The sequence below is a fragment of the Martes martes genome, assembly GCF_963455335.1.
Source record: "Martes martes genome assembly, chromosome: 10".
Classification (NCBI taxonomy): domain Eukaryota; kingdom Metazoa; phylum Chordata; class Mammalia; order Carnivora; family Mustelidae; genus Martes; species Martes martes.
Genome location: NC_137898.1, coordinates 12,034,399 through 12,087,612, shown reverse-complemented (window position 1 = coordinate 12,087,612; position 53,214 = coordinate 12,034,399). Strand labels below are relative to the sequence as shown.

At 40.6% G+C, this 53,214-nt stretch overlaps 1 protein-coding gene across 1 annotated transcript; it reads right to left on the bottom strand.

Moving 5' to 3' along the window:
• Positions 1-24,693: 24,693 nt before the first annotated feature.
• LOC308351171 (glycine N-acyltransferase-like) lies at positions 24,694-49,779 on the bottom strand. Its single transcript, XM_080816636.1, has 6 exons — positions 49,633-49,779; positions 42,733-42,828; positions 38,490-38,597; positions 27,905-28,031; positions 26,383-26,554; positions 24,694-25,757 (listed from the first exon to the last, which is right to left on the bottom strand). Exons 2-6 carry the CDS (start codon positions 42,808-42,810, stop codon positions 25,355-25,357), a joined length of 888 nt encoding a protein of 295 aa, XP_080672762.1. The 5' UTR covers positions 42,811-42,828; positions 49,633-49,779; the 3' UTR covers positions 24,694-25,354.
• Between the last annotated feature and the right edge of the window lie 3,435 nt (positions 49,780-53,214).

Here is a 53,214-nt window from a genome sequence, read left to right as displayed (position 1 = left end):
ACTAAGGGGAGAAGTGGTGAGTCATCCAGATGGAGGGAGTGGAGCAAGACAAAATAGTGTTTGAAGTTGGCAGCTGAACCAAACAGAGATAAATCATTGCAACTGACTTTAAAGCACTGCCATATACCTCAAGGATAAAAATAAATAGAATGGAAATGACAAATTATAAAACTTTCAGTAATATTATTATTATTAGTTGATAATATTAACATTGTTCTAGAATTGCTATATAGGTATATACACATATACATGATTAGATAATTTAACAGTTATGTTAATAATCTAAATACGTATATTAATGTCATTAGTAACCAGGATTTTCACTGTAGGAGGGAACAATTACAAATAAAGAAAAACAGAGACGTAAAATTAAAGTCATGTAATCTGAAACTCGCATTGGAAATACCAGCATGAACTCATGATGAATTTTTCCCTTAGGAAAAAGGAAGTGCAAATATGTATTTCCCAGATTCCACATGTTTTTCATGTCCAGCTGGAGAAAGCCCCAAAACAATGACCAACCCAGGTTCTGATCTCTTAAGATAATTTCCCAATGAAAGAAACCATTGCCTTTGCAGAAATGGTTGATTCCAGGTCTGAGAAAGGAAACGAACAAGATAAGCCTGCAATATTTTTTGAACCTGAAGGAAAGGAGAAGAACAGTGGAATCATGTTAAAGGATTCAGAAGTTAACATAAAGGGACTTGCGCCGACCAAGTATTCAATGGATAGGAACTTTTCAAATTGGATAAAACCCAAGGGTTCATAATGATGCCAGAAATATAAAGATCTTCACTAACCAACTCATTGTTCTAAAAACTGGTAAATGAAGAGTTAAGAATTGATTCTGACTGTGCTGTCTCAGCAAACAAGTCTTATGGGACAGCTCTTTAGATGAGAATTCTAGCTGGTGAATGCAGAAGGAAGGAGAGAATCAGAGTATCACCAATTTTGGCTTGTGTTCTATGTCTGCTGGATGGCACTTCTTTGGAGCATGGTTTGGAAGGAAACAGCATTGATGGTCCAGCTTGTCTGAAGGCCGGATGGTGCTGTGGAGCCTGCACCTAGACTTTGATTTGGAGCAGTGATTCTCAAAGGTTGGTCCCCCAAACAGCATCACCAGCATTATCTGGAAATTCTTAAGACTCTGCTCAAGAAACTCTAAGAAATAAAGCCTATTGGGGCACCTGAGTGGCTCAGTCGGTTAAGCATCTGACTCTGGTTTGACTCAGGTCATGATCTCGGGGTCATGGAATGGAACCCCACAGTAGGACTCCATGCTCAGCATAGAGTCTGCTGGAGACTCTCTCTCTCTCCCTCTCCCTTTACCGCGCACCACCTCTGTCTAAATAAATACATAAAATCTTTTTTAAAAAGTCTATTAATTAGGGGCGCCTGGGTGGCTCAGTGGGTTAAAGCCTCTGCCTTTGGCTCCAGTCATGATCTCAGGGTCCTGGGATCGAGCCCCGCATCTGGCTCTCAGCTCAGTGGGGAGCCTGCTTCCTCCTCTCTCTCTGCCTGCCTCTCTGCCTACTTGTGATCTCTGTCTGTCAAATAAATAAAATAAATTTTAAAAAAAGTCTATTAATTAAAAAAAATCACCATTTTGTGACTGTAAGTGAATGCACTCAGGTAAATATCATCGGTGACTCCTAAAACTAATGAGTGAATAGCTGATGGGGAACTTTATAATGGTTGGAAAAGCCTAACGAAAAGTTAGGACCCACTGATCAATACTAACCATCAAAGAGAGACAGTCACACTTTATGTGCCCCCCAGTGTGATGGAGGAGGAAGGTCACAGCCCCAGTTATGCAATGCTCTTGCTATAGAATTAAACCTGATCCTGAGTAAGATTCTCAATCTAATTACAAGTTCGCAGAGAGTGCAGAGACTATGGTTTGTTGAAAAACAGGTTAAACAACATACAGGCTTTAGAAGAACAGGTTAAACAAATCCAGAATGTGGGTAAGCCTATTGGACAAACAGTTTTTGTCAATACATAATTTGAATGGAGATTTAAAAAGGAGTGAGACAAAGATTAAACTCAAAATGGATGAAAGACCTCAAGGCGAGACAGTAATCCATCAAAATCCTAGAGGAGAACATAAGCAGTAACCAGAAGCTTCTATTAAGACACATCTCCAAAGGCAAGGGAAACAAAAGCAAAAATGAACTTTTTGGACTTGATCAAGGTAAAAAGTTTCTGCACAACAAAGGAAACAGTCGACAAAACTAAGAGGCAGCCTGCAGAATGGGAGAAGACATTTGCAAATGACAACATAGACAAAGGGTCTATAGCCCAGATCTATAAAGAACTTCTCAAACTCAACACCCCAAAACCAAATAATCCAGTCAGTAAATGGGCAGAAGACATGAACAGACACTTCTCCAAAGAAGACATACAAGTGACTAACAGACACATGAAAAATGTTCATGATCATTATCCATCAGGGAAATAAAATCAAAACCACATTGAGATACCACCTTATACCAGTTAGAATGGCAAAATTAACAAGGCAAGAAATACCAAATGTTAGCAAGGATATGGAGAAAGGGGAACCCTCTTACACTGTTGATGGGAATGCAAGCTGGTCCAGACACTCTGGAGAACAGTATGGAGGTTCCTCAAGAAGTTAAAAATAGAGCTATCCTATGACCCAGCAATTGCGCTACTGGTATTTACCCCAAAGATACAGATGTAGTGAAAAGAAGGGGCACGTGCCCTTGAATGTTCATAGCAGCAATGGCCACAATAGCCAAACTGTAGAAAGAGCTGAGATGTCCTTCAACAGATGAGAGGATGGAGAAGATGTGATCCATATATACAATGGAATATTACTCAGCCATCAGAAAGGATGAATACCCACCATTGGCATCAACATGAATGGAATTGGATTATGGGGATTGTGGAGGGGATTATGCTAAGTGAAATAACTAAATCAGAAAAAGACAATTATCATACGGTTTCACTTATATGTGGAACATAAGGAATAATACAGAGGACCATAGGGGAAGGGAGGAAAAACTGAAGGAGGGGAAATCAGAGAGGGAGACAAACCATGAGAGACTATGGACTCTGGGAAACAAACTGAGGGTTGTGGAAAGGGAAGTGGGTGGGGGGTTGAGGTAACTGGGTGATGGGCATTAAGGAGGCCATGTGTTGTGATGAGCACTGGGTGTTATATGCGACTATGAATCATTGAACCCTACATCAGAAACTAAAGATCTACTATATGTTGGCCAACTGAATGTAATAAAAAATATTTTTAAAAAGGAGTAAAAAATCTTATTTGAATTTTGATTCAAATGAACCATAAAGAGAAGCTTATAGGTAAATTGAATGCTGACAGGATGTTCTGTAACAGTAAGAGATTAACTTTTCTATCCATGTTGATGGCATTGGATATATTTTCAAAAGTCATCTTTTACAGACACATAGTGAAGTATTTGCAGGTGCAGTGATATGATATCTGGAATTTGTTTGAGAATAATCCATTCTGGATGGATGGTATGTGTTGGGGGAGGGTTTACTACCTCTTGCCTTTGTCATTCTATCTCAGATACTCAAATGTAAAAGCCTTTTTTTTTTTCCTTTAGTGTTTGGAGCATGTTCCCATCCTCCATCCTCCAAGGCAAAGCCATTCTCCCAATATTGAAGTAGTTGAAAGTGTTGACTACACGGTCTTCTAGCCTCCTTTAGAGCCAGGACACAGACACAAGACTTGGATTCTACCAGTCATATGCACTGACCTTGACTCTGGGTAAGCAGCCTCGTGGTGGGGGACTTGGGCGTGTTGGCAGATTCTAGTGGTAACACTTATTTTTTTTTTGTACAAATTTACTTTTATTGGAACAAAGCAACTTGTACACTTTTAATGTTTAAAAGTGATCATCTGATGAATCACTGAACACTACATCAAAAACTAATTGATGTACTATATTTTGGCTAATTGAATTTAAATTAAAAAAAGAGATAAAAAATAAAACTGAGCATCATTGTTCCTTTCTAGTGAAACAAAGAGAGAATTTAAAAATAAACAGGAACGAAATTACAACAGAGAATGTCCATTCCAAATAAGATCCTACAGGTTCTACTGATTCTCCCACTGAGTAGTAGGGCTCAAGCTATCATTTGGAGAGAATTTTATTTTAGGGGTGCCCAGGTGGTTCCTTTGAAGGGAATTTTGATTCCTTGGCTGAAGGTGTCCACTTAGGTAGAAGGTGTTTTCTGACTCAAGGACGGGTGGCAGTGGGATGATAATGATAAAGCCATGTGAAATATCCAAAATTCTATTCATTTTAAATATCTTTAGTAGTTCTATGATCCTAAGACTATGAAAGAATGAAACATTTCGTTAGCTACAGAGGTGTATTTTTATTTGCATTTCTTAGAACCCATGCATTTTGGTGCTCGTTCAGAAGTGGGTTCAGGACCTGGTGCCAGCAGGGCGCCTGGCACCTGGAGTTCCCATCACATGCTTTCCTTCTCCTATCTTCTTGGGGGTTGGGGACCATGCTGAGTGTACCGGCAGGGGAGCAGGCCCTGTGTGCATGAGGGCGAAGGCACATGAACCAGGGAGAGGCAGGCAGCACTGAGGCCACCAAGAGCCCGGCAGAGCTGTGGAGGCTGAGCTGGACCCGGTGGAGCACACCCTTTGGGAGCAGCTCCCCCACTGCCCTCCCTGGAGACCCAGTAACATTTATGTCCACATGAAGACTACTGCCAGGAGCTGCTGGACAGAGGGGGTGTGGGTCAGAACTCATGTAGTGAGATCTGCGTTCATGGCTTGGACCTGGCCGTCAGCCCCATCAACCCTGCCATCAACATGGCGCTATAGCTGCAGGTGGATGGCTTTGGGTTCTTGCAGGTGGCTGCCGGTACCCCTGCTGGGGAGCTTGTAGCAGAATTGGAACCAGAGACTGATCCATGAGAACCGCCGACCCAGATCCCCCACAACTCAGCCATCTGTGTCTTCAGGCTCACACCCAAGTAACTGAAACGAGACTGGCCAGCTTATCCACCCCTCCCCACACAGCTAGGCTCTAGGAAGGGAAGGGGAAGGGGTAGGGAGAGAGAGGGGGGAAAGAAAAAAAAAGGAAAAGGAAAGAGAAAGAAAAATTAAATTCAAGGGGCTCTACATTTAAATTGAGAAATATGTTTATATATCTAAATAATTTAAAGCCCAATCAGTTGATTAGCCTGGATGTAGCTGAAGAATTATATGACAGGAGAACTGGATAATGTTTATAACTCCAGTCCTGCGATGCGGCTTTAGTGAGCATTCCCCTCTTGAAGTTATGATATTGCTGATTTAATTGTCATATGTCGGATTAGCTGGATCCCATCATGGTGACGAACACAAACCTTTTCCCTCTCCTGTCTCCTCCTGATTCCTGTTAGAGTCAACAACTCTAATAACCCACCATGGCAATCTTCTCTCCCTACTTCAGTATCACAAGCCCCTCTGCTTTTACTGACTTCTGGGCGCTTCTGGAGGTGGTGGTGGTTTTTAGCTGGTTCTCAAGTGTAAGAAATACAGCTCTTACTTTGGGTTAAGGAATTGGGCTGTGGTGGTCCCAAGCCTCAAACTGGAAACATTCTTTCTTTTCTCCTTCAAGTAGATGCTGCTTCTTCAGCACTTTGGGGGTAGTCTTCCTAGGGAGATTCAGGTGACTTCTCTGGTGGCCTCTCCCCTTTCGAGACTCCCTCAGGACCCTCATTGGCATTGCAGAGGGTTCAAATATCTCGGAGCAGAGTGCTGCTGCCAGGTGAGACCCCAGGCTCCACCCTATACAGTCTCCACAACCCTGTCCCTGATCATAAACACCTACCTCTTTCTCTCCTACGTTCCTTCACCTTCATGGACCCCATAGATTAAGCAGCTGCAACCAAGCAAGTAATCTCTATTATATGGGGCCCGGGGGAGGGCATTTAAGGAAGCTCTCAGCCTTTATCTCTTCCATGGGGTAGGAGTTGCAAAGGAAGATACTAACAGTAGTCAGTCTTGTCTTTTTCTTTTAATTCTCTCTGCTGCAGCATATATGTATAGTGTGTGTGTGTGTGTGTGTGTGTGTGTGTGTGTGTTTAATGTATTTCACATGATTATAATACAAGGCTTGAGAGATGACCTGGAAAACATTCTCTTGCAAAGTCCTATTCAGAAGACAGGCCACTATCCAGCCAATAATCAAAGAAAGAAAAAAAAAGCCATAGAAAGCCAAAGGGGAAAATCATAGAACTCACAAAATATTACAGCTTCCTGGCCAACTGGCAAACGTCCATGAGCTAGGAGTTCTTGGACAGCCTGGCACTAATTATAAGATGGGACAAAGAGCATCTGGCCTGCTTTGTACAGAGGACACTGTGAGGATCCTCTGATGTAGTTGAGCATAGAGACCCAGGCTGTCCTGCTCACTGTCATTGCTTCCCTAGAGCTGGGAGTCCACTCTGTTACCACTGATGACAGTTGATTCTTTTTCTCCATCCAGCCGTCTGTCCCCCAGCAGTTCACCCAGTACTGTCTTGTGTTTAGGGCTACATCAGAGAGGCACCCAGTACCACTGTTTCCGGTCTCAGGGCATGGGGACATTCTGTAGGGTGCGGCTCAGGCTTCGCATGATGTGGCTGGCTCCTTCCAGTCCTAGAGCCTGGAAATGGGCAAGGGGGACATAGGACACAGGGCTCTGGACCCGGTACTCGGGCCCACTACCTGCCATCCGCAGTTTACCTGTCTGGTCCATCAGGCTCCAGGATACAGGGGTCCCCTCCTGCCCCAGCAGAGGATCTCTGTCTCCTCTCATTGCCACCACAATGCCAGGATTTATTCACCAAGGAAGTGTGGATAATATCCAGGGAGGAGAGTTGAAACATCTCTTGGTTTTATTGGGAACAAGGGGAAAGAACAGCCCATGATATCACACATACTGTGAAATGTTATATTTGTTTCCCCCCAGATTGTCCTTAGAGGCAAATACTCAGTGTCTGTGCTCTGCAGCCAGAGTGGCTGGGTTCATAATCCGACTGCTTGTGTGGTTTTGAGCAGATGACTCCCTCTCCTCCTCTGCTTCCTCATCTTATAGACAGTCATACCTCCTTTACAGAATCACTGGGAAGCTGAAAGCCAACGGATGTGGGTGCTTAGGACCAGTAATGGCAGGTTAGTAAGCATCCCACAGAAATTAGCTGCAGTAAGCCTCAAGCTAGATGGGACAGGCATTCTTCCCCTCATTTCACACAGAAGGAAAAACGTTTTATAAACCGTTTGAGAAGTGCCCCAATGCACATACTAGCAAGCCGTCCAACCAGAGCTTTGTCTGTTGGTGTCAGAGGCTCCTTGGCCACTGTGGAGAGCTGAAGTCCAGGGAGAGGCAGTGAGGGGTAGTGCGGGCAGTGCCCCCCTTACGGGACACTGAAGTCTGAAGTCTGCTGCAGGGGTGGAGGAGGGCTTCGGGAAGTTCCTGGAAAGAGCCCACAGTGTGGAAGCAGGAGATGTAGACATGAGCCCCAGTTATGCTCTTAACTACCCGCGTGAGCTGGATAAGCTGTTCCATCAACTGAACCTGTCTTCCATCAGGAAAAAGGTTATAATGTCTCCTGTCTTGTCTGTCTTTCAGTGTAGACAGATGGATCCAGGGAGACTCTAGAGGTGGAGGTGCTTTCTAGGTCGTAGTGGGCTACAGTGTGGGTAAAGCTCTTCCATGTGTACTAACACACTGAGAGCCATGGGAGTGGGCGTCTCCAGATCAAATCTCCACATCAGTTCTTAATTCTGTTCAGTGGTAGACTGGACATCAGTGGGGGAAATATATAATTTGTTTAAATTCTCTTTATTGGCAATCTTTTGTTCTGTGACGTGAATTCATTAAACATGTATTTGGTAACCGCTTGCTGTGTACCTGGCACTATTCCAGCTGTTGAGGATCTATCAGTGAATAAGACAGAGAAGGTGTCTGCTCTTGTGGGGTTTGTAATACTGTTTGGGGTTAGGGGGTGTAGATTTAAACATCAAATAAGTAAGTTAACTACAGTAGCTAATTTCAAATAATTATAAGTCATATGAGGAAAATAAAACTGTCCTGTGCGGAAAATAACTGGGAGGTGACGTTAGGTGGGGGGGGCGGGGGTTTAGCCAGGACTCTCTGGTGAGGTGGGATTTGAGCAGTCCTGAATAACAAAAGAAGTCATGCATGCAAAGATGAGGTGGGGTCAGGGGGAAAATGTACCCCTACCCAGAAGGGAGAGCTGATTCCAAGGGCCCGAGCTTGAGATGATCAGGTAGCAGGAGGACGGCTGGTGGTGTTGGGGGCAGTAAGCATGACAGGAGGTAAGGTCTGAAGAGGCAGGTGGATGCTGGCTCTTCCAGGGCTGTTAAGGAGTTTAGCATGATTATAAGGTGAGGGGTAAGTACTAGAGTCTTTTTTTTTTTTTTTTAAAGATTTTATCTATTTCTTTGACAGACAGAGATCACAAGTAGGCAGAGAGGCAGGCAGGCAGAGAGAGAGGGGGAAGCAGGCTCCTCGCCGAGCATAGAGCCCGATACGGGCTCGATCCCAGGACCCTGAGATCATGACCTGAGCTGAAGGCAGAGGCTTAACAACTGAGCCACCCAGGCGCCCAGTACTCGAGTCTTTTAAGCAGGGGAGGTACATGGCTTAATTGACATTTTTAAAAAGAAGATTACTCTGGCTCCTTTGCAGAAAATGGATTGTAGGGAGGTCAGAGCAAAAGCCAGAAGAGGATTTGGGGAGGTATAAGTGGATTGGAAGGTATGTCCACTCAAAAGGACAGATTATCTCCTAGAGGTTTGAAGGGAACGTGGGGTGGCTGATCCTTTGGCTTCGGCCTTCTGGCCTCCAGAATTGTGAAAGAATAAATCTCTGTTGTTTTAAGCCACTCTAGTTTGCATTGATTTTTTGGTGGCAGTCTTCGAAAACTAATATGCAGACTCTATCCGTAGTGAGAGATAGGATAGTGGAGAGCAGTGCTGTCCAACTCCCATGTGCTTGGGTTTGCCACCACTGGTTCTTTGCATCCGTCAGGGAAGGAACCAGCTTCTTTGCTCTCTCAGAGATCATACAGAGAACACATTGTGTTTGCGGGAGCTTGCCTAGTTTAACAGCTGCAGCGTTTTCTATCACCTCATTCAGGCTCGACTGTGAACGTACACAGGGAAAATGAGAAATCATAGGAGATAAAACTGTGTATTTCAATGTCAGAGAAAAGCTGCCCAGGAGTTGGAAAGCTTGTGGGTTTAACATCAAACCATGTGTTTGGTCATGATGTGGCCTCTGTAGGGCAATGCTAAATCACTCCCATATTTTTAAAATTTAAAATTAGGATAACAGTACAATTCATGAACATATCACAGTACAGCTGTGGCTGTCACAGGGCATGAGGTGTAAACATAATAATCAAACTCTATTGAAGTTTGGACTTCAGAGTCTACAGTGGACTCAGTTTGTTCCTTCCTCACTGTCCTGATTTTCCCTGTTGGACTGAGTCTGGGCTTGACCACAAAACTTGCTTTGGCCAGTGGAACAATAAAAACATTTCTCAGGGAGAAGCTTGAAAAATGGTTGCATGAAGGCTTGCCTTCACTTTCTGCCCTTGAAGCTCTGTGACTTCTATATGCTGCCCAATGCACTTCCTTCAGCCCACTCAGCAGCCAGACCAAATAAAGCCAGCATCACCAGCCAGACGTGGAATTAGGACCAACCTGGTCTTCCCGGCTCAGAGATACCCCAAGCTGGCTGCAGCCACACGGGTGAATCTAGAAGAGACAAGCAGAATTACCCAGTTGGGCCCAGTACAATCTGCTGACCCACAAAATTGAGAACTAAAAATTAATGTTGTTTTAAGGCACTATGTGGGCATGGTTTGAAAACCTAACTGGTAAAAAGGCATAGTGCTAAGCACTTCTCATTCAAGATCTCATTTAATCTTTAAATAGTTCTATATTGGGGGTATTACCATAATCCTCATAAAAAAAAGCCTTATCTAAAGAGTGATTGTTTCTTACCCTAGATCACACAGCTAGTAACAGTCCCAGCAAAGTCACAATCTTAGGTAGTTTGACTTCAAAGAGCATATTCTTAACCACTGAATTCCTCCTTTATAAATGTGACAGAATGAAAAGACAGAAATGAGACAGAGGGAAGCTCTTCTCTCCTACTCATGCTGTCTGTTAGTTCCTGGAGAATAAGTCACAGGTCTTCAGCTATTAAAAAATTATATTGCTCGTGATTTCCTATAAAAACCCAACAATGCAGTCTTCCAAGTTTTGGTTCAGCGGAGGTGGTGGCAGCTGAGGTAAAGAATGGACATAGACTTGGAGTAGAGATAGACAGGATGTAGGGCTGCTGTTGAAAATGAAACGTGACCCCGTAGTTGTAGACACAGAACATATCAGCAGCCAGCACACATCCAGTCCCTGTACTTTGAATCTACAAATGTGCCCAGTTGATGACTTCTGGTGAGCCTAGGAATTCCTGGTATTTCTTGGAGTGTCTTTGGTAAGTACTGGTGCAGTGATCAAGGTTATCTGTCATCTCCTGTTTGGGTTGGGAAAAGTAAAATCAACCAAAATGTTTGTACTTAGTGATTGCTGTACTAGTTTTCAGGATTTCATTATACTGTGATATTTTTAAATACTAAACTACTAGTATTTTGTGTTGGCGTATTGAGTTTATTTAGGAATTATTTACATATAAGGGAGTCAAGGACTCCCTTATTTAATTAATAACGAAAAATGTTTGAACAAAACTATTCCTAACTCAGCTATTGCTTTAAAATTTCAAACAAACAAAAATGACCACATTTCTTTATCTCCCTAAAACTTATTGAGAAGCTTGAGGAGTGACTGTGCACTGCCTTTTCTTTCTACTCTTGAGAACACTGTGACTTCTACATTGTTCAATCTGCTTCCATCAGCAGTTAACAAAAACCAGTCCAAATAGAGCTAGCGTCAGCAGCCAGACTTGAGGTTGTGACCAACCCAATCCAGCCAGCTTATGGAAAATGATAATTGACAAGCATAATCTTTGACCAAAAGAACACATCTTGCTTTAGGGCAAAGATTTTAAAAATATGTAGGCTTAAAAACATGTCTTTATTAAAATTGATACAGATAATAGGATTACAATGTCCATCTCTAAATGATGTAACCTGGAAAAGGTTGATGAACTAAATATGTTTTCTTCTTTAAAAAGAAATCATACCTTTGTTAAACATACTGTAATTTCTTGAAACTAACATGCTCATTCAAATATATCTGGCAAAATTTTCAGAACTGATATGGGATTATTGAAGAAAAGAGGAAGATATTACTTCAAGCTGTACAAAATCAGAAAGCTATTTTCCCCTATGATATCTGGAAAGTATTAAACAAAAATACATTTCCTATTCAGCAAGGATACTACTGATGAAACTTTATTTTTAAACGCGATGTCACCAACGTGGCAGTGTAGGGGACCCCAGCCTCTGTCCCACCACAAAGATCAACAATTAGGTATCTACCCATGAACAAAAATAACTCTGGGAGAGTTATGAAGTTCACTTGAGGACCTTCAGCAGCACAGTGGAATAAAAACCCAAGACCAACTGTACAAAAAGAGAAAGAAGACAGATTCTTTTTGTCTGCATTATCCATCACCCCAGGCTGGCATTGCTCAATGCCAAGAGGAAACTCCCTAGCTTTCTCTACCCCCCCCAACCAGGAAAGAAATAGCAGGGTGAATAACCGGCTTCCCCAGACTTTGGAGGCACCACATGAAAATCCCACTTCTGTCTCATCTCACCTAGACTGGCAAAAACCAAGATGTTTATAGATAGCTAGGAACAAGAAAGAAATGCAGAAACTACTAGTATCAGCCATGGAGTGGGAGTGATCCATGGTTCAACATGATCTGCTCTGCAGACAAACCAGGAGCTTTTTCCACTAAAGAAACCAGTGACCAGCACAGCCACTGCGGACCTTCTGCAGATTTTACCATCTTTTGCTCTGTAAGGATTCATATTCTCTGATGCCAGCCGCCTGAATCTCTCCTCACTCCCTCCTCTACTGGCCACTGCTGGAGCCAGGGAACTTCACCATTAGTCATCCCAGGGCTCTGTGGCTGCATGACTGTAACCCATCAGCCTAGACCACTGCAGCTGACACCCATCACCCAGCACTTGCCCAATTGTCACTGCCTTCTGCTGCCATTTGAATGCTGAGACACAGACTGTGCAGCCTTGAGAGAGTACACCAATAATCAGGTTCCCTACAACTGCTTGTGTGCCTAGATCAGACTGTTTCCTATCACTGGCCTGCACTACTTCCTATCTCTCTGCCTGCCTCTACTGCATCTGCAGCTGGCTCCTCCAGCTGTGTACCTGCATGCCCCCAATCTGACCCTCATCACCAACCTCCACTGCTGTGCACCTGTGGCAAGACTCAGCAGCCATGGTAGTACATGCCAACAGCCAGGGCCCCCACTGCTGCCAGTGACCTGCATTTGTCCCTGGCCCTAACTGCCTGTCTCCCCTACCACTATGTTATGTATTTGTAACTGTCCCCTGCCACAACAGAGACACCTGCAGTTGGGCCCCACAGATATGTGTGCTCCCAGCACTGGCTCCAGCCTCTGTGGGCCTGAACCTGAGCCTGAAGCCACCACTGAGGACCCCATTGGCCTGATTCAAAGAGACAGTCCCCTCCATGGACCTGATACCACCACATGCTGCCCTGCATGGTACCCTGCACCACTAGACCTAGGGTCCCAGCATACTCAGCATGCCCCACTCACAGATTAAAGTCTTTCCTACCAAAATCATGGAAGAGGTGACTGCTTCTTCATATGTGAAAGCACTTACATAAGGCTACAGGGATCATGAAAAATCAGGGAAACATGATGCACAGTAAACTTCTAGTAACTGGCTTCAAAGAAATGGAGATCCAGGGATTTCCTAACAAAGAATTCAAAATAATTTATCAAAAGATGCTCAACGAAACAAAAGAGAACACAGATAAACAATTTAACAGTATCAGGAGAGTAAAAGAACAAAATAAGAAGGTCAACAAAGATAGAAAACATAAAAAAGAACCAAATGGAAATTTTGGAGGTGAAGAGTACAACGACTGCATTGAAGGATTTGATAGGGCACTTCAACAGCAGACTAAATCAGGCAGAAGAAAGAATAAGTGAGCTCAAAGTCAGATCAGTTGAAACTGATCAAAACAACACAAATAAAAAGAATGAAAAAGTGAAGAAAGCCTACATGATCTATGGGTTACTACTAAAAGAACCAATTTGTGAATTTGGGGAGTTCTAGAGTAGAAGAGAGGGAAAAGCACAAAAAGCTATTTAAAGAAATAATGGCAAGAATTCCCCAAATCTGAGGAGAAATTTGGATACCCAAGTTTATGAAGCTCATAAGTCACATAACAAAATGAACTTAAAGAGCACCACTCTAAGAAACATTATAATAAAATTGTCAAAAGGCAAAGAGAGAATCTTATAAAAGAAACAGGAGAAAACCAGTTTGTAATTTATAAGAGAGCCTCCATAAGGATTCCAGCAAATTTCTCAGCAGAAAACTTACAGACCAGAGAGAATGGAATGATATATTCAAAATGCTGAAAGAAACTGCCAACCAAAAATACTTTACCCAGAAAACTTTTTTAGAAATGATGCATGATAAAGACTTTCCCAACAAACAAAAGCTAATGGAGTTCATTACCCCCCTAGACCTGCCTTAAAAAGAAATGCTGAAAGGCAGGGCACCTGGATGGCTCAGTCAGTAGAGCATGGAACTCTTGATCTCAGGGTTGTGAGTTTGAACCCCACATTGGGTGTAGAGATGACTTTAAAATAAAATCTTTTGGGACACCTGGGTGGCACAGTTGGTTAAGCAGCTGCCTTTGGCTCAGGTCATGATCCCAGCGTCCTGGGATTGAGTCCCACATTGGGCTCCTTGCTTGGCAGGGAGCCTGCTTCTCCCTCTCCCTCTGCCTGCCACTCTGCCTGCCTGTGTGCTCTCTCTCTCTCTCTGGCAAATAAATAAATTTAAAAAAATAAAATAAAAATAAAAAAATAAAATCTTTTAAAAAATGCTGAAAGATCTTTAAACTGAGATGAAACGATGCTGATTAGTAACATGAAAACATGAAAAAACACAACACATTGGTAAATGTAATCATATAAGTAGTCAGATTCAGAACACCCTAATACTGTAATATGGTAGTGATTAAACACTTTAAATATAAAGGTTAAAGGACAAAAATATTACAAATAGGTGTAAGTACAAATTTATTAGTGGATATCTGATATAAAAATGTAAGTTGCGACAATAAAAACAGAAAAGAAAAGGAACTAAAAGGGTAGTTTTGATAGGTGATCAAAGTTAAATTGTTATCAGAGTAAAACATATCATTATATCTATGTTTTATGTAAGCCCCATGACAACAAAAAGCAAAAACCTACAGTAGATTTAGAATAGGTAAGAGAAAGGAGTCAAAGCTTACCCCTACAGAAAACCATCAGTTTTACAGAGGAAGGCAAAACAGTTTTACAGTTTTCCTTTTAGAGAGGAAAAAGGGAACAAGGGAATTACGAAGCACAGAACACGATGAGATGGCATTAGTAAGTTCTTACCTGTTGTTAATTCTTCCAAATGTAAATGGATTGATTCTCCAATCAAAAGACATAGAGTGGCTAGATAGATTAAAAAAAAAAAAAACAAGACCAACTATATGTTACCTACAAGAGACTCACTTAAGGAAACACTTCTACTCAAAGTGAAGGAATGAAAAAGATATGCAAATGGAAATCAGAAGAGAGCAGGGGTAGCTGTATTTAGATAAAATAGACTTTAGCCCAAAATGGTTACAAGAGACAAAGAGGATCTTATATAGTGATAAAAGGGTTAATTCATCAAGAAGATAGAACAGTACTCATTAGTTTTGTTTCTTAAATTCCACATATGAGTGAAATCATATGGTATTTGTCTTTCTCTGACTGACTTATTTCAGTTATCATCATACTCTCTAGCTCCATTCACAACATTGCAAATGACAAGGTTTCATTCTTTTTTTAATAACTGAGTAATATTCCATAGTATATGTATACCACTTTTTTATCCATTCATTAGTTGGTGGACACTTGGGTTGTTTCTATGATTTGGCTATTGTAGATATTGCTGTTATAAACATTGGGGTACATGTATCCCTTTGAATTAATATTTTTGTTTTCTTTGGGTAAACACCTTGTAGTGCAATTGCTAAATCATAGGTTAGTTCTATTTCTGACTTTCTGAGGAACCTTCATACTGTTTTCCAGAATAGCTGCACCAGTTTGCTTTCCCACCAACAGTATAAGAGAGTTTCCCTTTCTCCACACCCTCTCCAACACCTATTGTTTCTTGTGTTGTTGATTTGAGCCATTCTGACAGTTGTGAGGTAATAGCTCATCGTACTTTTGATTTATATTCCCCTGATATCACTGATAATCAGTGATATTGAGCATCTTTTGATGTGTCTGTTGGCCATCTGGATGTCTTCTTTGGAAAATATTTATTCATGTAATATTTATTCAAATATTGTTCATGTCTTCCTACCATTTTTCAACAAAATATTAGCAAACCAAATTCAAGAACCCATTAAAAGGAATGTATACCATGATCAAATGAGATTTACTCCTGCAATGCAAGGGTGGTTCAATATATGCAAATAAATAAATGTGATATGCTACGTTAAAAAAGGAAAGGTAAAAATTATATGATTATCTCAATAGATGCAGAAAAAGCATTCGGCAAAGTAAAACATCTTTTCATTACTAAAACTCTCAACAAATTGGGTATGGTAGGAGCATACCTCATTATAATAATGGCCATATATGATAAACCCACAATTAATATAGTCAATGATGAAAGCTTCAAAGCTTTGCCTCTAAGGTCAGGAAGGAGACAAGGATGCCTACTTCACCACTTTAACTCAATCTGGTATTAGAAGTTCTAACTAGAGGAGTCAGACAAGAAGAAGAAATAGGAGATGTAAAATTGTCGTTGTTTGCAGATAAAATGATCTTTATATGGAAAATACTAAAAATGACCAAAACCTGGTAGAACTAATGAATGAGTACAGTAAAGCAGCAGGATACAAAATCAACATACAGAAATCAGTGGTATATCTATACATTAACAATGAATTAACTAAAAAAATATAAAATAAATTCCATTCATAGTAGAATCAAAAATAATTAAATACTTAGGAATAAATTTAACCAAGGTGATGAAAGATCTATACACTGAAAACGACATCTTTCTTTGATGAGAGAAGTTAAAAATGCAACCATATCATTTTTACTCCTTAATTTTCCATAATTTACTGTTTTTTCAGGCCTTATGCTTTGCAGTTGCTGTCTTCTCTGCTTTGAATTTCATGCTACCCTGCCACCACGTAGAAAAAATCTTATTTCATCATCCAGCTTTGGTAAAATTTCCACTCGGAGCATCTCTGAATATCTCCCTGAAACCTCCACCACATACAATTCTTTTCTGCCTCGTTTTATTGACCTTATTAATGACAGTATGTTTCAATAACATGCAGCATCTCAATGGAAAGGCAGTATCACAATGAGAAGTTGTGAGTTAGTGTGAATGAGTTGGTATGGTTTACAAAAATACTAATTTAAAGGGATACATGTACCCTGATGTTTATAACAGTATTATCTACAATAGCCAAATTATGGAAACAGCCCAAATGTCTATCAACTTGAGTGGATAAAGAAGATGTGGTGTGTGTGTATGTATGTAAATATAAATATATATATTTACATATATAAATATATATATTTATATTTACATACATACACACACACCACATCTTCTTTTGATGTGATTCAATTTGACTTCCAAATTGTAATAAAGCAATAATAATTTTTAACTCCTAACCTAAGGGAAAAATCTATTTCCTACCTTTAAAAATGCCAACTTTTATATACACATATATGTATATAAATATATAAATATACTATATATATTTACATATGTAAATATATATAGTATATTTATATATTTATATACATATATGTGTATATAAAAGTTGGCATTTTTAAAGGTAGGAAATAGATTTTTCCCTTAGGTTAGGAGTTAAAAATTATTATTGCTTTATTACAATTTGGAAGTATAGCCTGCTACATTAATTATAGCCTAGTATATTAATTTTCCTCTAATTTATTTAAAAAAAGATCAGCCTCTTACCTAAGCAATCAACATAATCTTAAGTTAGCACAGCCTTCCATTGGTTGCCTCTATTCCCACAAAACAGATGCAAGAAATGACAAAGTGTGTCTGGTCTTTAGAATCAGCAGGGTGGTGTTAGGGGCCTGTTTTGAAATCAAAACAGTGAATGAGTATGGAAGTGTACTGCATATAGTTTTGTTTTTTTTTTAAGATTTTATTTATTTATTTGACAGAGAGATCACAAGTAGGCAAAGAGGCAGGCAGAGAGAGAGGAGGAAGCAGGCTCCCCGTGGAGCAGAGAGCCTGATGCAGGGCTTGATCCCAGGACCCTGGGATCATGACCTGAGCCGAAGGCAGAGGCTTTAACCCACTGAGCCACCCAGGCACCCCTTGCATATAGTTTTAATTAAGTTTCTACCTGTGCTGTTTATCTCATTCATTCTTTGGTTTCTGCCATGTTGTAATTCATTTCATGCCATGTTTAATTACAAGTAATTAGTCTGTGGACTTACCTATGTTCTCTTCTAAGCTGTGGATTTTTTGGGGACAAGGACTTGTTTACTATCACTATGATTCATTTCTGTATCCCTAGAGTCTATCACATTGTTAGGGACATGGTAGGCACATAGAAAATATAAACACAGAAGCATATTCATTTCACATCTGGCACCTGACCTGCTCCTGAGGGTGTTAAAATCAGGTATTTTGTCCAGTAGGGCCTTTAGCTTGAATGTATTTCCCTGGTTGTGTGAAAGATGGTCCCACAAACCTGCAGCATTCCAAGAAAGGGAGAGAGCCAGCTTGTTAGGAAGGGATGCGAAAGAGCTGTGTTCAATAAGGACAAGGATTACTTCCACGAAATAGTGAAGTTTTATGATTAGAAGGTACCTAATGAGCATTTATGCCAAATAGTTTTTAGGTTTTAATTTTTGCCTCAATAAATATATCTTTTAAAGATTTTTTCTTTTTTTAGTTTTAGAGAGAGAGAGAATGCAAGCAGGGGGAGGAACAGGCAGAGGAACAAGCATACTCCACATTGAGTGCAGAGTCTGACATGGGGCTCAGTCTCACAACCCTGAGATTGTGACCTGAGCTGATCAATGTCAGATGCTTAACTGACTGAGCCACCCAGGGACCCCAATAAATATATCTTTTAAAAAATATTCGTATGGTAAAATTTTCAGACCTTATAGTTTGTGAATAGAAATCACGAACTCTCCCATTGTAAAACTTAATAAGATCTATATTTAATAGATTTCCTTCTATTCATGTACAAAAAATACATTTTACAAAAATGAAAATTTTCAGATATATTTGATTTTGATATGTTGCCATCTCATCAAATAAATATATTTTAGCCATATTTCTTTTAAAAAAATAAAAATGATTTTTAATGACTGCATAGCATTCTATAATATGGATGAACCAACATTCATTTTTTTAAACTTTTACTCATTCACATGAAGTAGCAAAGATAATACAAAGAGGTCCTATCCAGTCTCACCCAATATTCCCCAATAGTAAATCTTAAGTCACTGTAGTACAATGTCAGAACTAGTGAAATTGACATTGTCACAATGTGTACATATGGCATTTTATCCAGTAGATTCATATAAACACCACCACAATCAAGATACAGGATTACCACCACCTCTAGTGCTACCCCTTTATAGTCAAACCCACTCTCACCTCCCTCAACATCGATGTCCCATTACCCTCCTTCAATTATAGTAAGATTCTATATATTATATAATATTAAGTATTCCTACTACATACATTGATAACCACATTGGTCAGTGTTACAATTTTTATGTCAAGAGTAAAATATAATATAGAAAAGTCAAGAAGAAAAGTCTTTTGTATTTATCCTCATTTATAATTTCCATTCTATTCTTCTTATGTTCCAAAATGTCTTCTTTTGTTGTTTCCTTTCTGTTTAGAGAATTTCTTTAAACTATTCTTTTTGGATAGGTCTGCTGGAAACAAATTCTCTTAGTTTTCCGTAATCAGAGAGTGTCTTGATTTCTTCCTTATTCTTGATGGATATTTTTGCTGGGTATAGAATTCTGGGTTGACAGGTTTTTTTAGCCCTTGAAATATCTACAACATATTCTTCTAGCCTCCATGTTTTCTGATGGCACATCTGCTGCCATTCAAATTGGTTTTTCCCCCAATAAATAAAGTATCGTTTCCCAGGATTTTTTCTTTTGTCTTTAGTTTTCAGAAGTTTGATTATATGTGTTGGCATGGATTTCTTTGGGCTTATCATGTTGGGATTACACTAAGCTTCTTGAGTCTGTAAGGTCATACATTTTGGTAAATTTGGGGAATTTTCAGCCATTACTTTTTCAAATACTTTTTCAGTTCCACTCTGTGTCCTCTGTTTTTTGGGCTATAATAATACAAGTGCTAGACCTTGTAATATAGTCCAATAGGTCTCTGAAACACTTTTCTCTCTTCTCCCCAGTTTTTTTGTTGCAAGTGCTTTTGTAATTTTCCAGAAACATTTTGTGATGGATGCTTTAAAATCCTTGTCAGATAATTCTAAAATCTGTGTATTTTACTATTAGTATCTGTTGATTTTTTCATTTTTCAGTCAAGTTGCATTTTTTTCCTGGTTTTTAATGATAAGTCATTTTTAAATGGAATCCTGGACATATTGGATAGTATGTTATGAGACTCTGGATATTATTTAAATTTTCCATTTTGGTTGGCTTTCTCTGACACTGTTCTGACAGAGGAAGAAGTAAGAAGGGGAGGGATACTCCTTACTGTAAGCTGGAGATAGAAGCCCAGGTTTCCCATTCAGCCTTCAGTGAGATCAGATAGAGTCTACCTGTTATTATGGTAATGGGAGTTCCAGTTCCCACCAGACCTCCACTGATACCCTGGCTTAGAGGGACTGGGTACAGTTTTACTGCTTGTTTCCTTAAGAATGACCCATTTTCAACTTAAGGACTCAAGAAGTTTCTTCCTCAGGGATTTTTCTAGCATCTGTAGCATCTGTGACCTCCGCAAGTGGAAGATGTTGATAGGTACCTTCGTCTGGAGGGAAGACCAAGAAACAGCCAGGAATGGGAGATTATGAATCAATAGGAACTAGATCCACATACCTTTACCTGAAGCATAGAAGGTAGATGAGATAAATCTTCTCACTTCTAAAATAACTGCCTTTGGAGAGGGAAAGAAAGAAAGTATAATTACTTTGGATTTTTAGACTTACTGTGATAGATGGAGGTTTGGGGGGGGGCACCATGAAAATTCTGAGGGAATGTCCTTATAGAAGATGCCAGGAACACAGGAGAGTAGCAGGTTCTGTGCCAATGTGCAAGCTCAGGAGCTTCTTCCGTGCTCTTTACTGGTGTCCCTCTCATTTAAGTCCTCACTGCCTCCAAGGGAAATTAACTTAGGAGAGGAAGAAACAGTTTGAAGTCAGGTAGGATTTTATTTATCTTAGACTAGATTATTCTAACTCACCTTTGGTGTTAATCCAGTGCATTTTCAATGGCACAGATTTCCACCAGTTGGCCAAAGAAAATCCAAGGCTATTTTATTACACCTAACTCTCTGGGCTAAAGTACATAAACTAGTGTGATGTTGCTATACAGCTTGACATGTGTTATTTGTTATGATAGATAGTTGGAAGCACAGTAATAGATGGCCACGTTGGGCTATCCAGTTCCAGTTCTCATCAGCTAGCAGGTGTACTTGACATTTTCAGACTCTTTGAAAGGACGCATAGTCTGCTGAGGGAGTTGGGAAGAAATACACTTGTGTGGCCTAAGATTCCTACAGTCCTGGGTTAGCATAAAAGAATGTGATTCCCTCAGAGGATAATAAGGTAAGAGACTTTCATTGGGGTATGTTTAAATGTGCTAATGCTGTGGGTTTTGCAAATAGTTTCTGATCCTCAGCAATATTTATATGTCCATCTTTACAGCACAAGGACATTTCCTTCTATATATTGTATGAAAAGAGTATAATTATTGGTAAGATTAATGTAACAGTATGGTACCATCTTTACTTCTTTCTATGTCCAAGGATTTTGAACCTTGCATCACTTTGTTAGGATACCTCAAGGTTTCAAACATTTGAGCCTCTTGGGTGGGCTCCTGGTGACTCAGTCAGTTAAGCATCGCACTCTTAGTTTCAGCTCAGGTTGTGATCTCATGGGTTGTGGGATCAAGTCCCATGTGGGACTCTGTACTCAGTGGGAAGTCTGCTTGCAGATTCTCTCCTTCTGCCATTATCCCCTACTCACTTGCTCTCTCAAATAAATCAATCTTTAAAAAAAAAAAAAAAAAAAGCAAATGTTTGAGGTTTTGGGATCAGATTTGCAGTATTACTACCAAGGAAATACCTCTGAAAGCTCACAAAAAAACTAGTATGAGCAAGTGTTGGACTGATTCATGTGGTAAGATTGAGTGATAGTATTTGATAATTTTTACCAAATTGGTTAATTCCTGTTGACAAAACTTTAGAAAAGTATTTTTCCTGGAAACAGTCCATGAATGTTTATCAACAGTATCATTCTAATCTTCCTAAAGGCTAGTTGTTGACCAGAATATCGTTGTTGACAATTAAATTCAAAATCATTGGTTGAATATATGTCCATTATTTGTGGGTTTTTTTCCCCAGGAGCTGCCATGTGTAGAAATTCTTTAAGTTGACTGCATTAGCAGTAGCTTGAAAGAAATAAATTATAGAGTTAAGATGGAATTGTCCTTAGAACCTAAAGAAGTTGGGGTATCTGGGTGGCTCACTCGGTTAAGTGTCAGACTCTTGATTTCAGTTCAGGTCTTGATCTCGAGCCCTACACTGGGCTCCGCACTGGGCTGGAGCCTACTTAAGATTATGCTGAGTGAAATGAGTCAAACAGAGAAAGTCAATTATCACATGGTTTCACTTATTTGTGGAACATAAGGAATAGAATGGAGGGCATCAAGAGAAGGAAAAATGAAGGGGGGGAAATCAGATTGTGAGATGAACCAGGAGAGACTATGGAATCAGGAAACAAACTGAGGGTTTTGGAAGGAGAGGGGTAGGGGGATGGGTGAGCTTGGTGATGGGTATTAAGGAGGGCATATGTTGTAATGAGCACTGGGTGTTATATGCAAACAATTAATCAAACACTACATCAAAAACTAATGATGTACTGTATGGTGATTAACATAACATGATAAAAAAAATAAAAAAGATTCTCTCTCTCTCTCCCTCTGACCCTCTCCTCCTGTATCCTCTCTCTGTCTCTCAAAACAAAACAAAACAAAAAAACGTAAAGAAGTTAATTAGCAGTTAAGGGGAATATTTTACAGAAAATCAGAATTGTATAACCTTAAACTGGAAAAAAGATAATACAATAAAAAATCAAAACAAGAAAGGACATAAACATGTAAAGGAAAATGGGACTATTAGTAGAATCTTGGTTCTGTGGTCTTTAGGGGAAGCTGAGAAATTTATCTGAATTTCTGGTTTTGTTTTTATTTTGCTAGTTTTCAGGCAGTCATCTTCTAGGTACTATCTGCTTTCAGAGGTTCCCTGGAAAAACTGTGTTTTATAACTTTTACTGGGTTAATTCTTCCAGTTCTTATCATCTAGGGATAAGTCTTTGTGTAAGCTTACAACTATATTGGTTATCAGGAAAACTCACCAGAGTCTTTTCCAGTGAGGACCCAGGGCAGTCTTTTTTAGATTTCTTATTCCAGAATCACCTGCTTTTCTTTTCTTTTCTATTTTTTTAACTGAGCAGCGTTGACACACCATGTTACATTAGTTTCAGATGTACAAGATAGTGATTCAGCATCTGTATACCTTATGCTATGCTTGCCACAAGTGTAGCTACCATCTGTCATCATACAATACCATGACAGTATCATTGACATATTCCCTATGCTGTACCTTTTATTCCCATGACTGACTCATTCCATACCAGAAGCCTGGCTACAGAAGATCCCTCAGGTCAGATTTCCAACAGCCCAGGCAAATGGTCATGCTGAGGAACTCTTAGCACCCAAAGGTCTGTGTTTTTCCATGAAACAACATGTAATAGCAGAAGGTACTCTTTTCCTTTATTAAAAAAAATCTCTCTCTAATGAGCAGGTTTTATGGGGAAGTAGGGAAAGTGTAGTTTGGTGTCTGCTTATTGTACTGTCTAATGACAATGTTTTTAGAAGCTTTAGGAATTTATTTATTTTTATTATGTTACGTTAGTCCCATACAGTACATCATTAATTTTTTTTTAAAGATTTTATTTATTTATTTGACAGACAGAGATCACAAGTAGACAGAGAGGCAGGCAGAGAGAGGAAGGGAAGCAGGCTCCCGGCTGAGCAGAGAGCCCGATGCGGGGCTCGATCCCAGGACTCTGGGATCATGACCAGAGCTGAAGGCAGAGGCTTTAACCCACTGAGCCACCCAGGCGCCCCCATCATTAATTTTTGATGTAATGTTCCATGGTTCATTATTTGCATGTAACACCCAGTGCTCATTGCAACATGTGCCCTCCTTAATAATGAACTAACATTATCAATTAGAATGTAAATCTACATTGTATCAACAAAAGTAAAACACTATACCTAAGTGCGTTATGAATTTTCATCTGTGGCTTTAGGACATAATATGTTCTATTATTTCTCTAAACCTGTGGGTCTCAAAGCCTGGTTCGTGGACCAGCAGCATCAGGATCACATGGAAACTTGTCAGAAATTTAAATCCTGGGACTCTACCCAAAATCTACTGAATCAGAAATCTAGGAGTTAGGCTCAACAGTCTGTGTTTTAACAGGCCTGACAGTTAAATCACAGTCCGTGATTCTGACGCAGGCTCAAGGATGAGAATCCCTTCTCTAGACCAGTGGCTCTCCATCACAGGTGGCTTTGCATGCAGTGCACACTTATCAATATCTGGAGACATTTTTAGTTGTCAGAACTGGGATGGAGGATGCTACTGGCCTCAGTGGGTAGAGGCCAGGGGTCCTGCTAAGCATTCTACAAATGCATAGGACAGTCTCTATGCCATAACAGAGAATTGTCCAGCCTAAAATGTCTACTGTGCCAAGGTCGAGAAACACTTACTGGCCAAGAAATTAACCTCAATTTGTGTGTGTGTGGCTGGGTGGGACATTCCATCCCCAGTTCCATAGCCTAATGCCAGGCTTAGGTGGATCAGAAGGAAACAGGTTCTTAGTCCAGGTGATTTGCTGGGGCAAAAGAACCCTCCCAGTGTGCCTGTCCCCACCGGGAAGAATAACCCCACCACACTCCCAGCCGGGTTCTCCCGGGAACTTCCGAGAATCCAGGTGTCCTAAAATAACATGCTGAGGGCAAGTGGGACAATACGTAATCATACCCTCCCTGTCATCTTCTGTGTCTTCTCAACAAATTTCCATTCCCTGGTTGCTCTCACTTCCCTCTCTCCATAAACTCACCCATGCTTTCCCCACCACAAACCACTGCACTTCAGCTTACACAGTGAAACACAAAATCTCTTTATTGTTTGGGGGTTCAGGTGGGTTTAGGAAAGTGCGGGAGTGGGGAGAGGACAGGCTAACATATGTGTCTTTCTTATTAACTCTCCGTGCTATTTCATGTGTACTGTGTTTAACCTAACATTTCCTATGTATTTGTATATATTTAATGTACTTCCAAAGTAGCAATCAGAGGAAAAGATAATCTCTGCAAACCTAATGAGCAGAACACACTTGCTGATCACTAAGGAAACAGCCACAGGAAGGAAGAGGAATAATTCATACTGCCCAGAAAACATTAACCCTCCCTGGAAAATTTGTCAAGGCTCTACTAATCCATGTTGTAAGAAGTCCAGGAGAAGCGATCTGGGGCACCATGCAGCTCATGAAGCAGTGTCACCGAGATCCTGGAAGTGTGGGGGGCTCACTTATGTGGGGGCCACTGCAGGAATACCGATGCCTGCTTCATATGGACAAATCTATAGAAGCCCATCTGTGTGATGCGTGTGCAGGGATGAGGGTGGCCTTGCTGACCAATCGTGCTGCTTCCCCCGAGTCCAAATAGTGTCATTTCTTTAGCAGTGACAGAAGACGTAAGAGCGTCTTCTCTCCCTCTGTCCCCCCAGGCCCAGGCCCATCTGACACGGTCTTCCATGCAGGGCTGCCTCACAGAGGCACACAGTGCCACTGGTTCCAGTCACAGGGCATGTGGATGTAGTGCAGATTGTAACATATCTGCTGGACAGTTCTGTTATTCTTGTCTGTGTGAGCATACAGGGGGAAGCCGAGTTTGTGTAGAGCCTGGGTGTGGGAATAGACGATGTGAGAGATAAGGCCCTGCTTCCGGTACTCAGGCACGGTCCCCGCCATCCGCATCTCGCCTGTTTGGTCCATCAGGTCCCAGGACACAGGGGTCCCCTCAGGCCCCAGCAGGCAGAAGGTGGGGAAGGTCCGGATGCAGCGCTCGATGAACCTCTGGCTCCTCTCATTGCCGCCAAAATGCCAGAATTTATTCACCAACGGAGCGTGGGTAACGTCCAGGGAGGAGGGCCGAAACATCTCTTGGTTGCTGTGGAGACCCAGGAGAAAAGTCCGTGAGTACGGAGGTCTGTGTTTGTTCTCTACCTCTATTGTCTCGAGAGAGAGAGTGGGCAGGGGCAATAGCAGATGCAAAGATCCCGAGGAGAGGTGAGCTTACAGTCGCAGAAGGACAGAAAAAGGCCACTGTTGTTGGAGCGAGTGTGCGGGAAGGACAGGATAGGTCGAAGGATTGAGCAGAAGTTGGATATACTCTAGATAACAAAGGAAATGGAGTGTTTTAAGCAGAGGAGGAACATGGTCTGAATTACATTTTTTAAAAAAATATTTATTTATTTATTTATTTATTTATTTATTTGACACAGAGAGAGAGACAGCGAGAGAGAGGGAACACAAGCAGGGGAAGCTGGAGAGGGAGAAGAAGGCTTCCCACCAAGTGGGGAACCCCCTGCGAGGCTTGATCCCAGGACTCTCTGGGATCGTGACCTGAGCCACCCGGATGCCCCTGAATTGCACAGTTTTTTAAAAAGATTACTCTGGCTGCATTGACAAATATTGATTGCAGATGGGCCTGAGTGGAAGCAGAGAGAGAAAACAGGAGGCTAGGTCAGTAGTGGGAGTTGTGAGTAGTGCAGGCTGACTCGCATGAAACTCACATGGCCTTGGGTTTGCCACTACTGGAGGATAACTGCTTTACGTCCAGCAGGGAAGGAACCAGTTTCTTCACGTCATTCGCCATCATGTAGAGAAAGCACCGTGCCTGCTTGACTTGGATGGATTTAGTGGTTGCAACATTCTGTATCACCTCATTCAGACTGGGCTGGGTACCTAGATGGGATTAGAAGGAGAGACAGTGATTTGAGCACATCCTGTGGAGAAGCGCTCCAGGAGAGTAGGAAGTGTCTGGGATTTACAGGGAACCTAGGCTCAGTGCTGCAGTGTGACCAGAGTCTCATCATCATGATTTGTGCAATTTCCCCCATTTTACATGAGTAAAAATGGGCCCAGAAATTCATTAAGTCTTTAGTGGCAAAGCAAGACTGGAACCAAGTTTTCTGGACTTCATAATCATGTAGTTCTGAAATGAAAGGAGGGAGGGCTTTAGAAAAATAGTAGCCAATATCCATTGTGCATTTACTATGTTCTCAGTGTGGTAGACTTTTGCAATAATGGCCTACATTCACCCACATCTCCTTGTATCCATTCCCTGGAGTAGTCCTCTCCTGCACTGCATCTGACCTTGGCCATATGATCTGCTTTTGCCAGTGGGGAAAAATAAATTTGATGTGGGGAAAAACTTAAAAGTGCTTGAACACTGAGGCTAGCTCTCTCCTTGTGATCTCAATCACTTTGAAACCAATACCATATGAATAGGCCTAGTGCTAGCCTGCCGAGGTCACGTGCTCCTAACAAGTCGTTGCCATAGCAGCCAACACTGGCAGCCAGAACCATCATTCAGACATTTTGACTGAGGCCAGGCGCATCAGTTGGCCCATAGCCCAACCACCAACTGACTGCAACTGCCTGACTAAACCCAAGTGAGATCAGCAGGACGGCCTTGCGGAGCCTAGCCCAAACAGTTGATTCACAGAATCATGAGGTTTGCCACACAGCAAAAGTTAACAGATCCATCCAGGTTATCGTAGTAAGAAATTCCTATTCAAGATTTCATTTAATCTTCTGAATGCCCCAGTGTTCTAGAAACTATTCCTAGCCTCATTTTTGTATATGAAGGTCATGGTGTCAGAGAGGTTAAGTCATGTGACTAGAATCACATAGCAAGTAACAAGCAGATGCCATTCTAAGGAGTCTGACTCTGGAGGCATGTCCACAACCATGACCATTGTCCTTCATGGTCTGGGAGGTGCTTTATGGCACAAGTTGCCACACGTAATCCAGGAATGGAGGGTCCTAAGGGAAGCTCTACTTTGGTACCCAATCACTTGAGGGATCCTGGATATGTCTGCAAAATATGCCATAAATCCTTGGCTATCAAGAAATTGTGTTATGGTTCCCTATAAACCCCATTCTTTGCACGAGTATTTTTTTATCCCTTTACGAGTGAGTTAAAAATTTGGCAGCAGGCTGAGGGTCTGGAGCTTGGGGGATAGGAGATATGACTCAGGGAAAATTGTTTAGGACAGAGAAGTGAGACTGCACACATCCCATTTCTCTTACTTTGGATCTGCAAATGCTGTTTCCAGTTGATGACTTCTGGTGAGCCAAGAAATTCCTCACAATTCTTGAGGTCCTTGGAGTAGAGTTGGTAAGTATTGGTGTAGTGATCAAAATCATCTATCATCTCCTATTGTCATTGGGAAAAGCGAAATGAAACAAATTCTTTATATTTCATGATTATAATACATTTTTCTAAATTCCACTCTACTGTGAGTTTTTAAAATTGAAGTAAGTTGACACACAATGTTATGTTAGTTTCAGGCATCCAACATAATTATCCAACAAGTCTATACTTTATGCTGTGCTTAGCACGAGTACAGCTACCGTCTCTCACATACAATGCTATTACACCACCACTGACTGTATTCCCTATGCTGTACCTTTTATCCCCATGACTTATTCATACCATAACAGGAAGCCTGTACCTCCCACTCCCCTTCACTCATTTTGCCCATCCCTCCACCCTCTTCCCCTTTGGGAACCATCAGTTTGTTTTCTGTATTTATGGATTTGTTTCTGATTTTTGTTTGTTTGCTTATTTGTTTTTCAGATTCCACATATGAGGGAAATTATATGGTATTTGTCTTTCTCTGTCTGACTTATTTCATGTAGCATTATACCCTCTAGGTCCATCCATGTTGTCACAACGGGCAAGACCTCACTCTTTTTATGGCTGAGTAATACTCCACAAACACTACATCTTTTCTTATCCATTCTTCTATTGATGGACACTTGGGTTGCTTCCATATCTTGGCTATTATAAACAATGCTGCTATAAATATGGTGCATAGATCTTTTCAAATTTGTGTTTTCATTTTCTTTGGGTAAATACCCAGTAGGGTAATTATTGGATCGTATGGTATTTTTATTTTCAGTTTTTTGAGGAATGTCCTTACTGTTTTCCATAGTGGCTGTACCAATTTACATTCCCACCAAAAGTGCATGAGGGTCCTTTTTCCCCACACCCACACCAATGCTTGTTCTTTCTCATCTTTTTGATTGGAGCCATTCTGATGGCTATAAGGTTATATCTTGTTGTGGTTTTGATTTTTGTTTCCCTGACGATGATTGATATAGAGCATTTTTTCATGTGCCTGTAGGTCATGTGTATGTCTTCTTTGGAAAAGTACTAATTCAGGTCCTCTGCCATTTTTAAATTGGGTTATTTGTTTTTTGATGTTGAGTTGTGTAAGTCTTTATGGATTTTGGATATTACGCTGTTATGGTGAAAAAAAGAACTTTTCCTTTAAGGTTAGGAAGAAGACAAGGATGTCCACTCTTGCCACTTTTTTTTCCCCCTAAAGATTTATCTATTTATTTCAGAGATAGAGAGTGCATGAGTGGGAAGGGCAGAAGGAGAGGGAAAGAGAACCTCAAGCAGACTCCACAGTGAGTGCTGAGCCAGAGGCAGGGCTGGATCCCATGGGGTCACAACCTGAGCCGAAACCAAGAGTCTGACACTTAACCGACTGCACCAACCAGGTGCCCCACTCTTGTCACTTTTATTCAACACAGTCCTAGAAGTCCCAACCACAGCAATGCAACAAGAAAAAGAAATAAAATTCATCCAAATTGTTAAAGAAGTTAAACTGTCACTATTTGAAGATGACATGATACTATACATAGAAAACCCTAAGACAAAACTAATACACAGAAATTGGTTGTTTCTATACAATTAAAATGAAGTGATAGAAAAATTAAGAACACAATTCCATTTACAATTGCATCAGCAAAAATAAAATATGTAGGAATAAATTTAACCTACGAACTAAAAGTCTAAAAACTATAAAACACTGAGAAAAGAAATTAAAGATGACACAAACAAAGAGAAAGATATTCCATGCTCATGGGCTGGAAGAATTAATATTGTCAAAATGTCCATACTACCCAAAGTATAGATTCAGTGCAAACCTTATCAAAATACCAATAGCATTTCCACAGGCCTAGAACAAATAACTCTAAAATTTGTATGGAACCACAAAGACCCTGGATGGCAAAAACAATCTTGAGGAAGAAAAAAAAAAGATGGAGATATCACAATTCCAGAATTTAAGATATATTACAAAGCTGTAGTAATCAAAACAGTATGATATTGGCACAAAAATAAATTCACAGATCAATGAAATGGAATAGAGAGCCAGAAATAAACTCCTGTTTATATGGTCCATTAATCTGTGACAGACAGAGCAGGAAAGAATACCCAATGGAAGAAAGACAGTCTCTTCAATAAATGGTGTTAGGAAAACTGGACAGCTACATGGAAAAGAGTGAAACTGGGCCACTTTCTTACACCATACACAGAGTACACTCAAAATGTGCTAAGGACCAAAATGTGAGATATACTGTGATATTTTTAAGTACTAAAATGTTGATATTTCTATTGCTGCATTACAATTATTCCTAAATTATTTAAATAATGAGATAAGAGGAGAGAGTCAAGTATTCAATTTATGATAAAAAATTTATAACAATAGTACTCTCTACCCGCATAGTGCATTAAAATTTCAAATCAAGCAAAGACAATTATTAGAAAGCATTCTCCTGCCACATTACTGAATTGCTGTATGAGTTCTAGTAATTTGGGGGTGGAGTCTTTCGGGTTTTCCATATAAAGAATCATGTCATCTGCGAAGAGAGAGAGTTTGACTTCTTCCTTGCCAATTTGGATACCTTTTATTTCTCTTTGTTGTCTGATTGCTGTTGCTAGGACTTCTAATACTATGTTGAACAAGAGTGGTGAGAGTGGGCATCCTTGTCGTGTTCCTGATCTCAATGGGAAGGCTGCAAGCTTTTTCCCATTGAGGATGATATTTGCTGTGGGTCTTTCATAGATAGATTTGATGAGGTTCAGGAATGTTCCCTCTATCCCTATACTTTGAAGCGTTTTAATCAGGAATGGATGCTGGATTTTGTCAAAAGCTTCAATAGTCAATGTCCAGAAATCAGTGGCTTTCTTATACACTAATAGTGAAAATACAGAAAGGCAAATTAGAGAATCGATTCCATTTAGTATAGCACCAAGAACCATAAGATACTTAGGAATAAACCTAACCAAAGAGGTTAAAGATCTGTACTCGAGGAACTACAGAACACTCCTAAAAGAAATTAAAGAAGACACAAAAAGATGGAAGACCATTCCATGCTCTTGGATCGGAAGAATAAACATTGTTAAAATGTCTATACTGCTCAGAGCAATCTATACTTTTAATGCCATTCCGATCAAAATTCCACCAGTATTTTTCAAAGAGCTGGAGCAAATAATCCTAAAATTTGTATGGAATCAGAAGAGACCCCGAATTGCTAAGGAAATGTTGAAAAACAAAAATAAAACTGGCGGCATCACGTTACCTGATCTCAAGCTTTACTACAAAGCTGTGATCACCAAGACAGCATGGTACTGGCATAAAAACAGACACATGGACCAGTGGAACAGAGTAGAGAGCCCAGATATGGACCCTCAACTCTATGGCCAAATAATCTTCGACAAAACAGGAAAAAATATCCAGTGGAAAAAAGACAGTCTCTTCAATAAATGGTACTGGGAAAACTGGACAGCCATATGTAGAAGAATGAAACTCGACCATTCTCTTACACCGTACACAAAGATAAACTCGAAATGGATAAAAGACCTCAACGTGAGACAGGAATCCATCAGAATCCTCGAGGAGAACATAGAGTAACCTCTTTGATATCAGCCACAGCAACTTCTTTCAAGATATGTTTCCAAAGGCAAAGGAAACAAAAGCGAAAATGAACTTTTGGGACTTCATCAAGATCAAAAGCTTCTGCACAGCAAAAGTAACAGTCAACAAAACAAAGAGGCAACCCATGGAATGGGAGAAGATATTTGCAAATGACAGTATAGACAAAAGGTTGATATCCAGGATCTATAAAGAACTCCTCAAACTCAACACACACAAAACAGACAATCACTAAAAAATGGGCAGAAGATATGAACAGACACTTCTCCAATGAAGACATACAAATGGCTACCAGACACATGAAAAAATGTTCATCATCATTAGCCATCAAGGAGATTCAAATCAAAACCACATTGAGATACCACCCTACACCAGTTAGAATGGCCAAAATTAGCAAGACAGGAAACAACGTGTGTTGGAGAGGATGTGGAGAAAGGGGAACCCTCTTACACTGTTGGTGGGAATGCAAACTGGTGCAGCCACTTTGGAGAACAGTGTGGAGATTCCTCAGGAAATTAAAAATAGTGCAATTGCACTACTGGGTATTTACCCCAAAAATACAGATGTAGTGAAAAGAAGGGCCATCTGTACCCCAATGTTTATAGCAGCCATGGCCACGGTCGCCAAACTGTGGAAAGAACCAAGATGCCCTTCAACAGATGAATGGATAAGGAAGATGTGGTCCATATACACTATGGAGTATTATGCCTCCATCAGAAAGGATGAATACCCAACTTATGTAGCAACATGGACAGGACTGGAAGAGATTATGCTGAGTGAAATAAGTCAAGCAGAGGTCAAGTATCATATGGTTTCACTTATTTGTGGAGCATAACAAATAATATAGAGGACAAGGGTAGATGGAGGGGAGAAGGGAGTTGAGGGAAATTGGAGGGGGAGGTGAACCATGAGAGACTACAGACTCTGAAAAACAACTTGGGGGTTTTGAAGGGGCGGGGGGGTGGGAGGTTGGGGGAACCAGGTGGTGGGTATTAGGGAGGGCACAGATTGCATGGAGCACTGGGTGTGGTGAAAAAACAATGAATACTGTTATGCTGAAAATTAAAAAAATTAAAAAAATAAATAAAAAAAGAAATACCCCCCCCCCAAAAGAAAGCATTCTCCTATATTTCTGTTACTCCCAATGGGAAGAAGAGGAAAACAAGTGATAAGGAAAAGCATCTGTGGCAAGAATAAATTTTACTACAGTTCAAATACTTGCAGAACACACCAATTATGAATGTGACAGTATTAAATTTGGTTATAGCTAATTCTGGATTAAAATCACCATCTATACTTAATGAAGCCAAAGAAGATGAAAAATTAAAAATGCTTTCTTAAAACAATGCTAGAGTTAAATAAAGTGTAGCTCTAAAAAGAAATAAACCACTTATTTAGAAAGATCATCTCAAATTATTGAATAACAGATGAGATTATTAATTTTTTAGATTTGCTTTCTATTATTTTTTAAATTATTATTAAAATTTTTTTTCACTTAAATTTGATTTGGTTAACATGTACTATATTTTTAGCTTCAGGGGTAGAATTTAGTGATTCATCAGATATATATAACACCAAGTGCTCATTACCTCAAGTGCCCTCGTTAATGCCCATCACCCAGTTACTGCACCCCCTCCCCACCAGCTACAATGTTTGTTCTCTGTTGTTAAAGAGTCTCTTATGGTTTGACCCTTCTCTGTTTTTATCTTTTTTTACCCTTTCCCTTCCCCTATGATCATCTGTTTTATTTTTAAATTCCACATATCAGTGAAATCATATGGTATTTGTCTTTCTTTGACTTATTTCACTTAGCATAATATCCTCTAGTTCCATCCACATCATTGCAAGGGGCAAGATTTCATTCTTTTTGATGGCTGAGTAATATTCCATTGTGTATATATACCACATCTTCTTTATCCATTCATCTGTTGTTGGACATCTGGGCTCTTTCCATATTCTGGCTATTGTAGACACTGCTGCTATAAACATGGGGGTGCAGGTGCCCCTTCGAATCACTGTTTGTATCCTTTGGATAAATACTTAATAGTGCAATTACTGAGTCACAGGGTAACTCTATTTTTAACTTTTTGAAAAACCTCCACACTGTTTTCCAGAGTGGCTGCACCAGTTTGCATTCCCACCAACAATGTAAGAGGGTTCCCCTTTGTCTTCATCCTCACCAACATTGGTTGTTTCCTGCATTGTTAATTTTAGCGATTCCGACTGGTGTGAGGTGGTATCTCATTGTGCTTTTGATTTGTATTTCCCTGATACCAAGTAATGTGGAGCATTTTATCATGTGTCTGTTGGCCGTTTGTATGTCTCCTGTGGAAAAATGTCTGTTTATGTCTTCCACCCATCCTTTCTTTTCTTTTTTAAAGATTTTATTTATTTATTTGACAGAGAGCAAGAGAGAGAGGGCACAAGCAGGGGAAGGGACAAAGGGAGAAGCAGGCTCTTTGATGAGTAGGGATCATGTCCATTTCTTTCTTTCTTTTTTTTTAAAGATTTTTAAAATTTATTTATTTGACAGACAGAGATCACAATTAGTCAGAGCGGCAGGCAGAGAGAGAGAGAGGAGGAAGCAGGCTCCCTGCTGAGCAGAGAGCCCGATGTGGGGCTTGATCCCAGGACCCTGGGATCATGACCTGAACTGAAGGCAGAGGCTTTAACCCACTGAGCCACCCAGGCGCCTCTCCATTTCTTGACTGTATTTTTTTTGGGGGGGGGCAGTCTTGATTTCGATAAGTTCTTTATGATTTTGGATACTAGCCCATTATGAAATATGTCATTTGTGAATATCTTTTACCATTCTTTAGGTTGCCTTTTAGTTTTGTTTATTGTTTCCTTTGCTTTGTGAAAGCTTTTTATCCTGATGAAGTCCCAATAGTTCATTTTTGCTTTTGTTTCCCTTGCCTTTGGCGTTATGTCTAGCAAGAAGCTCTTGTGGCAGAGGTCAAAGAGATTGCTGCCTGTGTTCTCTTCTAGGATTCTGATGGATTTCTGTCTCACATTTAGGTCTTTCATCCATTTAAAGTTTATTTTTGTGTAAAGAAATTGGTCCATTCTCATTCTTCTCCATGTGACTGTCCAATTTTCCAATACAATTTTTTGAAGAAACTGGTTTTTTTTTTCCATTAAATATTCTTTCCTGCTTTGCTGAAGATTAGTTGATCATAGAATTGAGGGTCCATTTCTGGGCTCTCTGGTCTGTTCCACTGATCTATGTGTCTGTTTTTGTGCCAGTACCATAGTGTCTTGATGATTACATTGTATTATAGCTTGAAGTCTGGAATTGGGATGCCTCCAGTTTTCATTTTCTTTTTCAACATTCCTTTGGCTATTTGTGGTCTTTTCTGGTTCCATACAAATTTTGTATTGTTTGTTCCAGGGGTCTTGTTTTTTTAATACATTCTGATACCCGATGTCTTTGGATTGGAGCACTTAGTCCATTTACATTCAGAGTAATTATAGAAAGATATGAATTTAGTGCCATTGTATTATCTGTAAGGTCACTGTTTCTGTAGATTGTCTTTGTTCCTTTCTAGTCTTTATTACTTTTGTTCTCTCTTTGTGCTCAAAGTGTTCCCTTAAATATTCCTTGCAGGACTGGCTTAGTGTTCATGAATTCCTTTAGTTTTTGTTTGTCTTGGAAACTCTATCTCTCCTTCTATTCTGAGTGACAGCCTTGCTGGATAAAGTATTCGTGGCTGCATATTTTCCCATTTAGCATGTTGACTATATCATGTCAGTCCTTTCTGGCCTGCCAGGACTCTGTGGACAGGTCTGCTGCCAGCCTTATGTTTCTACCTTGTAGGTTAAGGACCTTTTGTCCCAAGCTGCCTTTAGTATTTTCTCTTTATTTTTGTAATTTGCAAGTTTCACTATAATATGTTGAGGTGTTGACCCATTTTTGTTGATTTTGAGAGGAGCTCTCTGTGCCTCTTGGACTTAGATGCCTGTTTCCTTTCCCAAATTAGGAAAGTTCTCAGCTATAATTTGTTCAAATTAACCTTCTGCCCCCTTTCCTCACTCTTCTTTTTCTGGGACTCCTCTTCTATAGAAATTATTTTGTTCTGTGGAATTGTTGAGTTCCCTAAGTCTTCCTTCATGATCTAATAGTTTCCCTTCCCTCTTCTTTCGGGCTTCCTTATTTTCCCACATTTCATCTTCTGTATCACTGATTCTTTCTTCTGCTTCATTCATACTCATTTTTATGGCCTCCTCTTTGGGCTACATCTCAGCAAAGCAGTTTTAATTTTGGCCTGATTAAATTTTAGTTCTTTTATCTCTACATTAAGGGATTCTCTGGTGTCTTCTATGCTTTTTTCAAGGCCAGGTTGTGTCTTTATAATTGTTGTTTTAAATTCTAGTTCAAACATCTTACTTATAGCCATATTGATTAAATACCTGGCTGTGAGTACTACTTCCTGTTCTTTCTTTTGGGGTGATTTTTTCTGTCTTATCATTTTTGTCCAGAAAAGAAAAGAAGAAAGAAACAACAATAACAACGACAACAATGAAAAGCCCCCTAGATCCTGGGTGTGTTTTGGTCTGCTTGCTAAAAAAAAAAAACTAGATCCCAAGATAAGAAAGAAAGAGAAAGAAAAGAAAGAAAGGAGAGAGGGAGGGAGGAAGGAAGAAAGAATATATATATACAGATATATGTGTATATATAGAAAATACAATACAATGAAATATATAATGTATATATACATATAAACACTAAATATATGTATATATTTAATGCAATACAATGGAAGGAAACAAAAAATAAAACAATAAAGATATAAAGTACATATAAAAATAAAAAAGAATAAAAAAGAATTGAAAAAATAAAAAAACTGAAAAAAAATAATACTAAAAGTCTGAAGAATAAAAATACAAAAATGCTATATACTGTTTTCCCTAACAGCTGAATATTTGCAGCCCTCTATGATCAGTTAACTTGGTGTAAGCGAGTTGTCTGTGCTGGTTTTCTGAAGGAGGTACCAGTTGAACTGATTCTTGGGTGGATTTGTCCTAGTGGAAATGCAACTCCAGTGCACAGAGAAGCAGGGCTCAGTGGGAGCAGCTCCAGACTCCACTAGGTGGCGCAGTTTTGCTCCCTGAAGGCTTTCAGCACTGAAGGAGGGGTGATGAAAATGGCTGTGCCCAGTTCTCTAGCCCTGGAGCTGAAAATTCTCAGCCCCAGCTCTTCAGTGAGCCCTCAGAGAAAAACAATCAATCACTTTCGTCTCCTTGGTTTTTGTCAGAACTCTGTGTTCACCCTTCATGTGTCCAAGCATTTTTATCTCAGGCACACGATTGAGTTTCAAACTCCAAAATTTTAGGGAGTCCTACGGTGGGGACCTGCGCTGTTTCTCCCAGGGAGGGTCTCAGTATGCTTCTGCCTTTTGCTGGACCTGTTCCCAAGACAGCTATCACATAACCACGCAGCCGTTTGCAGGTTTATAGCAACACAGAACAGAAAGCCAGTGCCTACACTTAACTGTTCGCAGCTGTCTTCCCTGTTCCTACACCTGGAAGCTCTGCCTAGTACCAATTCTGCACTCAATTGCTTACAATACTTTGCAGTAGCCTCCTTAAGCAGGCTCCCTCCTTGCATCCGTATCACCCCAGATTCAAGTCTCTGTACATCTTACCTTCCAAAGGGCAGTTGCTTTTCTACTTGTAGACTTGCATTTGTTTTTTCAGAACTCTGATTGGTTTCTTGGGTGTTTAGAATGATTTGATAGCTATCCAGTTGTATTTGAGGGACAAGGCAAGCTTAGGGTTCCTACTCCTCTATCATCTTAACTCCTTCCAATAACAGATGAGATTATTAGGAGGAAGGAGGCATAGGAAAATATTACCACAGCTCAGTGTAGAATTAGAAAGCTTCTTAAAAAATAATTGGAAAATGTTGCCCCCAAATACACTGACAAGTCAGCAAGGATACCCACTAATACGTTTTGTTCCTTAAGATCACATTTAACATAAAACATCAAATAATTTTATTTTTGTTCAGTTTTTATTACTAATAGAAATTTCTTTATATATTATTTAATTTAGTGGTTTTCAAATAACTATTTCTATGAAAGATATAATATTTATATTTTTATAAATTTATAATTTTACTGCATATTTAAGAATAAGCTTAGGAGTTTTTGTTTGAAATGTATTAACTGTGTAGCTTCTCTGGTTTTTAAGTGTTTCCCCAAAATGTGAGCTCCTGGGTGGTACAGTTGGTTAAGTGTCCAACTCTTGGTTCTGGCTCAGGTCATGATCTCAGGGTCGTGAGATTTAGCCCTGCCTCAGGCTCCTCACTCAGTGCAGAGTCTACCTGAGATTCTCTCTTTCTCTCTCTGCTCCCCACCCCCACTTATGCTCTCTCTCTCTTTAAATGTTTAAATCTTGAAATGTTTCCCTAAATGCGTATGGAAGTTATAGTTTTATAAATTTCCTTTTAATGATCATTCTAACTCATCGTGCTATCTCACAACTTCCTATGTTGGCCCTTGGTGTTTTTTCTCTGGTTAGAATGGCCTCTTTTTCCTTTCAGCCTAACGCTATCTATAAAATATGCCCCAAATCCACTGTAGATGAAACCTCTCATCAGGAAGTCTCTCTGACCTTTTCCTGTAACCTCCATCTCCAACCTTCATAGTTGAATCAGCTTTCACCTAGGCTATTTCTGTGTTGTACATCTGTTCTCGCACACTTCACACCATGTTCTTTTATTTGCTTATGGATTTTTTTCTTGAGTTCCTTGAGGACAGGACTTGCTCACCATCACACTATTCATTTCTGTATCCCCTGGGGCTGTCACACTTCTGGGTGCATGGCAGGCTCACAGCAAAAATGAACACAGAGGCATATTCATACAACTTCTGGCAACTTACCTCCTCCTGAGGGCGGATAACCACTGTTGTAAAGTCAGGCCACTTGTCCACTAAGGCCTTCAGCTTGAATGGATTTCCCTGGTTCATGTGGAAGACAGTCCCATAAACCTGCAGCATCCCAAGTAAGGGAGAGAGGTTTGGCTTGTTAGGAAGGGATGGTAAAGTGTCTTGTTTAATCAGGACAAGGATTATTTCTATGAAATCATGGGATTTTGTGTTAGAGTAAGGCCAAATAGGGCACCTAGGTCAAACCATCTCCAAGTACTACTTTTTTTTTTTTTTTAACTCTTTAATGAGGAGAGCTTTCTCTCCCCATCCAATATGAATCATACATGCATATAGTAAAATGTTTGGACAGATAAAATTTGATGATTTTAAGACTACCATTCTTCATTTTAGGATTCAAAATGGTCTCTTCCAAGACTTTCTTCTTTCATACACATAGAGATACAACAATTGTATAAAAATAAAATGATCTGATACATTGTGTTTTTCCCCCACTGAATGCATTGTGGGCATATTTCTATGTTCATAAACAGAAAAATTTTCAATTATTTTATAATGGCTGCATAGGATTCCATTGTAGGGATGTACCACAGTTTAATTTATTTGCCTATTGGTGGTAATTTTAGCCATTTCCAACTTTTCACTTTGACAAATAATTTTTCATACAACATGCTTGCACAGAAATCTTTGCATGGGCACCTATTTTCTTAGAATATCCAGAAGAGTACTTGCTGGCTCAAAGATTATGTACATGTTTAATGCTCCTTAACATAAATGACCACATTATTTTTTTTTAAGATTTTATTTACTTATTTATTTGTCAGAGAGAGAGAGAGAGCAAGTGAGCACAAGCAGGGAGAGCAGCAGGCAGAGGCAGAGAGAGAAGCAGGCTCCCCGCTGAGCAAGGAGCCTGATGTGGGACTCGATCCCAGGACCCTGGGATCATGACCTGAGCTGAAGCACCGGCTTAACCCACTGAGCCACCCAGGTGTCCCAAATGACCACATTATTATCTGGAAAGATTAAATGAACTTCCACCAACAAGCAGAGGCTACAGCAAAGTACTCAAGAGAATAGGTTGTGAGTCCCATGGTTTGGGGCCCAATCTTGGATCCCCACCCTCATCCTGGACATTGTGTTTCTGTGGTTTGGGGATTGGGGAATGCAGCCGTGGATATCTGCATGGGCCTCATGGTAAATGTAAACACAAAGCCTCTTCAGATACCAGCATGGGAACATGCCAATGACCCAAGGCCAAAAAGATGGTATATACTTTAATAATTTCCACCATGGGGCGCCTGGGTGGCTTAGTGGGTTAAAGCCTCTGCCTTTGGCTCAGATCATGATCCCAGAGTCCTGGGATCGAGCCCCATATTGGGCTCTCTGCTCAGCGGGGGGCCTGCTTCCTCCTCTCTCTCCCTCTGCCTGCCTCTCTGCCTACTTGTGATCTCTGTCTATCAAATAAATAAATAAAATCTTAAAAAAAAAATTTCCACCACGGATAGATGATGACCAAGGACTATACCAATATCTTTCACCCCTGCTCTCCACCCACATAAACTATTGATGTTAAAGGGGTGGGGAAGAGAAGGGGGAAAAAACTCAGTTGAGGGGGACCTGGGTGGCTCAGTCAATTAAGCATCTGACTCTTGGTTTTGGTTCAGGTCATGATCTCAGGGTTATGGGATCAAGCCTTGCATCAGGCTCTGCACTCAGTGGGGAGTCTTGTGCTCTCTCTTTCTCTCTCTCTCCCTGTGTTCCTGCCCCTGCTTGTGTATGTTCTCTCTCTCTCTAAAATAAATAAATCTTAAAAAAAAAAAACCTCTGAGTTGACTGAGTTTATCTAAATTTTTTTTTTAAAGATTTTATTTATTTATTTGACAGAGAGATCACAAGTAGGCAGAGAGTCAGGCAGAGAGAGAGGGGGAAGCGGGCTCCCCACTGAGCAGAGAGCCCGATGCGGGGCTCGATCCCAGGACCCTGAGATCACGACCCATGGCCTAATTATTCCCATGGCCTAATTATTTAAATTTTTCTTCCTTTTTTCCTGCTGAACTCAGAACATGCCAGGTAGCTACTCTAAGTTGACTCAACTGGAATTGACCCAAGTACTACAATGTATTTAACATCTAACACTTACAGGAATGGCTGGACTTTTTCTTGTCTGAGACTCAAGTAACTTTCGAGTTTTAGGTTATACATCCATTAAAAGTACCTGGCATACAAATATTTTAGATTTCAGTTAGGGAGAAATGTGTATCTTTAATATGCACCAAAGGAGAATGAATTGAGGCACTAAGAGGACCACCATATCCTACCACAGAGATGTTCCAAGAAAAGACACTTGGGATTCACCAAGAGTTTTCTCAAAATATTTGAGGTCCAACTAACAGAAGAGGTAAAGAGAAATTCAAATAACAAAATTCTACACTAAAGCATGAAGAAAACCTGTGACCTGAAAAATTTATAAAAGAGCTCCTTAGCATAAAAATATCTTAGGCAATTATTCGTAGAGTGTCTAGCTGATGTAACTTCCTCCCCCAAAATTGACTATCTCTCTGCAAGGTTGCCTGAATCGTAAGCATCACCAAAGGAAAGGAATTAAATATTAGGTAATAGAGATTAATATTAGTGAGAATCTACCAAAATGGGTTACTTTAGTTATGGATCACAGTTGGCCCTTGAACAACATGGGGGTTAGGGGCACTGATTCCCTGCACAATGGAAATCTGTATATAACTTTTGATTCTCCTCAAACTTATGAATTATGAATTATGAATAATTCACAATTGACTAGAATCCCTTAATATGGACAGTTGATTAGGACAACTTTGTATGTTATATATTATATTATTACAATAAAGTAAGGAAGAAAATGTTATTAATAAAATTACAAAGAAAATATATTTACAGTACTTTATTTACTGAAAAAAATCCACACATAAGTGAACTCATATAGTTCAAACCCATGTTGTTCAAGGGTCAGCTGTGGCTCAAAGTCATTTTTTCATAGTAATTAAAGAATATTGCAACTCATTTCATTTGTCTGTGTCTAATAACTAAAAATTAAGCCATGTGATCTCCAAATAAAATAGTGCTAATATTTTTCTCCTTTCTACTGAAAGAAGGGAGTAACAGAGCTGTGAGGGAGTGAGGGAGCAAATGCATTTATCTTATCTAAAATGCATGCATCTTATAGGAGTGTCTTATAAAACAGTAAAAATCTAATTTCTTTAAAAAAAAAAGATTTTATTTATTTATTTGACAGAGACAGAGAGCACAAGTAGGCAGAGAGGCAGGCAGAGGGCGAGGGGGAAGCAGGCTCCCTGCCCAGCAGAGAGCCCAATGTGGGGCTTGATCCCAGGACCCTGAGATCATGGCCTGAGCCGAAGGCAGAGGCTTAACCCACTGAGCCACCCAGGTGCCCCTAAAAATCTAATTTCTATGTCTACAGAAATTTCAGGGAAGAATTGTCCTCATAACACACATACACATACACAAAGACACACAGTTGTTATTTTGTTTCTGCTGGAGTGTACCCTGTCACTTTGGTGCTAAAGAAAAAAACAAGCAAGTACTCAAGAATGGCATTAAGAGTCGTGCTTGCCCAGTTCTGGATGTAGGTATTTATGTGTGCGTCTACTTTAATCCTGAGATTTCTGATCAGATGTACTAGGTTAAGGGAGATACTGAGAGTCAGTCATGAAATAGCCTGATGTGCAGTCAGTTCGGAGAAATTGGGAAATTTAAATTAAAATGGGAATCGACTTCTTACGAATTTTAGAGAGGAATGATGGTTAACCTGTCACCTGGGAAGTGTTCTTTTCAGGAGAATAAATTAAACATTAATATGCAGTCTCCGTGAACTTTGGAGGGAAAATCCAGACAAAATTCCAATGTTCTTACAGAATGTTCTTTTGGAAAGTAGTAAGGGAACACTTCTGTAATCACAGAATATAAAGCAAATGGCAGTTAGGGTCCAACATACCCATGTTCATAACATAGCATTGAAGTTACTAATTAGGTGGTATTAGGTAAATCACCAAGCTGAGCTCTGTCTTCTTATCAGTGACACAGACATCATAGCACATATCTTGTACAGAGGTAATGCCACTCAGTGAGAGAAAACACCACTAGCACTTGTTACAGACCAAATGCTCAATAAATGTTAATCTCTTTTCTTGTTTCACAGGAAATTTCTATTCCTTTCTCCCCACCCAGAGATTTCTACAGTCACCTTTAAAGATTCAGGAAGGCTCTTCCTCAGGGATTTCTCCAGTGTCTGCAGCATCTGGGCACCTTGCAATAGGAACATTGTGGAAGATACCGTAGCCTAGAGGAAGAACCAAGAAACAGCCAGGAATGAGAAGAAGCTGGAGGCGATTCAGAAAAATGAGTAGTAAGTTCTCTTCCAATGATCAAGTCCCCCTTCCGTGTCTCTTCATCCGTGTGAGCGTCACTAAAGTCTTCACCGACTCCAGGGAAGGCTGAGCGTGGTAGAAAGCACAGGAGACTCTTTCTACATCTTTTTAGTTCACTTTCTTACCCTTCAGTGTGTTCCAGCCATGAGTTTCACTTTAGATTAACAAGCACATTTTCTTTTGAAATTCATTTGCCATTAGTGATTCTTCTGACACCACCAGTGAAGAGCTGTGTAACAGTGGGGAAGGAAGTTACTCTTTCTGGGCCTTGGTTTCCTCTGTTAACCTCACAAATAAAACTGTCAGTCATTTTACCATCAAAAATGGCTGACTTGGGACTAGCAAACAATTACAGTTCAGGATAAGGAAGCTGTAGAAAATGGTAGGCAAGTCTGGAGGACAACAGAGAGGAACACTTTTATAGAAGTCAGAGAGAAGTTGGGAAGGCTGTTCTAAACAAAAGGTCTATTGGAGGAAAGAAAAGTTTCCAAGTATAGAGGCTTTTTATTGGCTGAGTTGTGGCCATTGCTCACTGGGAGTAAGATGGTGCTTATTTTCTGTTGGGTCCACTGTGAATGCAAGGGAGAGTGGTATGGCCAGGGCTCCCTCTGCTGGCTTCCTGAGTCCATTCAAAAGGATTCCTTTTGTTGATTTTCACAACCTCAAAAGAAGATGGGATAGTAGTCCTATCTACTTGATAGAATTTTTGTGGGGACTAAATGAGTTAGTACATTAAATGAGTCAATAAGGGCTTTGAAGACTATCTGTCATAAAGTCAGCACTGAATGTGTTTTTTTTTTTCAAGAGTTTATTTGTTTATTTGACAGACAGAGATCACAGGTAGACAGAGAGGCAGGCAGAGAGAGAGGAAGGGAAGCAGGCTCCCCGCTGAGCAGAGAGGGCTCTCTCAGGACCCTGAGATCATGAAGGCAGAGGCTTAACCCACTGAGCCACCCAGGCGTCCCTGAACATGTTATTTCATTACAACTATCCCTGCTCCTTCTCCCTCTCTTCTTCCTTCCCATCCTTTTCTGTCCCCCTCTCTTCCTCTTCCCCCCACCCACCTGAGTTAAAGTGCTACGTATTGCAAGCTATTTTGCTGCAGTCTTTTCAATGTGGGCATTAGGACATGGTCTAAAATAAAAACAAACCTATTAAAAAAATTTCCAGGCTATATTCCAAACTGGTATTTACCACCGCCCCCCCCCCTTTTTAAAAGCCTTATGCCATCTCAAAGCCTCGTTCTTACACCTATGGTGCATATTGTATGGATTACTAGGTAGAATAAATATAGCATTTTTTCATATTTGATTCACTGCCTGAAATGGAGATTACCAAAACATTGTATAAAATCCCAACCACATGGAAAAGAAGAAAAGAGCCTGTGTCACAGCACTGTACTTTGGAACTATGATCTTTGGAGGAGTACAAAGTCCCTTCTAAGTGAAGGCACCAAAGAAGTGATCTGAAAAGATGTTGCATTAAAAGCAACTGTGAGTGAGATGCCATGCTCAGGTCAGAACTGGGTAACTTTGTGGCTTGAACAGCAAGCAGGGAGGAGTCTTCTGCTTCTGGCCAAGCTAAGGTAACAGGATCTGGACTCACCTTCTCACCCGGAAAAAAAAAAAAAAAATGACAGAACTAAACGCAAATGACGGGTGCCTGGCCGCCTCAGGTGGTTAAGCATCTGTCTTCAGGTCAGGTCATGATCCCAGGTCCTGCTCAGTGGGGAGCCTGCCACTCCCTCTGCTTGTGCACCCTCTGTCTCTCTCTCTCTCTCTCTTTCTGCCAAATAAAATATTTTTTTAAAAGAGATCAAATACTTAAAAAAAAAAAACCCAAAAAACTAAACAGCAAATGAAATAACATCGTGCAGCACAGAACTGCCAACCCTAGAAAAGCAAAAGAGAAAAGGTGAGCTTCATGATTGCATCCACTTGCTTGAAGGCTGCAGCTCCAGGAAACGGAACCGGACCAGACCACAGCAGTCTCACTGACTTGAGCATACAGAGATAGAGGCCAGCATGGAGCTCCAGAAAGAGAGAAAGCAGGGGGTGGGGAGAGAGAATGAGAAAGACAGAAAGTGAGAGAGGGAGAATGAGAGAGAGGTCTGGAGATCTTTGGGAAAGGGAGATCTACAGTCTTCGGCTCATCGCTGAACTGTGTAAGGGGAGACTACCTTGGGCTTTATCCTAGGAAAAGAACCACTGGACAAGATCAGGTGGAAAAATTCTGATAGCTCACACAAGTCTGGGAAGAGTTTGTATTCTGACAGGCTGAAGTGGAGAGACCTTGTAACATAAGGGCATCAGGCGAGATGTTCAGCAGAGGATTGAATTCAGACTTGTCTGTTCTAAATCCACCCTACCCTGGTTAAAAGCAAGTCTTGAAATGATCATCTCATTCCAATAGCTTAACTATGCACTAAAACAAAATGCAACACTATAAGTCTATCAACTAATAGTGATGATTCACATTGTCTAGCTTCCAATAAAAAATGCTAGGCATGGAAAGAACCAGGAAAACACGATCCATAAACAGGAGAAAAAAAAATCAGTAAAAATGGACCCAGAGGAGACATTGCCAGGCCTATGGTCAAAATTGTTGTTGTTGTTGTTGTTGTTTTGTTTTGTTTTTCTGTTACAACAGTGCCTCTTCCCTGTTGTAAGAGTCTCTCCCACTCTTTGCAATACTTGCAGATAAGGTTTCTCCTTGCCTAAAGAAATAAAAATGGGTAGATGCAGAGCTGTTGGAACTAGCAAACAAGGACATTAAATAGCTATAATAATATTACTCCTCATGTTTAAGAATATAAAGGACCACATGATCATGAGAAGAAAAATGGAAGACATAAAAAATGTGCATATGGAACTTATACAAATGAAAACATATAGCATCTGAAATGAAAGATACACTGGATGTTTTTAGCAGTAGGTTAGATGTTGCAAAAGAAAAGATCGGTGAAATTGAAGATGCAGCAGTTGAAACTATCCATAATGATACATGAAAGGGAAAAAGAATCAGAAGACTTACTATTGCTAGTATGTCACCATTTCTCCCCCAAATTGATCTATAGTTTCAAATTAGCCATAAAACATCCCAAGTCTTAATTGTAGAAAGTCACAGATTCTAAAATTTACATGATTTCAGGGCTTACTAGAAAGCCACTGTAATCATCATAGAGGCGTCTTGGCATAAAGAAAATAAACCAATGAAATGGAATAGAGAGCCCAGAAATAGATAGACATTTGTGGTCATTTGATTTGCTACCAAGATGTCTAGGGGCGCCTGGGTGGCTCAGTTGGTTAAGAGACTACCTTCGACTCAGGTCATGATCCTGGAGTCCTGGGATTGAGTCCTGCATCAGGCTCCCTGCTTGGCAGGGAGTTTGCATCTCCCTTGGACCCTCCCCCTTCTCATGCTTTCTCTCTCTCTCTCTCAAATAAACATTAAAATCTTAGGAAAAAAAGATGTCTAGACAAATGGAGATAGGATAGTCTTTTCAACAAATGGTGCTGATTTTTTATTTTTAAAAAATCAAGGTGACTTCTTGATAGAGTCAGTGATTGTGAATTTCTAAATGTAAATGTTAGAAGAAAGTCATTGTCTGTACTTATTTGTCCCTCTGCTACTTTCCGCATGACAGGTCATTTATCTAAAATAGTTCCACATTCCACTTTGAAATTTGAGTTTTATGAATTTGGGAAAGAATTTTTTTTTTAAGATTTTATTTATTTGACAGAGATCACAAGTAGGCAGAGAGGCAGACAGAGAGAGAGAGAGAGGGAAGCAGGCTCCCCGCTGAGCAGAGAACCCGATTCAGGACTCGATCCCAGGACCCTGAGATCATGACCTGAGCCGAAGACAGCGGCTTAACCCACTGAGCCACCCAGGCACCCCAGGAAAGAATTTTTTTAAAAGTAGACCTTAAAACATAACATTTTTATAGAACAACAACATCAGGCAAGGTCATTCTGTGGCCATGACGGAAGGAGACAAAAAAGAGACCATGTCACAGTCATGTTTGAGCATGGACAAAACAAGAAGGCTGTCTTCTCTGCAAAAATGGCCAAATACTCCTCTCCCCAGGTAACAAGTGGCTGCCACTTCTTTATCCCTGTGCTTTCTTCCTGCTTCAAGGACAAGAGTCTTCGATAGAATTGCAATGCTTTCTGACAGTATCCAAGCAGAGCAAACCCATGCTTCCTCAAACCCTTCCCCAAATCACCTGGCAAGGCCCTCCTGACACTGTTATTGAGATGTGCCACACTTCCTTAAGGTGTGCTGTCTCTCTCGTTGCAACAGACAATAAATCTGACTCAGCTGGCTTCTAGGTATGTTCCACACGGTCTTTGGCTAGAAGTTATTGACACTTAAATATTTAGCTCTGAGGCATTTGTTCCTGCTGGATTGTTCTCTGTTCACTTTGACTTCCTAGGACTCCGATACTTCTTTTCAGCTTAGGTCCTCAAGAATGTGGATTCTTGGGGCGCCTGGGTGGCTCAGTGGGTTAAAGCCTCTGCCTTCAGCTCAGGTCATGATCCCAGGGTCCTGGGATCAAGCCCCGCATGGGGCTCTCTGCTCAGCAGGGAGCCTGCTTCCTCCTCTCTCTCTGCCTGCCTCTCTGCCTACGTGATCTCTCTTTCAAATAAATAAATAAAATCTTAAAAAAAAAAAAAAAGAATGTGGATTCTTCAGAGTGGTCATGAAAGATTTGGACTTGCAAAAATGAATCAATATTAGTTTGTTTCTATGGAAAAACATCTAGGTCACAAAGATTTCACTATATGTTTGGATCCTGCTGCTTTAACATGTTGGGCAATGTGCAGAGTGGTGGCATGTTCCTGGTTTTTCTATGTGTGTGTCCTCTATCTCTCTCCCAAATCACTGTCAGTTGTTTGAAGAAAACAAAATGATGAAACAGCATTATGTTAAAAAAAAAAACAAACCACGAAAAACCAACCAAACAAACAACGCTATGTACATATCTTAATTAAAAATACTTTGTTTAGGGGCACCTGGGCGGTTCAGTTGGTTGAGCAACTGCCTTCGGCTCAGATCATGATCCGGGACTTCCAGGATTGAGTCCTGCATCGGGCTCCCAGCTCCATGGGGAGTCTGCTTCTCCCTCTGACCTTCTGCCCTCTCATGCTCTCTCTCACTCTCTCTCTCAAATAAATAAATAAAATCTTTTAAAAAAATACTTTGTTTTAAAAAAAATGCTAACCGTCATCTGAGCTTTCAGTGAGTGGTGATCTTTTTTGCTGGTGGAAGGTCTTGCCTCGACGCTGATGTCTGCTGACTGATCAGGGTGCTGGCTGCTGAAGGTTGGGGTGGCTGGGGCAATTTCTTAAAATACGACCACAGTGAAGCTTGCCACACTGATTGGCTCTTTCTTTCACAATTTCTCTGTAGCATGTCATGCTGTTTGATGACATTTTACCCGCAGTAGAACTTCTTTCAGAATTGGAGTCAATCTCCACAAACCCTGCCTCTTTACTGCAGCGGTGAAGTTTACATAATATTCTAAATTCTTTGTTGGCGTTTCAACAGTCTTCACAGCATCTTCACCAGGAGTGAATTTCATCTAAAGACACCACATTCTTTGCTCATCCGTAACCAGCAACTCCTCATGCATTGAAGTATCATGAGACGGCAGCAAAATCAGTCAGCTCTTCAGGCTCACGTTGGATTCTAGTTCTCTTGCTATTTCCAGCACATCTGCCGTTCCTGAAGTTCCTGCCTCCCCTGAAGTCTGGAACCCCTTGGAGTTCTCCATGAGGGTTGGAATCAACAACTTCTAAATGGTTAATGTTGATATTTTTATCTCTTCCCATGAACCTTGCATGTCCTTGATGGCGTCCAGAATGGTGAGTCCTTTCCAGAAGTTTCTCAATTTACTTTGCTCAGATCTATCAGAGGAATCTCCATTTGTGGAAGCTATCACCTTATGAATTTTATTTCTTAAAGAATAAGAATGAGACTTAAAAGTCAGAATTAGTCCCTGCCTGACTCATGGGCTGCAGAATGGATGTTGTGTTAGCAGGCATGAAAACAACATTAATCTTGTCCATCTCCATCAGAGATGTTGGGGGACCAGGGAAACTGTCAATGAGAAGTAGTATTTTAAAAGGAATCTTCTTTTCGGAGCAGTAGGTCTCAACAGTGGCTGAAAATATTCAATAAACCATGTTGTAAACAGCTGTGCTGTCATTCAGGCTGTGACGTTCCATTTACTGAGCACAGGAGGAGTAGATTTACTGTAATTCTTTTTTTTCTTTTGAGATTTTATATATTTATTTGTCAGAGAGCGAGAAAGAGCACAATCAGGGGGAGGGTCAGAGGGCAGAGAGAGAAGCAATTCTCCCCACTGAGCAAGGATCCTGATGTGGAATTTGATCCTAGGACCCTGGGATCATGACCTGAGCTGAAGGCAGACGCTTAACAGATTGAGCCACCAAAGATTTTATTTATTTATTTATTTGTCAGAGAGAAAGAGAGAAAGAGAGAAAGAGAGAAACAGCGTGAGAGCACAAGCAGGGGGAGCTGTAGGCAGAGGGAGAAGCAGGCTTCCTGCTGAAAGGAGCCTGATATGGGACTCAATCCCAGGACCCTGGGATCATGACCTGAGCTGAAGGCAGATGCTTAACGACTGAGCCACCCAGGTATCCCAATTTACCATCCTTCTTAAGGGCCCTTTAAGTTTGAGTCCCCACCTGGAAAGCTGTCTCCACACCAATCCTTGGAGGTGTCCCCAGAAACAAATGAAGAAGAGCAGATGCCTAGATGATGAAACTTCCTCTGGTGCTGTCAGTTCGGCAGGGTCTTGCAAACTGCTTTTATGTTTGTCTCCTCCGGAAATTGCTGAGTGGAGGTAGTGGACCTTGCACTTAAGCAAAAAAAAAAAATCTGTGTGTCAGCTCTTTTGAAATCCAACCCTTCTTCTCTGGCACTCTTGTTGAGGGAGCTAGCTTTGGAGGGGGGAGAGGCTGGCCATGTGCCACCCGAGCTGCTTTTTTCCAGAACACCGTGTTGCTCTTTGGCCCCATGATTCTGCAGTCCCAAAGCTGTGTGATACCAAAAGACCAGGTACCAGAAGGAGGGGCATGTTGCATAAGCCACACCTTTTACCTCTCCTTCCCATTCCCAAGTACCTGCAGTGAGAACAGGGTGATAAGATAAGGATGAAGTCTGATTTGTAGAATCTGGTCTCTTTTCTTTCACATGTGCAGAAGAGAAAATATTTGCATGGAGTGACTCAAGTTGTTAGGATCCTCCTATTTAAGGATAAGCTGTGCCCTCTCCCCTGCCCATTTTGAAGCTGTGGTTAAACATCCCAATGCCTCAATGGGGACACTTCTTAGTCTCATTATTATGGAGGAGGACACTGAGGCTCGGTGTGGCTGAATTAGATAGAGTTTAAACCCAGAGCCTTTTTCCTCTGAAAAGTGCCCACTACCCCAACATTAGCATTTGTTCTACCATTCTCAGGAAAGAAAGGATGGTTCATAGAAAACATATTTTGAGTCTCAGCACCTCTGTGTAAAACAACCAAGGAGGGAAGTTTGACACTCTCTAGGTCCTTGTCCTCATCACCTTTATCCTTGTTCACCAGGTTAGTGGTTAGTTTCATTATGATGGGAAGAAGAGTCGTTCCCAACAGAGGAGCAGAGACAGAAGTGATTAGTGTCGAGAGAGAATGTTGAAAAGGCTCGTGTGCTCCTTCAGTCCATGGACACAGCAGAACACAGGTCTGCACATATTTCTCTCTGCCCTCTCTAGGAGTCTTGATTCCCAGAATACCAATTCTCAATTTTATCTCGTAAGGTTGACGTCATTATAATCATTCCTTACTCTTTCTCTAAGACCAGAGGTCACTGAAACTGCTCTGTCCCTATCAGCAGAGTGGATATTTTGGTCCCTATAGAGTCCACATCTCACAAAGGCTGACTACAACAAAAGGGTAGTGTCCCCTGTGCCCCAGCCCCAGACCCCAAAGCCCTAAGCCTCTGTCTCTTTCAGCCTTAACACTCAGTCAGTCAAGATTTGGGTCTCTACCACCCGTATCTTAAACTAGTCTCTTAACCTCTCTGGGTGGTTTCCCCAGCTGACAAAAATGTTGTTGTATCAAGTAACCAAGAATTTTTCATGCTCTTCCTCAACTCTGTGGTTATTATCCTTGCTCTGTTCTATGAAAATACAGTTACAAATCTTCTCACACATTTTGGGACCAAATACAAGGAGAAAGGTTCAGGAGCAGTGGCATTATTTCTACTTATGTGTTTTCCTCTGGGTGCTGGGTGCAGGTCCAGGCGATGATGACAGAAGCAGCATCACATAGTGGCTCAGAGGGAGGATGATTGGGCTAAACCAACAGGGTTGAGATCCTGACTATACCACTTCCCTACTAGATGTCCTGGGACAAACTGTTTCCTCTTTCCATGCTTCTGTTCTTGTATCTAGAAAGAGGAGTAAATACGGCACTCACTCTTCAGGGCTTTGAGAAAATATTAAGTTCTTCCCCTGCTCGGCCATGAGTCTGTGTGTCCTCTCTTATTGAAGAGGTGCTCTTCCTTAATTGGAATTCAGGGTGGTGTGTTGCCTTGTGCCTGCAGATCCTTAATGAGTTCCAGAAGATGTATGATTTGTAGTTTATCCAGCCTTTTCTTATCATCAGTGTGGGAGCAATGCTTTTTTTTTTTTTTTTTGAGATTTTTATTTATTTGAGAGAAAGAGAGAGAGGATGAGGGTTGGGGGTCAGAGGGAGAAGCAGACTCCCTGCTGAGCAGGAAGCCCAATATGGAAGGTGTTCCTGGGACTCCAGGATCATGACCTGAGCTGAAGGCAGTCACTTAACGAACTGAGCCACTCAGGCGCCCGGGAACAATGCTTTTTTCCAGCTTTCAAAACTGAAGCAGAAATGAAATTACATCTTTTCTTTGTTTAGATATACATAATTATAATGGCTTAGACAATAATTGCTTAAAGAAGTTCCTGATACATGCTAAGCATATGTAAATATTTTATTAAATAAAGAAAGAGTAATTGAATACAATGAATTATGCATGTATAGATAGTTAGTGGAAATAATTCTTTTCTGGTGCTCTAGGTTTAGTCCTTTTCCATGAGGCTCATATTTATGAAATGACAGAGAGAAAAATTTTTAAAAATTTTCCCATGTTGTTCTACTGAAGAAATGTGTGTGCCTTGCCTTCAAAAAACTCTTACTGTATCACTTAATTCACTAAATCCACAAAACCCATTTTGGACTTTTCTGATGAGTTTATCCTATACTCCTATGTATGCATATTCACATCACCATGTTAGATGAAGCTTGCCTCAGTCTGAACTCCTGCTCCCTCCAAATAAACACATGATAAAATGTTACCAAAATATGGTCAGGCAGCCGATTGTCAGCATGTGATTGATCACAGAAGAAAGGGATCAGGGCAAATCACTTCTGTCTTTGCAAGAGCTGATTCTGGAGTGGAAGATAGATGTTTCTGTTGGACAAGCCAGAGACCTTGGAAGTTAAAACAGATGAGACAAGACCAGGCTCACTTTTTCAAAATGCCCCAAACTGTTTTCCTTCCCATGATGGAGAGAGAAAGTTCTAAACCATGAAAGTAAGAAAGATTTTCTGAAGCCCATATTTCTTGAACACTTGTTGAAGGAAGTGGCCGTACTTAGTATCTGAGAGAAAAAGCTTGTCACTTGGTACTTTCCAGGCTGATGGTGTGGGAACAGGGCAAATTCTCTCTTGTCCTGATTTGGCCTCCAGTCTTAAGCAGGACCTCCATGCCTGAGAGGGGCTCTTCCCCAGCATGCCTGTCGCTCCTCCTCATGGCAGCGAACCTTAGCCTCATCTTTATGGCAGAAATTGCATGGAAGAGTATTTCCTACCATTCCCCCTGTGGTAGCATACATTTACTAATGTTGAAATAGGATCCCGAGCTCAGGACAATTTCCTGTCCCTCTCCAGGAGTTGTGGATAGGACTCCTGTGTCTGGAGCTCCAGGGGCTTCCTACTGTAACACTAACTCACATTCAATCTTCGGTAATTTAATACAATTATAACTAATTTCTTACCTGTTGGTATGGAAGCCACCTTGTTCTTCTTATGCTCTGCCACAGGTAAGACAGTCTGTGTGTCATTTCTTTTCTCTCGGCTTTCAGCCTACTCGGTTGTCCTGTGCTCTCAGTTCTCTAGTGAGTTCCAAAAACTTATGATTTTGTAGTTTTTATCCAGCTTTTCCTCATCATTAGGGTGAAACCAGTGCTCTTTAAATCCCAGTCAA

What these genes read in the sequence shown, in the direction of transcription:
- LOC308351171 (XM_080816636.1), bottom strand. Translation starts at nt 42,810, where the DNA reads ATGTTCCTATTGCAAGGTGCCCAGATGCTGCAGACACTGGAGAAATCC. An exon ending in GCCTTCCTGAATCTTTAAAG is followed by an intron (nt 38,598 to 42,732) that starts GTGACTGTAGAA and finishes GGGATGCTGCAG; the next exon opens with GTTTATGGGACTGTCTTCCA. An exon ending in ACAGCATTTGCAGATCCAAA is followed by an intron (nt 26,555 to 27,904) that starts GTAAGAGAAATG and finishes AATCCCATCTAG; the next exon opens with GTACCCAGCCCAGTCTGAAT.